Source organism: Scomber scombrus, chromosome 7 (assembly GCF_963691925.1).
Source record: "Scomber scombrus chromosome 7, fScoSco1.1, whole genome shotgun sequence".
Classification (NCBI taxonomy): Eukaryota; Metazoa; Chordata; class Actinopteri; order Scombriformes; family Scombridae; genus Scomber; species Scomber scombrus.
The window spans coordinates 26,998,941-27,071,029 of record NC_084976.1 but is presented as its reverse complement, the minus strand read 5'-3'; the positions used below and the strand labels follow the sequence as shown (position 1 = coordinate 27,071,029).

The following is a 72,089-nucleotide window of genomic DNA, read 5'->3' as shown; positions in this document are numbered from 1 at the left end:
AAATAAAATGATGCAGAAGAACATAATGAGTCTGTCTCTGTAAAAGACGGGACGGGTGTCAGTTGGCCGTCACGCAAGATATGATTCTAAGATCTCTTATCTTCCAGTTTTCTTGGCATGTTTTCAATATCAACATTTTCTATGTTCATTACAGTGATAGAGTTCATGTGGCTGCTATGTGCATTTTATTTTCCTTCCCCTGGAATGTGCTTCATAAAAAAAGAACTGTTATTGTTATTAATGTCTGTCCAACAAAAGGATCAACTGCAGAGACATTTGTCTGTCAAAGTCCTTCTGGGAACAAACTTATTGCTAATTGTTGTCATATGCATTCATGACACTTTTATAGGCGTATGTCAAACCTAAAATGGGAAATATATAAAAAAAAAATCCTCTACCACATCCAACTATGTGGATAAAACCTCTCACAATCTACAAAAACAACATACTTGGGGGTGGTTTCTTGAACATTTGATCTTTGAATCGCTATAATTCCTAACATAGACTAGACAATATTTACAGGGTGTTAATATTCTTAAAAGCTGCACTAAGAGAGACTACTATGCTGGATTTACTGAAGCTTAATTTAAGTGCATGCGTCATTACAACTATGTGTACAGTTGCTTGTCTACATGGGAGTCAGTGTGTTTAACCAGAGTCTATAGACATAATAGGCGGGCTCCAAGTAATTGTTCAATCTGGACCAGGAACAACATTTTTGAGTGACACATTGCCATCAACATCAACTCGCCTGCCATCATGCAGCTACCTTTTTCTCTTTTTTTGATGAAGCCACAAAATTAAAATAGCTTCATCAAAAAAAAAAAACATCCAGTGATTATGAAAAAAGGTTGATAGTTAAAGCATAGGTTAAGATTTTTTCAAGCCTTAAAGCAACAGTCAGGCAGAAATAAGGAATACATCATTTTGCGCAATAATCCCTGAAGAAAAGTCACTGTTACCGTATGAGTAAAGGGATTAGCTACTGTGTGTTCCTGTGCTACATAATGGTGTTTATTCTAGTGTATAGGGACGTTATTGTATTCATGTTTGTCAGAAATCATTTTCTTCCTCTATTTGCCTCGTCACCATTGTTGGTGGAAAGCATATTTACAATAAGTGAAGGACAGGTTCACAATTGTTCAAGTTTGTGCCCATGTGAACACTGAAAAAGTGTTTCCTTGCTGTAATCATCCTTCCTGTTCATACTGGCTAATTAAAGATCTCCTTCAAGTTTATCTGAAACCTTTTAGCATCAAATTTCCTCTTAGCGTTTCATCTGACAGTGTTGAGCTGTGGTGGAAATATAGTAACAAAAAGAGAAACTTTGGCATTAAAAAAGTAACCTTGAAAGATATCTACTTGATTTGACTCATTAGGACACTTCATATTAGCTTCAGACATTTTTGCACAGAAGGAGGGTTTTGCCTCCATCACTTATACTATACGGGCATTATGGAATTCATTAAGGGATCTTCTAGTGGCCAGTATGAACAGGAGGAATGGTTATTGCAAGAAAAGCCTATTTCAGTGTTCATTTTAAACAAAACACAAAGTTAAAAACCATAAAACCAAACCAGTTGATTGACCATATTAAACCTCCAGTAGAATAATTGTAAGATCAAACATTTTCAACAATGAATACAGTGAAAATCTCATAATAGACTCATTAATGAACTCTCACACTAGTCTCTCCACCTGGCCATCACTGGCACGCTTTTTATGTTGAAGTTTAAGTGCTTGGTCACACAACGAAGGTGTCACTTCTCCTAGTAACAGTAATGCCAATCCTGTACAGAGTCCTGGAGTTTTTGTTCTGAAATAACATCAGCACCATTACTGGACCTTTTGATGTAGTGGAAAGTTGGTCAATCTTATATTTGATGGCTGGAAAAGGAACAGAAGAAACAATATTTATGCCTTTTTTTCCCCCCTTTTTTTTTAGCTCTACAAAACTATGTCCTGCAACTGAATATAATCCTCACTGCCACCGTTTGATCAGTATTATTTTTCCTGTTCCATTCAGCTACTGATTTTTCAAATGCACATCACAGTTAGAAGCACAATATGAGACACATGATTTCTGATATTTCTAAATCTGTAACAAACATTGCAGTTACTATAGATAAGCTTTTTGGTCCAGTTGCTCAAACTGCCTTTTTGAATGTTTTGGGTCTAAGCCCTTTTATTATTGAACTACATGCAGATATCGAGGAAATATGTCTCCCGTTCACAGTGGTTATCGCACTCGTCTCTCAAGGCAGAATGGGTTGCTGCAGTGTATATTTGCATTGGAAATATATTCACCAATAAATTACTATGTGTGCAAATGCCACTGACTAGGAAGTACCAGTAGGCAAAGTGGAGCTCAGAAACATCAGTGTGGTTAGAAGATGCAGGAGAGATTAGGCAGGAAGTGGCATTTTTATATTGTTTTTAGTTCATAATGTCAGGGTAAAAAGGCTCACAGAACTCAGTATTTTACTCATAGACGCATCGAAAACAAGTGCAAGCAAAAGACGAACTGTGCTTACACTGAAAGGTCAGGCAGCTAGAAGCCAATTGCTAAGCAATGCACACAATGGTGTACAATATTATACAAAGTGTGTACTGATCTGTTGATCTCTTTGGAAGAGAATTACTTCATGTGTTTGATGTCTCCTTATTTAGACCTAAACCAGTAGAGTCAGCGTTGCTAAGGGGTCTTTATTTATTTATTTATTTATTTATTTAGTCTTTTTGGCATCTCCAAGAAAAAACAAAACAATTTCTCATTACTACCCCACAAAGATTAAAATGAATACATTGGTTCATCTTCACCTTTCAAGTGAAGGCCTTTTTAAATCGGTTCGTTTTTTGCCATTTCATGAAATGATAATTAAATCTTTTTTGGTGCAAGTCCATTAATGTGCATTAATTGTGCATTAATGGGTTGTATTGTATTTCTGCACTGGTACATTCATGGTTAGTCAATCATTACCACTGGAAATCCCCTACTTCCATTTGAAACTGTGATATTGTGTATTACTGTAATACTGTAATACTTTGCACTCAAAGATTCTTTATTTTCCTCTGCAGTCCGTCTTTCAGAATTCATCAGTATAATAGTTGCTTATCTTTTCTTTTTCATGAGATGCCATTTGCTTCCCAGAATTATTCCCACAACATATCGTGAGCTACAACCGCCTAATTTTAAGTCATTATATTGTCAGCCAGTTCCTTATTTAGACTATTTCCACTACTATAAAAGTTCACAAACATATTCCAATTCACTTAAGTTCTTTTTTTATTCCGTTGTTCTATTTATGATGCATTTACAATTAGATATCCTTAAGCACAAGTGCTACAGTACAACATTTTCATAAGTGTGTAGCCTTGACATTGTTGTTTTGGGATGGCCCTGCTTTAGCACCTACAGCTTTCCCTGTGCCCCTGTCCTATCCATCTCTCGCCTGTTAGCTCGGCCTCATATCATCACTGTCCAGACACCAGGCAGGTTATTTTGGGTAATCCCTCTGACACCACTTTCTCCCTCTGTGCCTGGATGAAAGACTTCATACTCCCCCCTACTTTATATCCGTCCCACCTGTTAGAGTTGTCCATCTCCTTGCTGACATGCCTGAGCACATAGAGCTTCAACATTACTTCTAATAACTGCACTTAAAATCCCCCAGGGCTGGTTCACTATAGAGGATCTTGAACCACATGTTACTCCTGTCTTACTGTCTTAATAGAGATTTCACATAAGAAATCACTATACAGTGTATATTTTGACTTCATATGAATATTCATATTCCATTCTATAATAATTGAAGGGAATTATTTTATGCATAAGTAATCATTTGATTTGCTGAAATTTAACCAACTGAAGCAACCTTATCAATATTCAGATCTTATAGTACAATCAGGGAGCAATAGTTTTGTAAATCTTTGAATCTTATACAGTAAGTAGTTTTAAAGGGATCATAAAATATTGCCAGAAACAAACAACTGGTTGTTAAGCAATTCCTTGCCAGTCCTTCTGCATTGATATAGCCCATCTGGTTGTGGTTACTACTTCTAAAGAACCATTGTGTAATCCATCTTTAGGGTACCGAGGCAACGATTAAAGAAATCAATTGTTCTAAATGCATAAAACCCTCTCTGTCTTTTACACAAGTCATATTCAAATAATCAATTCCTTTCCACTCCGTGCTGATAAAATATCATTGCTTGTGAAAGCACATGGCTAGATTCAGTATGACTCATCAGAACAAGTCTGTAGCAAATGCTCAGTGTTAACCCACTTTCTACAGACTGCAACCAATTGTTTCTTGTTCCGCTGGCCACAAAGCAGTGATACTTAATCACTTATCATTTTTATGACTTTATCCATGGTCCACTGAGAGCTTACGGTCAGCTTCAAAAGAAAAAAAAGAGAAATGGCTGCTTTGAATTTGACGATTTGAGGATATAATGTAATGTTTTTGGCAGTCAAGAGCCAAATGCAGAAAAGGGATTTTTACTCAGTGTCTTTGTTTTCTCCTAATTGCAACCTGTTGAATGTTATAGTGTGACACACTGGAAAATCCAGACAGCAAATGTAAATCCTTCAACACTCATATCGATGTCAAACATAGTGAGTGTTTACGATCATTATATTTTGGGGTTCCAGTACCAGTTCACTTTGGTACACCTATTAAGATCCAACTTTTCCCACCCTGTAAATGATCAGATTTGGTTTGAAAGTGAAAAGACACTCACTATGCCACTACCATCTGCACCGGCTTTTACCATCACCAAAAACGTCAGGATGTCTGACACCTTACCAGCATAAGATGGATGTCTCTCTTGTCATATTTTTTGTCAACACAGCGGGCCAAACTCAGTCTGAGAAGATGAACACGTAAGCGAGACAGCTGCCTGTGCCTACGCAGGGTTCCATGACCCCTGCCCAGAGCCGATTATCACCTTCTAGAGGTTTCTGTGGGGATTGAATCCCACCCTTACCCATCACACCCCATGTCAGCAGTTGGAGAGAGAGGTGGGAACCCAAGATGGAGCCTTTTGGATCAGGGGTTTCATTGAAGCTGCTTATGAGCAAGACCCTGATTTAATCAAAAGACAAATAAATAGAGTCAAAAAGTAATATAAATGGTGCATTATCTTACAAGTGAGTCTTTGAAACCAAATAGCAATCATTTTATTTGTCCCTGATAGACTACATCTTTAACATTGCTGAGATAAATGAGAGAATTGCCTTTTCCTTCCTTTTAAGAAGAATAGGTGCAATTGGTGGATACCAACATATATTTAAATATAAAGAAAACGCCAGATTTATATAAAATGTGTTGTCCCTGTACACGCTACCACAAATGATTTGGTAAACCTATTAGCGTCAACAATAGCTTCATAAAAGGTGTGAACTCATTAAAACTAAGTAACAAGACTGGGAGTCTAAAGCCATGTTAGCAGTTCTGTGAGGCTGTACTTATGAGGGACTGTGAGCTAAATGCTAACGTTGGCATGCTAACACGCTGATGTTAGGAAGGAATAATGTTTACATTGTCCATCTTAACTTAGCATTTTACAATGCTAACATTTGATAATAAGCACCAAACTCAAACTACAGCTGAACCAAACTACACTAAACTAAACCAAATGAAATAAAATCACATTTTGACTTGATTATGGTGCTAGATCAGCAATGCAATTACAGTTGATCCTGAAAGAGGCAAGTATGTTCCTAATGTTATGGCAATTCACTGAATAAATGTTGAGATATGTAACAAGACAAGTGAAAACTTAGACCGGCTGGTAGCATTAGAGGAAAAGTCAGGGGATTATAAAAGTCAATTGGAATTATCCTCAGGGTACCTTGGACGACCAGTACTAAATTTCATGGCAATCCATCCAATATTTATTAAGATATTCTGGTGCTGAACGGACTAAGAGAAGGACCGACATGACCAACTGTAGAGTCATCCTGCTTGCATGGCTAAAATGACTGTTTTTCTCCTCCTGTCGTTACAATAGAATATAATACTGATACCAATATATATCAGAACCTCTACAAAGGTACTATTTATTGCAGGGCTGCTATATTGGATTTTGTCTGTGTATAGGCTACTGTAGCATATGTGCCGTGGAGCTCTGTTGTTGTCCAAAAACGATTTTAAACACATGAATGAGCCATGCTGATGCACTTGGTGACATGGTTCCTTAATTACTGTGATCACGAGCACTGTAGTTTATTTTGAGTCAATCCCACATACAACATCCTGCTGCCGTAAGTAGAGCACCCAAATGTGTTTATAATCCGTGGCTGAAAAGTAATCCCAAGCAAAAGCACTATTTACTCCTGTTTGACTAATGTTTAAGTACAGTGCCCAGTTGTTTAGAAAATTAGCCACAAAATTAAACTATCTATGACCTTCTTTTTTTTTCTTCCAAGATGTGAGTCTTCAGCAGGAGTCAGTGGTTATAAGGCTACGGATTTGGGGTTTGAAAGCATCTTATTGAATTTGAATCCAGTTGCTGAATCTTCTTGAAGCATAAAGGTTAATTTTTCATAATTTCCAGCAAACTAAAGGCCAAAACGGCTACAACTCAAAGATGTCTAATCACCTCTTGTTGGCTTAAAAGACAAAAACACTACAGCTTTCAGTCAGAGCCCAATTAGAGTTCACAACATGTACCTACAACCTGAAAATGTAATGAGCAGCATGATATATGAAATGTTAGTTTTATGACCATTTAAATAGCAGGTATAGCCTGCTGTGTTTAAGGAGCTACAGTACTTCAAATACTGAAGGTCCTCTTTCAGAACTATTAGGATGATCTGATTAACGTGCTGATATATTATGAATAAAACTGTGATGATCAGCTACATCATACTTTTAGAGAAGAATTACCTACAAAGGAACACAATCCCTGGAGCTTGTACAGTGGCTTTACAGAGAGGTTTGTCTTTTCACTCACAAACAATGTTTGGCTGAATACAGACACCAGCTGCAGAGAGAACATTAACCAGAGAATAGCCAAACATTTGTATGTCAGCAATTACAACAAAATTTAAGTTAATTATCTACAGCCGATCTAATGTCATTTTAACCGGAGACAGCAAAACATTAGAAGCCTGCAACCTCCATGTTTTCTGTTGATATTTGCCAATGAAAAAGAGTGAGGACAGATAAAAGGTTACAAGACTCACTAGCAACAGAGTTTGACCATTTCTGAGTATTTTACTGGCTTTAAAACTTCATACCTACCTAAAGCTGAGTGCCATGGATAGACAGGTTGGAAAGTATTGCTGGTTTTGATCTTTGATGGAATTTCATCACAATAAAAATCATCATCAGCTCAGCGAGTTCATATTACATTGTTTCTCTCTCAAAAGTTCAAAAAGTGGTTCATGAGATATGTTGTCTGGAAAAGCTTCTGAATTCTTTTTTAAGACTGTTTATGGAGATTTTGTTATGTTTTAGAATTTACTTTATTTAATTTGTTTAGAGTAGGAATGGGATGTGTATTTGAAATATAGCTATACTCACTAATGCCAACTAAATACTCTAATTTACAACATTTCCGTTACTGATAAATTGATTCACAGCTGTGTGAAATTAATTCGCAAGTTGTAGAACAAAAGAATAACAATAGTCATCATCCCATTTCATTGGATTTGATACTGCTACAGTAACATTTAATTTTATGAATGTAGATGGAACGTCAACTCATGTAAGCAAATAGACTTCTGTTTTACATAATGAGAGCACCATCAAGCTACTAGATCTCAAATAAACAGCGATATATGAAAAAATAAGTTTTGGAACAAATAAATCAGTGTGCTTCAATGATACCCTTTGCATGGGAAGCATGTGTTAGGCAGAGAAGAGAAAAATAAATTGAAAAAACTCAAGCTACTCTCAAAGGGATTCATTTTATTTTCTCCAGACTAAATTACATACTGTATGTTACTTAAGCATCATCACTGGCATCCTTCTGAATTATTAGATGTATGCAATTATCATATCAACCACAGACTGAAAAAGAGTTGGAATTTGTTCAATTTTCCTATTGTGAGTCACTCATACATTTTTCCCATCTACCCATCACATAACACTGACAACCTCTGAACTAGTTATGCATGTCCAAAATTCAGCTCCAGTAATTTATAAGATACAGCAGGGAGACCAATAATAAATTTCGCTTTGTCTCCGGATATAGTTTCTTTGGTTTCTGGAACCAAATGTCTTCTGGCTTCAGATCAAATCCTACCAGAACATTCTCTCCTGTTCCTGCAGTGTCTCCTCCCTGGATTCCCACTAGTTCAATGCAGAAAAAACCCACATCAAAAGGGGATTGGACTGCCCATACTTCTTTCTCTGGTGATCAGTTTCCCCTGTAGGGCTTCCTCTTTCAACTAAGTCTGATTCTTAAGCCCCTACTTAGAATCCATGCCAGCAACCCAGACCTAAATAGACTACCCATATGATGCAGCACAGCAGTCTCATAAAAGAGGAACTCTCCCTGTGCATGTTACTCACACACGCACCCCAGCAGCTGGGTCAGTTGGAGTTACAGATCAGCCTGCGTCAAGTGGGGGACTGTTGGTTGGGGGCTCAAGGTTTCCGTGTATGAGGTTTTGATGAATCAGTAACTGGGGGACTTGGAAAATCTTGTCCTCAAAGTGTAAGCCAAATAAGTGACCTGTGTGAACTGCCAAGCAGTGTTACAGCGGGTTGACGGACCATGGTGGGGCAGTTTATCTCTAATAGGAATAGATTTACGATGGCTATTATGATCATTTGTAACTCAACTCACTAGGAAGAGACAGGTGGTAAGACAGTCCACCGCCACCAGTGATGGCTAATAAATGACCAGAAAGTTAACTAAGTAGGGGTCTTAGGCCACATGACACCTCTTGTGGCATCTCCCCCAATACTTTGCAGATGAAGGAACTGGATCCTGTTTGTCAATTACCCCCTGTTGATTTACAGCTTCTCAAGTTTGATATTCTATCAGCCGACCGAAGGTTTGCGCAGTGGGCTTGGCTGTCTGGGATCAAGGTGCTTATTATGCTCTAGGTGTAGAAGGTGACTATGGCAACACTTTGGCACGTCTGAGAACATTTTGCCACAGAGATACTATAAGCAGATGTTGTGAGGGGTTGAGCCTTTGTAGCAGCTGACATATGAAATTTCGATCCTGGCTGTGCTGAGAAAAGATTTTTTAGCAGTGCATCACATATTGCGGACAGTTCAGAATTCACTTAATTAAACACAGAAACAATTCATCAGACTACTGGGAGGATACAATGCAAAGATCTGAGTAGTCAAACATTTTCAACTGTAAAGGTTGTATTTAATGTCTTAGTGTACAATGTGTATATGTGCAGGCAAGCCTCTTTATCACATGCATTTGTTTGTATATGTGAAAAGCACATGGGAGATGATGATGCATGAGGAAAAACACTTTAGCTTCCATCACAGCTGCACTGTCTCAAACCCCAATGAGGCGTCCCTCAGGGCAGCTAGATGCCCAGAGAATGGTGTTTATGATGGAGAGCAGCTGAGGCTGCCACTCTCCACTGAGGCTTGGTTCAGTCCCTTGGAGGGCAGTTTGTGATCTGTTACATCAATAAAAAAAACTTTACAAGCTCACCTCTTCCCAGCTACGGTGGGCAGAGCTGTTATGCGTGCAGTGAAAGGACACAGAGGTGGCAGGGTTACCTGACCTGATTTGAAACTTGTGCATAAAGATATACAAAGATGCTAACACAGGTGACCTCCAGTGATGAGAGTAACCCCTATCTGCAGTCTTCCATGGGTAAAATTAGCACCTGTGCAAATCCTCCCAACCTTTGGTGCCCCATCTTCCTGAGCTGTCAGTCAATGTTACATGCTGTCAACGGTTTCACTTACAGTTAGCATTTCAATGGATCATTGGTAACCTGAGAACATAACCAGGATACAGGGAACATAGAAAGAGACTACAGATTCATCATAAAACATGCATATGGTGTCCTGACACCTGAGAGTGCGCTCAGCCTTTTCCTTTTACATTATTCTGACCCTCTAGTGTTATACAGCATGTTTAATATATTTCTAGTACTAAAACATGTAAAAACATAAAACAGTATATTTTTTAAAGTCAAGCATTAGTTTATGCAACCATAGGGGTTTGATAAAGTTCAAATAAGCATATAACATAAAGGCAATAATATTGGGTAGTTGACATGGTATAAATGTTTTATTTGTTGATCTTTTCCTGCTGGCATTTATAGGACTGCATATTTCAAAGGTCATCTCTTTAGCTGTAACTTAATCATGGCCATGAAAGGATGGCACATTTTATGTAAAGGCTTCGGTCTCACAGCTAAACATAAAAGGGGAGCTATTATACTCATTTCCAGCTCTATATTTTTATTCTGGGACTCCACTACAGTAGTGTTGCATGATTCACAATTCAAGCAAGTCCTTATTTACCTTATGCTGCCCTTATGCAGCCACTCAGTTCAGCCTCCGTCTCTAACAGACAGTCTTAGCTCCGGCCTCTTCAAAACTCTCCTCCTGATGAGCCCACACTGCTCTGATTAGTCAGGTTCCTGGAAGCCTGCTGAGGAGCATCTGTATCAGTCGTGATAAGTTACTGCTGATGATAACACAGCATTTCTTAATTTACTGCTTCATAATAAAAGCTGTTTAATGACTTGAGAATAGGAGACTTTTAATTTGAATAATTTGCTGGAGAAAAAAAGGGGAAAACCGAGTGTTTAGAGCACAGCGTTCTGAAGCCAGCTGCTTTTTGTTCACAGAGATTACTTCAACTTATTTGGTCACATTTAACATCTGACATTGTGACATTATATGTATAATATCTATGTATTACAAAACTGTAAAATAAGGAAAAGCATAATCGGCCCCCTTTAACCCCACTTTGGCGACCCATCTGAAGTCAGATGGGTCGCCGCATTGAAACTTACAGAGATTAATCAAATCTTACTTAGACTACACACTTCACAAAGAATTATTTATCTAAAAAATACTTCACTTTTTCACTTGAAGAGTTGTCATATTTTCCCAGGACTTTAATTTGATCTGGTCATGTATTGATAAAAGTGGTGATTTAACAAGCTATTACAGTTCTCAGGACAATAAACATATGTAGTAATGCATCGCATATGCTAGTTAGTTCTCTTCCAAAAGCTTTTGCTGATCATACAATTCAAGTTGGAGGACCTTACTTACCCCCCCCCCCCCCCCCCCCCCCCCCGTTTTGAATATTACACAATACACTTTTTGAGACGGCCGTCTTGGAGAGCATTAAATCCAATCTTTGATTCATTAAGTGGAGGCAGATGCCTACTGCAGGGTTTCACATCAACTTTACTACCAGAGGAGAGGAAAGCAGGAACAAACCGTGCGATGAAAATAAAAAAGCTTACAAACAAACAAAAACAATAAATTCCACACTATCAAATAAATACAAAAAAAAAAAAAAATTGGATTCAGCTGCTGTTTAAGTATCACCAAAAAGGCATTCATTAAATGGAGGAATGCTTTTGGAAGACCACAGTGAGTCATTTTTGTCAAAAAAAGGGAAAAATACCCTGGCAACACCCCTTGTGTAGAGGAACATCAACATGGCATACAGGTCCTGTTGTGACATATTTTTAATACCTTTTTTTTTAATATATTGACAACATTTGAACATGTGCAGCTAAAGGTAATGGACATGACACACACTGACTGGTGTCCTCTGCTGCTGTTGTCCAACTGTGTGGATCCATTTAGCATGTGGCAGAAATGGTCATAATACTTGTGGCCAGAACATGATGACTTTTTGAAAGCTCTCCTTGACAAGACACACTGTGTTTCTTCCCCGTCTGGACACAAGCTGCTTCTCGTTGGCCATGTGGCTATAGGAGCGGTGAACTGTAGGCATGCTGACAGAAGCTACATTTTTGCCACTCAACATGAAATGGGTGGATTAAAGGTCAGACAAAATTCCTCAGCCTACATTTACTGATGATTGAGTCAACTTCAGTTAAGCCATTTCTTACTTCATGAAGTCTTTAAATTTCTCCGATAGCAGTTATTGTAAAGACTGGACACATAATCCTGCAATAGTTACAGTTTATATTTTAAAGGTGGTTCACAAAAATAACAAAAAAACGTTTTCTCATTTACCTCAAGTAGTTTCTAGTCATGCATATAGTTTTGGTTTAATGAGCTCATGTTTTGAGATATCTATCTCAGAGATTTTGCCATCAAAGTACAATGGATTGTTTTTTGTGGTGCTCACAACACTGAAAATGTGTCCTTGTTAAGACCATGTTATAAACCCTGTTATAAAGAGAGCAATGATTATTTCCTTTTCATTTCAAAATTTTCACTAAATGAAACACTACACACACACAGGGCAAATTGTGACTCTGCTGAAATGCAGACTCTCATTGTTTCCACATTATTGGCCTGCTATAAGATCGTTTCAGCCAATCATAAAAAGCAATGCCACACATGGCAGCAATTACATGGAATTATAACACCAATAGTGGATTACTTTAGCAAAGTCCATAAAAACAATACTCAGATATTGGCACTTCAGGGACATTTTGTGTAGTCATTCTTGTGAAAGAGGCGTCCGGGAGGCATCCTAACTAGGTGGCTCGGGCATCTAGTTAGGATGCCTCCCGGACGCCTCCCGGGTGAGGTGTTCAGGGCACGACCCACCGGTAGGAGACCCCGGGGAAGACCCAGGACACGCTGGAGAGACTATGTCTCTCGGCTGGCCTGGGAACGCCTCGGGATCCCCGGGGAAGAGCTGGACGAAGTGGCTGGGGAGAGGGAAGTCTGGGTTTCCCTGCTTAGGCTGCTGCCCCCACGACCCGACCCCATATAAGCGGAAAGAAGATGGATGGATGGATTCTTGTGAAAACTCTTCAGTGTTCTTTGGACTACCCAGAATAATCAGAACATTATGTCTGACATGACCCCAGGCAGACATGGCGATTTTGGTCAGCTGGTCCACCACTTTTTTCCAGATTGAAATATTTCAACAACTTATGCATTGCAATGCTATTTGGGACAAACATTCATGATCCCCAGTGGACGAATCCTGATGGACCACCTACAGGTCAAAGTTTTTACTTATCTTGTGAAATGTTTCAGTATCTATTGGATGGAGTGGCACAAACGGTCCTGATTCCCATGCAATAAATCCCATTGACTTTGGTGACTTTTCCTGTAGCACCACAAATTGACATTTGTTTTTTAGTGAAATGTCTCAACAACTATTGCAGGGATTTTCATGTAATTTGGTGCACACATTTATCTTCCCCTCAGGAATAATTGTAATTATGAGCAAATACCTCCAAAACTATACTTTTGTGTTTAGAGCCATTAACTAATTTTATGCTAACACGCTAAACTGAACTGCTGAACACAGTACATATTATACCTGAAACATCTGCTTCTAAGCATTGTCATTGTGATCCTATTAGCATACTGACATTAGCATTTAGTAGAGCCTGACAGAGCCATAAGAATGGTTGTAAACTCTTTCTTTTGTTTAATGTAATTTCTCAATGCTGTGAGCACCACAAACAAACATTCATTCACCTCCACTGTATTGGCATGGCAGCAGATAGCTTTTTTTGTGATATGGGTGAACCAATGGCAACCTTAATCTTGTTGTTAAGGTTTGCATTAGACATCCAACGTTCACCTCACACTTTCAGAAAATCACAAATCGTAGGCTCTTTAGAAAGCTGCTCTTTCTGCTTAGTGTGTGAATTAGAATATTTTTGCTCTACCCTTTTCCGTCCTCATTAATAGACTGGTGTTGCTGTTCCATTTACTTTGGCTACATTAATGTTGCATGTGGCCTGTCAGTAAGAACAGACTGTGACTTGACACAGCTATTTTACAACCAAAATAAAGTAGACATGTGAAGGAATGCATGTGCCAACTTGGGCTGAAACTAAATAATGTGTTTACGGAAAGGTTGAGAACTTCAGAGTCTGCAGCTCATCCTATATATTATTTTCCAGTAATGTCATGCTCAAACAAAAGCTCTACCAGCGCAGTAAACCTCCCTGCTCACAGACATGTCAACAGTATCAGGGAAATGGACATTTTTACTTCCCATACATTTGCAGCCAGTATAATGATTACAACCAGTGACCAGTTGGTCATAAGCCCACTTCTCAAACCATGAGGCCCAAATGGGATGCTGTGTGATTTAAAAGGATATGCCATAGGACAACCTGCAACTGCAATCACTGAGACTAGATTCTCAGCTGACTGGATTTGTTGACTGTGTTACCCTCAGGCCACAATTACACAATGCTCCATGAGCACCACGTGGGAGCTGTTAGCTTTCCATCTCTGTACCCCTTTGTGATTTAGTGTGTTTCTAATTGACCTGAAAAAAATGATGAAATAAAGTATTCAGTAAGTCATCTGATATGATAACTGTATACCTTTGCAGCTGTGATGAGTTGTAATACTTGACTCAAGTAAACAAAAAAAACAATGATCCACAAAAATCCATTTAGTCAGCAATGTGAATACAATCTGGTATGAATTATCTCCTTGGAAGAGGTACTCCAATATTTTGTCAGGAAAAATAGCTGAATAGAAATGTGTGAACTCCTGTAGATTATAACACTTTGACAGCTGACTGATACACATCTCAATATTTTATGGTTTTATACTTGTTTTCTAGAATAACTGTTGCACTCTGTTCTTAGCCTCATACGACCTTTCATTTAGCTGTTGATGACAGAAATTACTGACAGACACTAGCTGTGGTTTGTAACGACAGAAGCAAAACACTGACTTTAATTAATGTCCTATGGTTAAGTGTGATGGGAGAAGAACTAGCAATGTGTATCTATGGGCAAACTGTTATGTAGTAAAAAATCTTCTGGATGATTGAAAACAACCTGATCTCAGAGAAATACGTGACAGGGTATTTCTGAGAGATCCCTATTTCATACGATTTTTTCCAGGGTCCCCCATCTGATAATATTTCTGCTTTTTATATCAGAAAGTGGAAGTGCATGAGCAACATACTCATACATTCTGTCATTGTATAACTAACGGGTGGAATTATGGGGAAAATAAATTGTTACCCTTTTTGGTGGACCCTTGGGAGTCTAAGGAACTGCTCTAAGCAACAGTATTTGTTAGCTGACAAAAACAAAACACTAATATAATGGTATAAACTGGTTATGTTGTACCTCAGTTAAGCTAACAGGGCTAACCGCATTGACAGTTACAAGATAGAAATTAAACCATTACCTTGTTTATATGCAATGTTAACCTTTGCTGTTGAAGAACATCAGCTTACCAAAACGCAATGGCCATACTAATTTTGTTTTTCAGTGAGTTTAACCCCAGAGGAGGAGTCACAGCCACAGGGCCGAGCTCTAACATTTAATGAGTTAAGTCTGTGGGGAAATCATTGTATTTGTAACTCACTGTAACAAATGCACACACCAACCACAGCCAAATGCAGCAGGACTGAGATATGTCCTTTTACGATGCGTTTCCACTGTAGAGATGTAAAGGCTCAAACAATGTTTATACCTCAAAATGACATACATACACACATCTCTTTTGGTTTGGTTTAAATTGTTGGGGGAAAAATGTGCTTTTCATCAGTATTTTGCGGTAAAGTAATTTCTTCTTGTCATTCCCATTGTAAAGCTGCCAGTCCTTATATGACCTCCAACACCACATACAGTATGTTATTGCTATTGGTGGCTTTCTAATATGTAAGTGGGAGAGGACTTCATATTCAGGCTGACATCTCAGATCATTTTATGTTCATAGCTGTTTAATCATGTACTGTTTTTGATACTATGCGTTAGTTTATTTCTCATTGGGAAACACATTAAAACAAAAAGCTAATTTGGATTATGAAATAAAATGAATATCCAGACTGACATCAGTATATTATTAGAGCACAAAGAATCAATAGACATGTTCATGCTCCTCTATAAGTATCAATAATCGTATTAAAACATAAAAACAATTATTGAAGTTTCAAGCCAAGCAATAATAAAACACTGATGGAAGTTTGTTTACAAGTTCCAATGCATTACAATGAAATCCATTAAGTGTTATAAATCTTGCATATTAGAGTCCTTTTCTGATGTTTCTTTGAATAATGACAATGTAGATGTTCCAAAGAGATGGTCCTCTGTATTTCAATGTATATAGATTCAGGGAAGTCTGACAATATGGAAGATGAAAGTCCCTAGAGTGTCTGAGTGAATGTCTGAGGTGTTAAATTAAAAGATGACCATGTGCTTTAAATTGTCTTTTTCTCCAAATTCTTTTGGCAGTGTGAAATGGGAATGCTATCCAAAACGCCAAGAACTGATCTCCAAATATGGCTGACTGCTAGAAATTTGTAAGGGGGGAAAAACATCTAAAAAAAAAATAAAAAAAACCAGTAGAGTAGATGAACATGTTTGTAGAGTAACAGAAGCTCAAGTTGATCCCAGCCTTTACATCCTTACACCCAATGTGGTCATGACAATCAGGCTAGTCCTTTTTACCCTATTCAGCTTTTTTTGTTTTTTGTTTTCTTAAATTGAGAGCAGGCAGGACATCTGAGAAATGCACAGAAGAAAAAAAGTATTCAGTTTGGTGATCGGCTCTTTTCCTGGAGGTGCTCCCATCTGTTGTGATGAGCCAGAATCCCATCTGGGTTTGATTCCCTCTCACACTGTGTTACTTAACTGAAAATAATTGTTTCCCAGAGACCTGAGGGCTTCACTCAAAGTGCCTACAAATGACAAAAAAAGTATTACAGTAATTTGCATCAGATGTAGTGTAATTATAAAACCTTCTTATAAAATATGTTTATTTGTCCTTCGACTAATTAACACTTAATTTGGAAACCAATGACGGAATAATAGATGATCAGTGTGCAGTTAGGTTGTTTAGTATGTTTATATCTTAATGTCGACCTACTTTCAAAGCAATTTTAGGTGTTTAAATGTCATTTACTTCGTTATGCGCTCGGGTTTTGGAGTCTATTAGGTTTGAGGGTGCCAAAAACAGCTGCATTGAATAAAACAGCTGATAGATATTTTGACAGAAATGTCTTTCATGGCTGCACAGTTGTATGTTGAGAGAAGAAGAGGATTTAACTGTGTTCTAGATGTTTTGGAGTTTGTATTGTGGACATAGTTCTTGCAGAAAATGACTTGAATACATTTGTGTGGATGCAAAAGGTCAGTATGTTTCACACAACTTGGCTAACTCTGAAAAGATTTGATGTCTTTCCTGCATTCCTGGAGTGTTCAAACTGACTTTATTGAGCCATTATGTTGCAAAGTAACTTCTGACATTTATGGAAAATGTCTGAAGGGAAGATGTAAATGAGATTTCATCTTTTAAAAAAACTCAGTGAAACCTGGAGCTAGGTGACAATATCATGGCACTGTGGATAGAGAAACTGCTCAGATAATGATATTATTAAATATAGTTTGTTTGATTTTATGCTTTGTATGTTTACTGTGAATTTCTTTACTCGTCCTTAACTTGGAAGGAATGCAGCAGGAAACATGAATTCTGGTGCAAAACAGCACCTTTGAGTTTGGAAATTCTTTCAGTCTTTTCAGCATACTTTTATTATCAACCAAAGATCAGCAGCTGCAATAAAATGCTCCCACATGTAGTTATTTCTACAATATATTGGATAATGACACTCACAAAATAAATACAAATTACTTTGCAGTTTTTCTGAAAAGCAACTGCTCTTTCAGTCAGCTTTGGCAGTTACATTTTTGTCAAAGCTGTGGCCTGTTAAAGCCCGTTTAGCTTATCATGCTGTTTTCATTATGGGCTGCTTAGCATCAGATAATCTATTGATTATATGTGACAGCTTTACTCACACTGGCCTCTGTGTGTGGGCCTTTTGTCATTCATATGAAGGGAACAACGCAATACATTTCTCAATATGCTGATGACAATTTGTTGTATTCATTTAATTGTGGTAAAAATGTTGGTGGTCTTCTTTGGGTGTAAAATTTCCCTGACTAAGTCAATTGTCTATGGCTGTTAGAATACCTGTCCAAAGGTTAATTCAACCATCTATCTCTCCAGTATAAATGATAGTTCTTAAAGTGCCAGCAGCTAAAAACACATTGTTAATGGGCGGTAGTGTGCTCGCATTGGTATCACATGCATGGGTAATGTTTTTTATGTTGAATAAACTGCTGCAATGGTGAAAAGTTAAAGACACTGAATTCTTGGTCCCTTGCCATGGATTTTGTCAAGAATTATATGTATATTGTAGTCTTGCTTATATACTTAAGTCAAGTATCTACTGTTCAGTATGACTGAATGTCCAGTATGCACTGTACTGTTTTTGCCCACTGTTACCACTATTATAATTAGTAATATTTCTATTATTATTGTTGTTATTTGTATTATTGTTGTTGCTGTGTTTCTCCATGTCTCTATCTTCTCTCTTTCTCTCTCAACACAACTGGCCAAGGCACTTGGCTGCCTAACTTACTGGAGCTGCCTGCTTCTGCTTGAGGTTTCTTCCCATTAAAAGGGACTTTTTTCATTGCCGCTGTCACCAAGTGCTTCTTCATTGGGGAATAGTGGGTCTGTGTAAATGAAAGAGTATGGCTTAGACCTGCTTTATGTGAAGAGTACCATGAGATTACTTCTGTTTTGACTTGGCACTATATAAATAAAAATGACTTGACTTGTACAAGTGTTTATAATGTATGTGAGTTTTCTATCCAACCACATATATATAGCAAGCATTTGTATGCCAGATGTGTGCTCTGCAAGAGGAATATAGAATTGTTTACTTTTGAAACACATGGTAATTAGTTTGAAACACCTGAATGGCAATCCAACTTGTGACTTGTTGATGAGTCAGCCCACCTGTTTTTTCTCATGAGGTTAGTTTAGTCAGGGAAATATGTTTCTGTTTCTGTGTCTCCCACATTGAAATATTTTGTCTATGAGTTCAGGAATTGTCTAGGGAGAAATTAAAAAAAAACTGTAGTGACAGAGGAAAGGTGGGGAAAATAAGGTCAAAGTGAATATTATGAATTTATTCTTTTACTCTTACTTTGATGAGGGAAACATTTCCAGTCCCTTCTACTTCTGAAAGTAAATAGCTCTGCCAAGAAATAATGAGGCCCCATCAACTTCAAAATAAACACAATTTAGTTTCTTGTCTTGCGCCTTGGTAGCTCTACAATGAAACTTCAATTCAATTCATATTGCATTCAACTCAAAACTACCCAACAAGCTCAGCTGCTGTTTTGGATGGCAGAAAAATGCTTTCCTTCTTGCTTCCTCCTTTTTTCTGACATTTCTGTGATTGCAAAAAAAGAGTGATCTCATTTTATACCCATTCAGACTTGTGCCAGGGGAAAATGGTTTGGTTTGAATAGAACCACTGTTCTGCTCTGTTCTGTCCTGCTTGACGTCTTTACAGGGCTCAGGGATGCTGGATCCAGAGCTACTTTTGTGGCTTATGGTTCAGTTCCAAAGTTCAGTTAAGCGGTATTTCCCCTTTCCCCTTCTCTGTCTGATCTGTGCTGCAGACACATTCAGTGTGTATGTACCCTCTCTTTACACATAATGCAAAGATCAGTCACACTGTCACACATGTTCCTCCACTCATGCTGATACACACAACATCTCCGAGCTCACAAACACGTTTTTTCTTTATATGTTTTTTTTTTTTAAACACAAGCGGATTCACAGTTTCCTACTTCAGCTGAGAGGAGAGACTGTTGAGGGGCAGAGTTAGACAGGGCAAGCAGTCATTACACCCAAGGCTTTAGAGCTCAGAAAGTTTTTGGCTTTCAGGAATAGCAATGGTGACATACTACACCTTTGTAAACTTGTAAGGCACTCTGAAATTGTTCCTCTCATAAACAACCTAAAGCTTTGCATGATGAAATCATATCAGGTTCATTGGAAGGGCATGAACTTCCCCTCCTCTTAAATCGTCTGCACCTATTAATTGCTTCAAAGCAACAACACCAACTGTTGCTCAACTCTGCATAGGCACCATAAACAAAGCATTTGTGCTGTACTTCTATATCAAAAGCTATGAAATCTTTGAATTTTATTATATTATGTAATTATGTTTGTGAAATTGAATTTGGCTTAGAGCAGCCAAATCATATAACAACTATCTACTCCATGCAACTTAGCCATACTAGTATTTTTGAAGATTCTGGTAAAGAAAGAGTCAAATTGACATGACTGTGGCTGTCCTCCAGTTCTGAAACGGTTTCTCCCTGAGTCCTAATGAAACCTAAGATGTTGCACAAGTTGAACATCTCCTCTGCATCTATACAAGCATTATGCGTGACTTTGGGAAATTTGGTTTTATGGTCATTGTGTGCAAAGATGCTTGGCTTTGCAGGGGAATGCTATAATAAGGAGGTACCCTGGCACTGGATCTCTATATGTGAATTTTCATCCAAATGTTCTCAGTGATTTAAAAAAAAAAAAAATCCTTCCCCGTCTCTTGCGGCCTACTGAGATCGTCTCTTCTACAGAACGTTGATTTAGTGCCTTTTTCACACCAGATGAAGAACATATGTAGAGGACTTTTGGTCCTGCCTTCATCTTTCCATGTCTCTTTTTTTGTGGAAAAGGGGGAAAAAAGAGGACAATTCTCTTTTGTGCAACAACTTCATCCATTTTAACAAGGAATAAATAAACATCAATAAAGTTATTTGGACTGCTTCCTAACAAATGCTGCAGGGTTCCAAATAAAATGTCTGGCTCAAATACTTGACAAAGCTCGTCTGACTTTGATGCATGATGCCAAACGAGTGTGTCACTTGATAATGATTTGCTTTACACAAAATAATCATATCTCTGTATTTTTATCTCTTCAATGAACCCAAACTAAGAAAAGGCTAGAAGCTCACATAACCTATAATTAGCCTCCTCCTGTACTGTAAGCCATTTGTTGCTGGTTTTTTAAGGAGAATCAAATGCACATGGGAACACACTGTGCTCTTTCTCATAATCTACCGCAATGTGCATCATCAACACAAAAAGTGTTGACAAACAGTCTGCACGCTGAATTGCTCCCTTTAATTATTCTAAGGCAAAACGCCATTTTTAACACAACATCTGATATTCTGTCAAGCTACTCTTGCTGAATCAACCTCTGTCTGGAGTGTTACCCACGCAGTGCCAAAAACTATTATGAGTATGTATGTGTGTAGGGTGTATACGTGTGTTCTACAAATACCTTTTTTTTTGGCTCACTGTAACCTATCTTGGCTGTACCTACTGTTTTTGGATCTGAGTTATGCAAGTTCATGAATTAAATCAAGTCCAAAGCAATTTTAAATAACCAGGACCAGCTTACTCTCCTCCATGCCAACCCCACGGCTTTATTGATGCCAACAGTCTGCAACTGTTTCCTTGTTTGGCAATATCAGTGGGAGAACAAAACTTGTGCAGTGCTCTTTAAACCCAAGATGTCTGGAGCCACATAATCTGACTACGCAAAATGCAACCTGACACTTCTTTACTACACAAAACATTGTCTGATGGCTTATGTAGCTGTGGTGATGCAGGAGAGATGAAAATAGATGACTCTGGGTCAGAACCCCGCTGTGGGGCAACTTGTGATGTTGCTATGTGAAAAAACCAGGCCTCTGCCAGTTTACTCTTAAAATGTAAAACAAGGGTGCAGAAACTGATCTTGTGGCCCCAGTAACTATCAGCCTGGTTGGTATCCAGCAGGCAGCTGCTGTTTATTTTTTAATTAGTGCTGGTGTACAAGGATGGAGGAGAAAAAAGGTCCTCATGTTTCACTCAGAATGAGCTTTGTCTGATACTCTAATTCTTCAGGCAATAAATGGATAATAAATGAATTTAAAAAAAATCTCTACACCAGTGGTCTTAGTGAAGAGCACCTGCAGCTGGAATAGTGGAAGATATATGGGAGCCTATGTTTCACGCATATCTTTATGAGCAGCACCATGTGGTTATAGTAAATTTCGTTATTGTGTCCATCTGTCCTGAATGTTCACAATACACAATATCGGTGTTGTAATCTCAGTGTTGTTCCTCAGTTCACCGTTGTTTTAAGTTAAGGCTTCAAACAGCGCATCTTATCTGGATTTCCTCCTTTTTTCATTCCTAAACCCCAGGAAATGCTGCAAGTGAATCTACAGGATGAGGGTTCATAGGGTATAGGGAATGCACTTTGCATTTGTTTTACATCTGAGGTATACAAACACAATGATATTTAACAAACCATTTCCCCCTTTTCTGTCCTCCTAAATAATCCCATAACTGATTAAGTGTGATTTAGTCAGTGGCAGACATCTCCACAATCCATCAATTATCTCCAGTCATCTTCAACGAGACAAACTTGAAGAAAAAGGCCTGGCCACGTCACATCCAGCAGCCTCAGCGCTACACCAAAGACCCAGACGGTTAACACTGCTGGCGAGCACACTTCCTCTCACATGTGAGGAGGAAAGAGCAGGAAACTGAAAAAAGGGGGATGAGCACAATGATGCAAAAAAAGAGGGTACTTTCCACTTCTCAGAGTGAGAACCATCTGTGCCCGAAGTTAGTCAGGACAATGACTGGTTTCTTTATAGATCGGTGGAGCAAAAGTGAAATAATTCTTTCATAGATTGCATGGGCATCACTGATGAAAGTTACTGTCTATATCATGATAGCATCTTAATATTCACGATTAGAGGATAGGTAAGTGTTTGTGAGCAATGTGCATATGAACAGGATCAGACTTGCCCTACTACATTCAATGACTGTGTTCATTCTGTTAAAGGGGACACAGCTGGTAACGGTTTCCTGTGTTTTGCAAAAGGCTTAGTTTGGAGAGTGAAGGAAAATATCAATAAACTCCATCTTTCACTGAGCTCCTTCATCTTTTCCTCCAGTACAGATTATAAAACCAATCATAGAGAGGCAAATTAACGTGTAGAGCAAGACAACAATGAAGATTACTGATAATTTAACTTTTTGAACTACTGTTTATGTACTTTGACTTCTGTTTGTCTCATTTTCATATTTAATTCCAAATCACTTGATAATGGTGAATAGAAGTGAAATTAGAGCTAAATTATGATATTATAAATTCATATTATGACAATAATAATCAAGTAAAAAGCACTCACTGAAAGCATCCCAAGACATGTATTTGATCAGTTATGGTGGAGAAATTCTTGGAACCTTGTTATGAACATGACATTTTATTTATCTGGAACTGTTTTATCTTTGTGAGAAAGAGACAGACTGATGAAAAGCCAGCAGTCAAACCATATTAACATCAAGGAAGAAAAATGCTCACAAATATTTGAGTTGTATTACCTCAATAAACTATGCTTTGTTCATCATCATTCTAAACTCTAATGCAGGTGTTAAACATGACTCCCCGCCAAAACATCACTGAATGTTCATCTGGTGTTTTATGGCAGTTTATGCAAATCTTTTTCATGTTTTTCGGTCTCTTTTTCACAAACACTCACATCACTTCTTCGAAACGGAGTCAGACTTTGGTGTGAAACAGAAAACAGAAACAGATATCACCCTCTTTTTTCGTACTTTTTCATCCCCAGTGCTTTCACCGTGACAGCGTTGACAGCTCAGGGCCACTGTCAACGTGTGGACGCTAGTTTCAGCCCCCTCACCCCCACCCCCTTCTCTCTAGTCGCTCTCTACTCTCCAGGGTCGCAGCGCGGCTGTTCTCATGTGTCATGCAAACACACTTGCTTGCTACATCTTTCTCACACACACAAAAAAAAAAACTGCGTATGTGCACATACACAGAGACACACGTGCAAACAGAACTGTTGGGAATGCAAACACAAATTCACACATTCATTCAAGTTTGTTTCTCGATCTTTATTACACACGCACACAAAACCTCACAGACACACACACACACACACACACACACACACACACATCACCTTATTAATCCCTTGCCAATAAACAAATGCAATCTTAACATGGCAATCCCCTCCATGTGGTTCTCTGGAGCAAGATGAATAAAGAACAGTGATTAAGAGTCTTAGCAACATTAACTGAATGGATCAAAACTTCCAAAAAGAGTAACTATTTTCAAACAATATTTTATGTTGTTGTTATGGGGGTAATCATTTTTGTAGAGTAGAAAAAATATTAGAAAACACAGCTTAATTCCAAAGCTATTTAAAATTGACAAAATTTCCCCACATTAAATCAGACAGGCATAAATTCCCAATGGAGAAAAATGAGTCAGCATGGCTTCATCTGATTACTGCTGCGGTTATGATATTCCACAGTGTCACAGCAACCAAGACACAGCATATTAGTGGAGTGAGGATATACTTTAGAGACACCAGACACTACAGGTGGTGTCAGCCCAGTAGTGAGAGGATTTATCTATAGGGGTTCTACCTCTCTGAGCCAATACAAACATAGGCCAGTACCAGGAAGGGATCCACTTTCTGCGTTACACATATTTGGCTCCTTCTGTTACCCCTTATGAGCCCCCGTTTTAGGGTTTCTCTTCCAAATGGAACAAAAAGAAAACTGAGCAATTCAAAGGCCCTTACTGTAGTTGGCAGTGAGCATGCAACTGGGATTAATTCTCAGTTATCCCATGAACTGAAAATAACCAAGCCTGCAAGCTGGCAAAATTGAAGCTGCTTGTCCTCTGTGCTGATTGGTGGCGATGCTATGAAACTGTCAGCTCCAAGATGAAGAGATAACACCGGACAACACCGATTTGAAATTTAGCCTGTGACACTGTCTAAATGTGAATCCTCTGGGGTGTAGACTGTGATACCGCTTTCTAGACTGAAGGGATGGCAATGTTGGTTGTTTGGTCACTTAGTCTCCATGACTATTGTGTTGACTGCCGTAAAACTTACAAAATTACATAGTTCCTTGATGATGAACCCCACAAATGTTAGTGATTCATTGACTTTTCCTGTAGAGCTCCCAAGAGCTTGACATTTTTGGTTTTGAGTGTGTCTCAGCAAGTATAAAATAGATTGACATTCATGTTTCCTCAGGATAAATTAGTGATACCTTAACTTTTTACATACTGCCATCATCAAGCCAAAATTTAAACTGGTCTTGTTGTAGCCTACTCTGATGATGAAAAATACCCGCAAAACTTCAGACATTCCCATTAATTTCAACTACACTTTGTGTTCATTGCAAGTTTAGCACTGTTGGCAAATGCTGGCATGTTAACGTGCTAAAACAATCTTAAACCTGCATTAATTTATTTATTTTTGTCCAGTTTGGGGCAGAGGAAACATGTTGTAAACACGACACTGACATATCATAACCTTTTGATTTGACATGTTGATTTTCTTAACTTTGTTTTTAGTCTCTATCAACTCCTGAGGTCTTTTTAGCTGCTCTATGTTCACCTGTTAGTTGCTAACTGTTTGTCATTTGGTGCTGAGCATGTAATGTACAGTTGGGGTTTTTTCTCTTTAAAAACATTTGCCTGCTTGGCCAAAAACGATGCTATGAGAGCAGCAAGAGTGAACCAAAATAGTAAAGTTGCGGACAACCAGTTAAAAAATAAATTGAAACTATAACGCTCTATAAAGCTGAGGGCGGATGCAGTCAGGTACACTGTCGATACAGTGTTATTAAAAAATATTGATTATAGTTGCTTTGAACTATGATGGTGAACATACCTGCTAAACATCAGCATGTTAGCATTGGTATTGTGAGCATAATTTCATTGGTATTTAACTCTGTGCACTATTAAGAACAGCCTTGTCCAGCAGCATGACTTTAATCTGGTTTCTATGTGTGTATTTGGGAACATGATCTGCAAGGAAACTTCTTGTTTAGTCTTAAATTTTGGACATTTTCACCTCCTCAATATGTCTGCAGGCAATATCGTGCCTTGTTATCTTTTCCGTTCTTTCTCCATTACTAACCCCTGGTAATTTTTAACATAGTTTGATCATGGCTGGCAATTAAGCAGCGAGTAGTACATCAATCTTTGTGGTTTATAATTGGATCACAATGTATTTATCTTGGTGCAGATCCAATGCAATAAAAACAATGTTTGATGGCGACACAGTTATTCAGCTCTCCATTTTGTTAATAGCAGTTAGCAAAGGAATTTCAATGCCAGTATACCACCAAGCAGATGCACCCATAAAACAAATGCCTACTTGTCCAATAAATCTGTTTCCACTTTCTCTGAGCGTGCTTTAATTCGCATGTACCTAAAAGAAACACTGAACAGTCTCCACTCATTGTTGTGTGAATGCTGAGTGCTCCTCTAAGGTCAGACTCCTGAAATACTTGAGGTTTGGTGGAACATCATACACTCAAGAGGGACTTCATCAAAGAGCAGCCTAATGCATCAGGTTGTGACGAAGATCTAGCAGCTGCCTATTTAGACTCAGCTGCTTTTCTTTCCCCAGTGACCACCAATGATGGGATGTGAGGCCTTGGACTCTCTCTCTCTCTCTCTCTGCAACCTCAGAGGGCAGCTCCCTGGTATCGGGGCCCTGTAGGGGTCTGAGTTGGGTCGCTTTAAAATCTTTCCATCTCCCGTCGGAATAGCTGAGAGGTTGCCCTACTCTGACAGCTCCGAACGGGATCAAGAAACAGGCCTGCTGTGAGTGCCAGCCGTTCCGTGGCCTTTCATTAATGTACTGCCATCTGAGAGCAGCTGTGTGAAGAGAACCTGTTGCTGAGCAGATAAAGACAGTTCCATGTGAGACGGGGGAGGGGTGTGACCGTAAACACTGAGCAGTGGTTGGGCTCACGGGCTTTGATGGTTGTGATGTACGCATAGCTGCAGCAGTGGTGGTCTTATCTGGAGTGGGACTCCGTGTCGTGACCCAGTGCTGACCCCCCTATCTTGTTAAAAGTGGCGCTTCAGCCGGCTCACTTGCATTCTGAAATATTTGCAAGATTCCCTACCGTCCTCAACTGCAGAGATTTACGACTGAAACAACAGCGAGCGCGTGTCCAGAAGCAGGCCGGCTGCATACTCTGCACGGACTCGCTTTAACACAAAGGGCCGACAACATTCCCATAAACCGTGACAGGATGCGTTTAGTTATTTTCTTTAATGTGAACTTCAACAAGAAGTTATTCATCCTCACTGAGAAGGAGAGAGTAAGAATAGAGTCCGGATGGTAACACCTCCATTGCACCCATGAGGCTAAAGAGATAATACACCCGTCAGTCAAGTGACACAAACACAGGAGGCACTGTGAAGGCAGGCTATTCCAGGACTATCAAGCTGCCTCTAACCTTAACTGAGAGAAAGCACCTTTAACTCATTAAACGTTAATGGCTGTTGGATCACCCTCCTCGTCCACTAATTCTGCCCTTTTATTCTTTATTTTTCCACCCCTCGTTCTCTGTGAATTTATTCAGAATCTTGGCACAACTCTGTGCGCCTGTAACTGTGCACTGCCTCGCTGACACCTCCCTAAAAATAGTGCCCACTAATCCTCAAGTCCCCTCTGAGAAGTACTACACATTACCAGGGATTTACTAGCAAATCAACTGCCTCCAAAAACCAGAGAGATTATGAATTTCAAAATGAATCTATGCCCTTTTCGTTTTTTTTATGATGGCTATTTAGATTTGTGTGTAAACTATTTTTATGTTGACACAGTATTCTATCAAACTTGAAAGCAGGCATGAATCCAGAGAAATGTAATACGCTGTCTGTCACCTCCGTGCTGCAGTGCTGCACCCTCTGGTGGGGTTGCTGAATACAGCTTTTAACAGCAGACTGCTGAGGACAACTGCAGTAGCAACATATTCAACCAATGAGATCATGCCATGAAAAAGCAGCTCACACTTATGCACCGGCAGGGGTTTGAATCTTGCTCAGGGAAGTTTGGAAAGCCATAGCTGTTGCAAATTGAACCTGTGAGCGATATGTTGTGATGTGTTTGTAAATCTCTTAGTCATATTAGTACCCCATTAGTTCACAAGTCAAAGAACTGGAAGATGTTTGGTGTTCCAATCAGCTGCTCAGCATTTGGCGGATTGAGGGATAATATGTAGGACTAGTGGTGTTGTAGGATTAACACTGTTTCCAATGAAAACTGCCATGTTTCATTATGTCAGTAGCTTCAAAGAATACACTTTTCACTTACTTTATATCTCAGTAATATATTTCAGCCTTTTTCATGTTTCTGTTTCACTTTGATAAAAAAAAAAAAAATCCTGCTGCATGGTTGTCAAATCTGATGTACAGTAGCCCACTGAGAGGTTGGAGGCAAGTTAAGCTGTAGTCTTTCACTCTCTGGCGTCCACTACAGTCATATTTCATAAGTAGCTATAAGTAATTTAAATCACATAAATTCTACATGATGATCATTGCGGCATGTCGTAGTGTCTGGTAGAAGGCGACATAAATCGTGTTCGCAATGCACTTCAGCTGCCTCGAGGGCTGGAAACACAGTGAGCAAGTGCCAGGCCTCCCACTGGCCACTAGATTATAGTAAATAGGGGGGCAGCAGATACTTTAGAGTGGCATGCACCCCCTGCAGGGATTTTGTAAAAGGAGACCCAAACTCCTTATGGACAGCTGAGCCAAATTGCATGCCTTGTACATCAACAACGAGCCTTTGTTACCATCTCCAAATCTGTTTTCCTGTGGTGTGGCATGCACTGTCTTTCTCTACATTCAGTGAGAACAGATATTTCCCCTTGACAGTCATTGTACTGAGCTTTTGAAGTAAATAAATGAAACTAAAGTACAAAGCATTCCCACACTGGCAAAATGAATCACAAATGATCAATTCTTATGCCTGTTATAGATTAATGAAGACAAGAATGTTGTTGAGATTGAATTTTGAGAACATTGAGATTCAACCCTGAATTCAGGACATCTGTATCTCTTCCTCTCGTCCCACACATAATATCTGAAACCTATTACTATTCAAGACAAATAGATGACAAGACCACAGACTGGACAGCTTGTCTTTAATAAGACTTAAGACTCCCACTAACCTTGTAACGCACATCAAAATATATTTATAGCATATACACACACCTGCATTTCAAATACATATGAGTCCGTGAAATCTCAATTCAAATGAGAGAAAACAGTCATGCTGCACATGTAAAAAAAAAAAACAGATTTAACTGTAAAATAGTGGGGCTTAGTGACCATACATATATGACTTCTTGTATCCTAATTGTCAAGGTTGCACACTCATTATTACATCCAGTTTTGCATACAATCAATCATAGCTGAGCAGGTTTGGATATGAACAGGCAGTATGTTTACACACAGTGAGAAGCTGTTGCATTTGAACTTCAAATCTCTTTCCAAATTTCTCAGTTTAACTTTACAAACTGTTACAGGTAGCTTTTTACAGACCAGGATGTGTATAATACCTGGGTTTTACTTAAGAGGGTCCACTCACAGCAGAGTAGCATAAACTGGCTCCCTTTCATACAACTTTTAACCAGCAGACCCTCATCTCCTTTGTCCATCGCACAAAGTTCATTTACATTATTCACAAAAATGTACCCAGTCATTTATATTTCTCTTTCAGTTAAATACTAAACGGAAGAACAAAGAAAACAAACACTTCTTTTTCAGCTTATCATAATAATTACTCTGCTGTACTGTAATGTACAATGGATGATACTGTCGAGTAATAAGGTGCATGGTATCGGTGCCACAAAGATCTTTACAAATGTTAACACTGATGCACCTGTGTTGCGTGCAGCAACACCTTTAATCCTGTCTTGTCTGTTGCTTGCGTCCTGATGCTTTGTCATTATCTTCAGTGGCCCCCTTGTCTTCAGAGAATGATGATGCATGTTTGCTTTTAAGGGCTTAGAAAAAAGGTTGTTGACTGGCACAGGTCACAGGGCTCCCCATGCGAGCGCTGGGAAAAAGGTCAGTGGCCTAAGGCGACGAACACTTCAACACTGGAACATGTCACAGGACCTCTGTGAAGGAGGTAGAGAGGAAAGGGTTAAAAGGAGCAGCAGCCATTGAGAATTAATCAACAAATGCTAACAGACAAAACAAGAACCCAGTTTATAGCCAAAACCAAGTCACCCTGTTTGATTTGAGTAACGACGTGCTCCGTTAACCTCTGACCTGGTGACAACTGTGAATGCAAAAGGATGTTGAACATGTTGCAGTATGCATTAACCCATAAACTTTTACTGTCCTGTTAACGATGAGAAGGCCATGAGACTCAAGTGAAACCTGAAATTGAATAGGACTTTTACAGTCAAATGCGGTTCAGGGACAAGTTCACAAATTTTCAAGTCTGCCTTAAAACAACAGTCAACATCAATAATGGGGAACAAAATCCACAGATCTAATTTTGTGCAAAAAAATGTGTTTTAAAGTTTATCTGAAGCTATTTAAAGGCTTTAGCAGTCTGAGTTAGTCAAATCAAGTTAATATCTTCCAAATATAAAGCAAAATTCCCTCTTTTTGTTTCCCTGGATATTGTTTCCCTGTTGAGCAGAAAGAAGAAATCTGCACTAACAACTACTACTATTTTAGAAGATATCCATGTGATTTGACCTTTTAGACCGCTGACACATCATATTAGCTACAAATAAACTTTGGAATATATTTTTACTCAAAACCAGGACTGTAGATATTTTTCTCTTACTAATGTGTCTTTAAACAGCCAGTACAAACAGACCAAATGATTATATCATGTAAAACCCTTTTTATTGTTCATATGGGCACCTGAACATTGTTTTCAGACGGACTTGAAAAATTGTAAACCAATCCTTTCAAATGTGAAGCAGGTTTATATTTGACTGACAACACCGCATGTGAGGCCATGGAGGGCAAGGGCCACGCTCACATCAACAAGTATGAACATTCAAATAAGCCCTGGATTTATGCCTTAAAATAAACTGCACTCCTATGGAATTACATTGTAACACTCAATCAGTCTCACATATTAATATTACCAATCATAGCCAGTCATAAAGGTCTTGCCAGGTCAAAGTCGTCTCAAGTATCCAGCTTTACAAGAGTGAAAATGAGAAAGTTCACTTTTTATATGTCTCTAAGCGTTGAAGTAAAGATGAAGGAAGTAAAATATGATTTCAGGAAAGACATGAGAAGGGTAGCAAAGAGAATCGTCTTGTTTGCTTAACATAGTATTTATGGTAGCTGGCTTGTCTTCAGGCTGACAGGTGAAAGATAAGATCCAGCAAGAAGGGGGAAGAGTGAGGTGCTGCTGACATTGCCCCTGAGAGGGGGGGTGAGACGGTGCTTAATTGCTTCGGAGTACTGTTTCTAACCCCTGGCAGTGTGGTACTTGTGGATAGGGTCTCCTCATCGGCGTCCGACATTCTAGGAATTCCACACTGGGTGCAAGCCCAAGTCGGTGGGGCTGCTGAGTAAAAGCTGTCATCAGTATAAAGATACCCAGCTTCTCCTCACCCTTCCCTGCACTATTTCATCCATATCCCATCTCCACCCTTTTGTGAGTGTAAGTGGAGTCTTCATGCCACACCATCCTCTCCCCAGGGGGTATTCAGTCTCATCAGAGTGATGACCTGCACGTTAGATGGAGTACAAGTTTGGGTTCGTTGTCGTTCCATGCCAAGGACAACAGCACTAACTATGGGACCTTATATTGCAGTCTTTATTGGGTAATGTGAACTTCTCAAAGTGTAAAACCAGCTCAGGGCAAATAAGCACACACGCTTGTTACAAGTGAACCATGACTCTGTCTGCAGATCATTTTTATTAGGAACAGACGAGAACACAATCCAGTGGGTATATCGTCTCTCGGTTCCTTTTATTCGAAACATATTAAATAAATCGTTTATATATTTGGAAATTGTGCCACAAATTAGATTAGAAAGGCAATATGATTCTCATAAATGGTATTGCCTTTCACAAAGTCAGTTATCTAGGCTCACAAAATCAATTATCTTAGCTTAGTGTAAAGGGTGAAAGATTTACACTGGCTCTGTTCGAAGTTTAAAAAAAAAAATCTGCATACCAGAACTAAAGCTCACCTATTAAGATGTTTTATGTTTGTTCTGACATGGAACTATTTCTTGACAAACAACAGTTCATCTGGAGCGCCCCTGCTGTTCACATAACGACCTCACAGTTACAAAAAGACTCCAGGATGTAACTGCAAGTACAAAATGTTTTAACATATTAGTTTGTGTTTGGATTAAAAAAATAAAACACAAAATGTTACTTAGTGAGCTTTGCAGGTGCTGGTATGTGGATTTTTTTTTTAACTCTGTGTTGAGCCGGGGTAGCTGATTGCTCCAGCTGCCAGTCTCTGTGCTAAGCTAAGCTAATCACCTCCTAGCTCTAAGTCTAATGTTCCTCCAGTCGGTCCAATATGCCGTCATTTGGGCTTGTGTGTGATGTAAAGTCCTTTGTATCTGTTTAGGAAGTTAAGTTAATTATTTAGTACCTGCAACATGCTGAGGCTTCATGGGGCCTGCTTTTATCATGAATGACTCCTCACTTTCGAAAGTGAGGATCGGCTCGGTGGACATGGTGGTCTCAGACTTGTCCCGTGCACCATTGGTGGTGTTGCCATGGTTGGCGAGATGTATGAGTTCTTCAAAGTGGGCAGTGTCTCCTTTAGTGGATAAACCATTTTCTTGTCTGGAGGGTTGGACCCCGTTAACCACGACTGAGGGGCTGTAAGGGGGGGAAATACAAAGCAGGATATGGTTAGAGTTATAATGGGTCAGAATGACTCATAAAGCAAATGACTCATTCTTTCAATGTACAATTACAGAAGTCTTTCAAATCTACTTTCAGAAGCGTGTTCAAATACAAAGAGTAAACATTTGAAATAAATAACAGATCATTCTCCCAGTATTATAACTGTTTACTGTGGGTCTGTATTGTGTGGCTTCTTGTGTTTCCGCTGAGGTTTACAACAATGCAGGCAGACTTGATTAGTAGTCAGCTGCCGGCTTGGTTTTCTGGCAGACAAGTTTTATACTGTTCATGGTGGTCTTACATCAATATACGTGCAAGGAACTTTCAAATTGATAAAAAGGAGCTTTTTCTTTTACCTCTCGTTGAAATTGGTTTGTCCATTTTCTGTCTTGTTATTGGGCAGGTTGACATCAGGCCTTGGCTGGTAGTCGGCAGATCCTAAAGAATACAAAGTTAAACAAGCATGAATCCAGTGTTTAAAACAAGCTGACACACACAAAATGCCACCCTACCCTGCAGGATCAACCACAGTGTGACAAATGCCACGTGTCAGGAAACTTTAATGCTCACATGTCTGTCTTAAAACAACAGTCAGGTGCCTGTATGGACATTAAAACAAGTTTTGCTCGCTATAATCATTCCTCCTGTTCATACTGATCCCCAAAAATGTATTGAAAGGTTTATCTGCAGATAATATGAGCCTTCAGCAGTCTGAGTTAATCAAATCAATCCACAGTCTTCCACAGTAACAGTCTTTTTAGTAAAGAATTCCCTCTTTGTGTCTTGACAGACAGTGTTTTCCTGTTCAGCTGCAGTGGAAGGATTTTAAGAAAAAGAGGGAGTTTGGCACTAAGCAGACAGAAGCTTTGAAAGACATGGACTTGATTTGACTAATCTGGAAGGCTAAAGGCTCATATTAGCTTCAAATAAACGTTTAAATACATTAATGCATGAATGGAGGGCTGTTGACTGTGTCCCCCCTATCACTTACACTGTAAGTGCACCAGGAAAGGAACTCTCAATGGCCAGTATGAACAGCCTGGAATGATTACAGCATGCAACATGTGTCATTGTTCATTGTGGCACCTGACAATTGTTTTAATACATACAGTGAATCAGTCTTTTAACACACAGCAAAGGGACGCCACATTTTCGTAGTGTATCCTTTCTGAATAGTCCAGATCCCCTCACTCATCTCTGCTCAGGACATGGCTGTGGTTGAGACAGCTCTCCACACCCCTGACTACAATTGAGGCACGCCTGCCAGTCCTCTGACCACATCAGTGGCTGGCTAATGTCTTCCTGCACTGGGGAACTTTGCCACAAACAGCATATCTCCCACACCACATTGGTCCCCTTCTTCTTCATCATCTGCTGTATGTGATTTGGAAGCTCAGACAATGAAGGTGTGTGTGTTAATCATATATATGCTTAAATGTTAGTCAATTTGTGTCAAGACAAGAATTATTCTACAATTAGAAGTTGGGAAACTGAATAATGGTGACATGCATCCTTATTGTATTACTTGTGTCAAAAGTAAATATTTGATAGCTGCTGCAGGCTGTTGCCATGAGCACACTCTTCCTCTTCAGTCCCTCAGTCCCAGGGCTTGGACAACAAGCAAACACACATGGGTCCTATTGTACAGAGGAGAAGAACTCAAACTGCAGCTGCACAGGATATGAGGTGGAGATATAATCTAATACCTCTTTTATACAAAATGCTGTGATGTGAATCACAAAACTCCAACAGATACCTGTGAATTTGTTTATTATAACACATGGAGAAAGTGAAAGAAGCAGAGACTTGGTGTCATATAATTGGGTAAAATGAGTTAATCTGCAATAATGCTGCAATGCTGTAAGAATTAGAATCCAGTGGATTCTGGGAACCAGCTGGCCAAAAAGTATTCACTTTAAAAAAAAATCACTACTCAGACAATGCATTAATGGGAGATCAATTAAAACAATTCCTGCAGATTAAAGGCTTGCAGTGAGTAATGAATTTCCTCCAACACTGAGGATGTTTTGTAAAAGGCAGACCAGCCCACAGTAATGTTCTGCTTACCTTTGCTGCTCTCTGCCTCTTTGTCATGGACTTGTGCGAGTGGGAAGGACTTAGCCTCTTTCTGTGAAGATCAGAGACAATTTCAGATATTTTCAGTGGAAATTTAAGTGATGGCTTGTTGTTGTGCTTAAAATGTGAAAGCAAGCGTACCTTGTCGCCTCCATCTGTCTTGCGTGTTCTTTTCATGATCTGTTCCAGACGCTGGAAAAGGAGAAAAGATGGCATTAGATCATAAGATCAGGGAAATTTCCAATGGCAGAACCAAAGCTTACCCTATTAGAGTTTGTTTGTATGTTTTATATGCATGTTTGTAATGGATCCAGGCAGGTGTGTTTATAAAGTTGAGAAGTAAAGGTTTCAGTTTTCACAACACCTATTAAATATGTAAATTTTTCACACAGCATCCATAGCAAAATATGTGTTCAGATGTTTAGAGGGCTCGACTGAGCTTACACACTTTTATATTAGGCTGTTTATTATTGAAAGGTTTTCCTGTCCTGTCTCTTAAGCTGAGAAGGCCATTAAGCTTGAAGTAAATCTACAGGGTCAAGCTGAGGCTGCAATATCTCCAGGTGGAGGGCTGTGTCAGTAGTGATGAAGCAGCACTTGTGTATTCAGCTGGAACAGTGTAGGATGGCTGAATAGTGAAGAGTAGAATAGACTGTGCTGCCTCCCCACATGCATAATTTGTATGCGCACAAGACAGAAGTTTGATACATGACGCGACCTTCATCTGAGGACACAGTACGACAAGTAGACCATAAGTGCAGCTGCCACTCATAAAAGTGAAGCAAGATTAGTCATAGGCAACTCATACACTTATTGCTTTGGCATATAGTTTGACTGCTAAAAGTCTGCTTCAGGACTGAGATTTTCTTTACAAATCAAAAAAGTCGTCCCTTTGTTAAGATGACAACACGTGCAACAAGTGCAAAAAGAGTCAAACACTGTAGTACATTGTGACTATGTAGTGAGTCTTTGGGGCAGAGGACATGCTGTTCTTGTAGGCTAATTTCAGCACAGAGCCAGGTTTGGGCTGGCTGAGCCAGGCCTGGCACGCCTAGATAAGAGGCCTTTCACACATGGAGAGAAGATGAGAAGGGAAAGAAAGGCTTTGCTAGCATACAGAAACATTAGCTTACTGTGGATGTGGGTGGTACACTCAGAGTAGATAGCCATGGTCACACACACAGATGAGTGGCACAGAGAGGCCTCCATTATTAGTGTTTATATATAGCTTCTTGCTCACACACACACAAAGCCTTGTGAGATCATGGCATGCAGACAGTCAATCTAGGATAAGTCAAAAACATCATTCATCTTGGTTTCAGGGCCTGCATTGTTGTGTCAAGAGACAGACCACAGAGAGAGCATACCGAGAATATAATAACTCTTGAGAGCTTCTAGTAAATTGACTACAGAAATGATTCTTTGTTACTCTAAAACGTACTCGTCTGCAGCAAAGGGATTTTAGAGCAGATCTGACTTTTAGTAATTTAAGTACTACTACTTTTAATTTAATAAATCTAGGGGTGATTTTGAGGCTATTTTCTTCCAGACAGTCCTGGAACAAAGATATGAGAATGAAGCTTCTGCTGTTATGATTGGAAAATGTGCATTTCCGTTTTGAAATGGATAACTTAAACCCTGGCTGAAAGAACAACGTTGGAGAACAGACGTGTTGCCCACCCTTTTCCTCTCCAGCCTCTCCTGCTCCTCCTTCTGGAAGTGTTTCTCCCTCTCTAGGCGCTGCTTCTCCGCCTCCTCCCGGGCTTTAGCCTCAGCCTCTTCTTTCTGAAACACACAGGCAAGAATCCAACAGCAGTTTTAATGCCTGCAGAAGGGGGAACATAAACTTCAGCCAAAATGACATACCTTTTACGTAACAAGGGTGTGGTTGCTCCCTGCACTTTTTGTTTACAACCACAAAAGAGATATTTTCCTGCACCAAAAGAATCTATTTTTAACATTTACAGCCTTGTGTGAGACATTCAAAGCGAAATACAATTCTCAAGCCTTTGCATAATTATATTGGATCGTGTTTAACCACACGTGTCACTTCTGTAAAAGACCACAAGGGGGTGGCAAAGCTCTGGATACCAGACTATGAGCAAAGATTAAGGCCAGAGCTGGTCATGTCAAATATCTACATGATAAACAAATACTGTAATCGACAGTCACATTTCCTGTTTGATTGGGTTCTGATAATTCTCCTCTGCGTCCTCTTTTGTTCTCCCTAGCAACATCCTCAAACACAGGAAGGGTCAATATTGCTCTTACAGGTTATTTGACAACTGAAAAATGAAAAGCATACAGCCATTGTAGCTACTGGCACACCAGTTTGGGTAAATATTTGCCTTGAAGGAGAACAACATTCCACTGACGTAGAAAATACTGGACTGTGTTTTCGGACAAGCACGTTACCAAAGTGTGAGGTGGGTTGCTATGGCATGATGGTAAATATGTGATGATATGATTCCATATGTTAAGATGGAAAAGGTGTATGTTAGTAGTGTGATGGTTGATGTGCCTGGAGGTGATGTGAGGATGCAGTGAGTATGCATGTGTGTGTTTGACCTTTACTCGACAGGCAGTAATGACTGTCACAGTGGTGTTTGATGGTCGTTATCACTGCTGTGGGCCTAAACCACAATTGCACAATGCAATTTCATTTTACCCTTATCTGACTATCCAAGCCTGTCCTCTGCACTATATTTACACTCAACCTTACGGACACCTTCCATGTTCTCTCAGCACCTGACTGGGAAACCTTATGATTACAATTACCATTACTTAATGTGTTTTTTTTCTGCATGCTGGTTGTTGACAGTTTACCTGTTTTTGCAGGCGAAGGTTCTCCTCATGCTCAGCTTTGGCTTTCTCCTCAGCCTCCTTCTCATCCTGCAAACGCTGGGCTTCGTCCCTCTTCCGCTGCTCTTCGGCCATGGCGCGGGCCTCCTCCTCCCTTAGACGTCTCTCCTCTGCCTCCCTCGCTATTCGCTCCTCTCTCAGGATCCTAAAGAGGATGGAAAGGAGGCTGAGGATAAGCATTTTCCACAAAACCATGTACCAAAATCTTGTAGTGCACAGTTTAAAATGTTAATTATTCTACTGACAGGACATGTCCTCCTCAGTTTATAATATCTTTGCTAAACTGACTTTAATCATGAAGCACGGACAAACTCCTTAAGGAAATGGAAACAATTGGACGTATGAGAGCCAACAGGAGTTCCCAGGCTGTAAATAGTCTCACTGTGGTCAGAATCAGCTAACAGGGTATCATATTTCTAACGCTTATACAGTCAGTGTTGACTGAGGTCTCATTCAGATATGCATGTGTTGTCATAATGCACAGAGCCTTCATGTTTAGTTTTACTGATTTCCTTTTTGTATTTGTAAGAAACCGCCAAACGTCCTCAGCAACCTTTGTTCTGCACTATTAAAATACCTACAAGAGTTACAGGAGAACACAGCTAGGGAATTACTTTCACAGATTCCTTTCATCTCTTTCACAGTTACTGAACTTGACAGATCTTTGACTGTGTTTTGAGGTATGTTAAACCCCTCTGACCTCTCCTTCTCTTCTTGTTCGCGGCGCTCCTGCTCCTCCCTCTCCCTTTGCTCACGGGCCTGCCGCCTGTTCTCAGCCAGGATGCGAGCCGCCTCCTCTTGATTGTTGGTGCCTGCCATGGGCTTGGCCGATGGAGAAGGTGCAGGTGACGCCGCTGAGTGGACCGGCTCAGGTGAGGAGGAAGTGGCGGTGGTTGTGTGGGGTGTGGAAGCGGCTGAGGATATGGCAGTGACAGGAGAGCCTAAAACAGGAAAAAGGAGCGATAAAGTGAGACAAAAAACCCTTAATGTGATGTGTAATGTGTTCATATTTACCTACATGTAGTGACTCTTAAAGTGGTGCTTTCTCAATAGAGAACGTATCAATCATTATTAATAAGATTTTGATTGAGTATTTTATTAATATTTTCTCTTCACATGAACTGTCTCCATACTGTCAACAGCAACTGGAAATTGTAAACAGCTATAGCTTCAGTCTAAGAACTTCAAGGCTGATAATTGCATAATTAAGGCTGATTAGCTCAGCCTTTTAGCATCGTGTGCGAGAGCCGACGCAGACCATGATGATGCTGCGTGTGGCTCTGCCTTTGTTTTCATGCCTAATTAAGTCTGATGGTAATCTTTGCTTACTGCTGCTTGAAAGAAATACAGATTTTCCAGAGGCTCGTTCAATTTTTCCATTGGATCTATTCTTCTGCTTAGTCACAGGAGGAGAGCAAGCCAGACAGCAGAGAAAGTAATGAACTCTTTGGACAATAAAAATAAAAAAAAGAGATAAAAATACAGTATGACTCAGCCATGGAGGGAAGCAACCCAAAATACAGAGACACAAGATCAAATGGCTGGCCAAACAATGCTCCATTAAAGAAACGAATAAATATAAGAAACATGTTTTTTTGGAGAAAAGGCTTATGACTAGGAACAATTCAAACTTAATTGCTACTGTTTCACTTCACTGTAACTATGAACAGCAAATCTTGACTAGTGCTTGAGCATTTCAATCCAGACAAAAATTACTGATATCATCACTTCTTAGAGTACTCACTCTTTCTGCTTTCGGGGGTGGCGGACCTGCGAGGCTCCTTCACTCTCTCTCGGGGGACGGGGGAAGAGGTGCGATGGTCTATTCTGGCAGGGGTCCTGGCTCTTTTGGGCCGGCTTTTAGGGGTCGACGGGCTGCCACGTGTGGGTGTAGGCTTTGGGGAGGCAGCAGAGCTGGGAGAGGCAGTTCTGCCCTTAGGTGTGGCTGGAGACGACGGCCGTTGTCTTGATAATGGACTAGGACTGGAAGACAGTAAAATATGTGGAGAGAATGTAAGGGCCAGGGGAAACAATTATTCTCATATTTAAACCAAGTTGGGCACATTTAAGACGTGGGCTGACATGTTTGTTTGAAATGACCTGAAAAAGCCTGAATTCACTAAAGTACACAAACATTGCATCATCTTTTAAAGTGCATTATCAGTCAGGACCCCAGCACTACACAGGCAATGCAACACTTGGAGGAGAGACATCCATTATGCTGAAGAGGTTTTTTTTTCCTCTAGGCCTTTGGCACTGACAGCTCAGCCAAGCCCCTTCGTGGCCTTTTTGTTGAGTCAAAAGAACTGTTTTTTCTCTTCCCATCTGTCATGGACGCCCTTTATTCTGAGGCCAGGGGATAAGAGAGGAAATTACCACTTGTCCTGAGATCTTTCCCTCTTAGTCTTAGGCTCTAACAGTGCATGAAATACGCATGCAGACATAAACATGGTCGCTCGAGCTAACCCAGTTGACCAGAAACAAGCTGTAGGTCAAGGGTATCTGAGGATAACCTTGTTACTACTCACAATAATATAAGGTTAGAGATTGTAGCTTTAAAATATATACCTTTTATATGGCGCTTTTAGTGTGGTTGGAGCCAAGTTCTACACCTGCCCAGCAGACAATATATTTATTGTGCTCACCGAGTTCATATTTAACCCAGACCTATGTGATTTATGGATCGGTTAGGGTTTAATGAAAGAATATCTACATTATCGATAAAACTGTGGATTAATTTTATCAAACAACAGATTAACCATTTTGTCAATAAAGTGTCAGGAAGTAGTGGCAAATGCTCATTTTAATTTCTCAGAGCCAGATCTTCAAATGACTTGTTTTGTCTGACAACCACACCAAAACACAAAGGTTTTTAATTTATGATAATATTAAAGAGAGAAAAGCAGAAAATGCTTCTATCTAAGAAGCTGGAACCAGAGAATATTTGGAAGTTTTACCTGAAAAACTAAAATGATTTAATCGACTATCACAATGGTAGTCAATACATTTTCTATTGGTTGACTAATTGGGTAATCAATTTGTCATTGATTGATCACTTGAATGTTTCAGCTCTGCTGTGATTATAGACTATTTACTATCAGAATCAGAGTTGTGGTAGATGCAGTTGCAATCAGTAATTGGTGGTAAATCTTTTAAAAAGGAGGGGGAATCAGCAGACTTTTAAAATTATGAATAAAATAGAAATACGTTTAATACACAGATTTTAAGGTGAACTGAATTGGAAGTATAGGAAGTAAAAATGAAAAGAAATAAACGACATGTTTTACCTTGGATCTGGTCTGTGTCTCATACTGGGAAGAGACTGTCTCTTCTTGAGCACCTTCTCTTTAGTGATTGCACTTTTCTCTTTTTCATTCTCCCGTTCCTTGTCTTTCTTTTCTTTCTTGTTTTTGTCCATCTGTATAAATACAAAGAATGAAAAGATGTAAGCTCATTTAAAACAATGGTTCAGTCATACAAAAAGAGATATGTTATATGTAAAGAGGAAATATGGTCAGGGATCAGTTTTGGCTCTCAGCAATAGTTTCTAAAGAACAATCCACCAGTCTCACTGTTACATTTACACTCAAGGTTGGGTGAATGGTAAACCCACTTGTAAAAACAGAATCATCTGTTTTCAATTTCATGGGTTTTTAGCTACGTTCTTCTTCTGGGAAAAAAGGCTTACTTATGAGTCTCTTGTTAGAGAGGACTGTAACTACGCTTGGCTGTGAGTGAAAAATATGTAGTAAAAGCTAATTTGGCAGACATACAGGTGTGGAGCTCCGTCTGTGCTGGCGCTGGGTGATGTCTGGTGTGCTGGATGTCACCCGCCAGCGGTCGGAGCAGCGGTGGTGGGGCTGGTGGGCGCACAGGGTCAAAGGACTGGCAGAGGCCGAGCGGGGACAGAGAGGAGAGTCTGAAGAGGAGGGAAATTTCATTAAAAGTTTGCCAACGTTCACACAGCAGCGCACTGTAAAACATTTACTGTTTGACATTTATTATATGAATGAAAAATGTGTTTCCCCCAACTTACGACCATCTTTGCCGTTGCCGAGGACACTGGCAGCACTGCGGCTCCGAGCGAGGAAAGACAAGGTGGGCGTCATCAGCCGGTCCACTATACTGCTCTCCCATGGACTCAGTGCAAGGTTACGGGCTGCAGGTAAAGAAAAATAGATTGATAAGTAGGTTTTTATTTTACTGTAGCTTCAAAAATATGTCTTAAATGGATGTTCACAGTTGAACTGGAGCTCTGTAGTATGCCCCAAACCAAAGTACCAAAATATTTGCAGAGTACTTGTACAGTTCTCTCTTTCATAACCCACACACAACACCTGATGTCTGAAACTTTCAGCAAAGCAGAATGAAAAGAAGCCGTGTCTCAGGTCATCGCTCAAATGTAGAATTGTGTCTGGAAACTCAAAAAAAAACCCAATCGAATACACAAAAGCCCAATAAGACACCTCTGTGCTACCCAGAGACATTACAAGAAAAGGGGAGAAAGAAAATAAGCCCTGTTTCTACTATAACCTTGGGCTGGTGTGGTACCACCCAAGACAGATTTATTTGAAATGCAGGTCTAGACACTGAGTCAGTTATTTATAACCACAGACTTGAGGGTACAAGCCGCGGAGTAAAGACTAGAGACTCATCAGCATTTATTTGGAGGATAAACTCTGCGTTTGGCTTTAAAGTGTAATGAGGAGAGTGATGTTGTGCTAAGTGTTTTGGGTGGTAGAGAGGAAAGTGACAAGAGAGACAGAGTTGTTACCCATCTATTTTTTCCAGCTGCACAGAAGCACAGTACCTGCACTGGAGAGTTTTCAGAATACATTATCTCCTACAAAATGCTGACTCACTCACTAACTACTTTTTTCAAGCTCAGAAGTTTCTCCTTCTTTGCAGGAGTACACCGTGACCTGGTTAACATCAGACCTGAAAAAAAAGAGCTGCACTCATCTTGAGCACAAGGAAAGGTTGATTGAAAGAAATATTTCATTTATAAATCACACCCGCCACATCATCAATTAATTCTTGACACAGTCCAATACGTTGTGATGAAAATGAGCAAAGAAGGACCCGATACAAAAAACACAACACCAGGAATGAAATGACCATCACCACAAAATGAACCAACCACGAGACAAGACAGGAGAACAAAATATGAGCACTGTACATAACTCATAAAAATATGAGCATGCAAAGATTGTCAAACAAGACCTCAAACCAAATTATTGGCGGTTGAAAAAAAAAAGAAGTGGTTTTGGAAGATGGAAATGTTGTCAACCATCAAGCACAGGAAAGGGACTGAAATCAGAAAGGGGAAGAAGTAACTGAAGAAAAAAAAAAAAAGATGACACTGATGGACGGGTTCGGAGGAGTGTTTGGCATTGGAGGAGTGATGGACACAATTAAACGGGTAGGGGGCATTCCAGATGTTGCCTTACTTCTGCTGGGGGAGTTCCAGAGCGTGGCGGAGGACTTGGAGAGTCGCTTGTTTATAACAGAATCCACGTGTTTGGGCAGGTTGACCGTTGACACAGAGCATCTGCCTAAAGAAGCCAAGAGAGCGCCACACAGATGTTCACACAGGTCACATGGTTGAGAGGCAGAGCGTGAACTCGTGTTGCGTCATGCATTACGCTCGAATAATGCCTCTACAAACATACACCCACACGCTGTAAAGGCAACTACAGTAATGCATTTGTAATGTGAGCAAACCCCCATTAGAGCAGATTCCTGTATGCTTTCATTATATATATATCTATAACAACATCAACCACTGCTCTACAGTACACACACGCAGTGCACCATCTGTCAAATAGCCGTTAGCATTAAAAGCACAAAACATGTGCATCAAAAACAACAAACAGTCCCTTCACCCAAATTACAAAAACAGAACTTGCATTAAAAAAAAACAGTGTTTATCTGCTCACGTTTTTGAAATAAATGTATCTGAGATTTCTGCTGCAACCCCAATAAAATAGAAGTGAATACAATTTAATTTGTGGTGCACACAGCATTGAAAAAAAAAAACATTTTAATATTAATCGACAACATCTTTTCCCAGAAACAGTAACATCCCTGTTTACCCTGGATAAACCACACAAAACGCCGTCAACTGTTTCCATTGGCACTTTTTCTTTGGTAGAAAGTAGATCCATTGAAAACTGGTGGCTGCGAGTGTTGAGGATTATCCAAAGTAACCGGGACATTGCCTCTGGAAAAACAAGTCGCTGTTGAGTTTTCTAAATGAAATACTTCTGTGCAGTGAGCGCCAAAATCCACAACCCATTCACCTCCATTGTGGTAAGTGACAGTATACGCTTTTTGAATTTGACTGTAATTAAAACACTTTAAAGTCGTTCGAGAAATTTGAGAAATAAACAAAAGTTTATGCCTACTTCACAGCAATATGGTAGCTCTGATTCAGTGTTGTGTACTCCTTGTATCTAGTTTATTTGTGTTTTGCATTCAGCACCTAACCCGCTCAGGCTTTGTGAATGTGCACATGACTACTTTGTTTACTTCACAACAATACCATTTCAAAAACACCAAATATTTTCAAGAAACACCTTTAAAAGATCACTTTTTTTAAAACCACAAATGCAATCCCATTGAACACAGACAACCAAACAAGTAATGGAAAGTGACTGTTTGGAAACAAGCATCATTTCCAGGCTTACAGCATAAGAAGCGCAAAACATTGAATCCTTGAGATCATCCATGCACAATCCTTGCATCCATCCCAATTCTATATCCCTTTAATACATTCCAATCAAGTGAGCACCCTACTCTTTCCCAAAATGTCACCAGAAATGATTCAGTAAACATTGCAGGCTGAGCATGAATCCCCATTTCAACACACCAGACCGGTAAAAGAGGCAATGTCCTCTTTTGACGGTGGCCAAAAGCATTACCAGCGTTTCCTAAACAGCATCCAGAACTGTCATCCATTTCACTGCTGCATGTTAATGCTTGTTTACTTTCATCATCACACAGACGGAAAAGCTGCTGAGGGAGGAAGGAAAGGAGAGATTGATTTGAGTGTCAATAATTCCCCTGGCATATGGCAGAGGTGATTACATGACATGAGATGGAACATGAGACTGTTCAGATTTAAGTCGGGAGGATGACACAAAGGAAGCGAAGCATCAAGCTGCAGTGTTCACACACAGTTTCTACAGTATTACCTAAACTCTGCAGCTATTGCAGACACCGATTTCATCAGCTGTTGGACTCTCAGGACATTAATCAATTAAAATGATGCATTAGTAGATAACATATTCAATTTGCTGCTTGTCTGTAGAAGCCTGCTTACTGCAACTGTTGCAATAAAAGAGCTGAATACATTTTCACTGTGTGGTCGATACTGTGTGGTCATGATGGGTCGGCTGGCTAATGACTCTGAAATGATATTTAGGCGACAAACAGACTGCTTGGACATAGCTGCAGTAGCTAGCAGAGGAAATGGTGTATCAAGATAGAGGACTGTGACTGATGCAGCAAAGGCACATCAGATTCAAATATAAACAAACTAAACCTCCAGTGCTGTCCAAGTGTTTGGGTAGCATGCCTGCCAACATCACCCGGCAGTGTGCCTACTATACTGTACACCTAACAAAGAAATAAGAAATATACTTCAGGAATGAGGAGCAGGCAACAATTAATTAACCACTAATAAACTCACCCATTCATTCATTCACTCACTCATTTCTTCGCTTCACAGCTACCAAATGATTCAGTTGAGAGAGAAACATGGTTGTTCATACCTTCTCTGTGATATTTTTTGATCATTCATCATTAAATGCTTTTTTCAGTTTTGGACAAAGAAATTAAAAGACACCACCATGTGGTAGATAAATGCAATAGATATTTCCCCATTTTACAAGCTAAATGATTAATTGATTAAAATAAAATCAATCATAAAAACACATTTTAGAAAATCACCCTCCACAAATATGTAACAGCAGGCCTCTACCCTCAAAGAAAAAAAAAATATTATTGTTTTTATCAGATTTGTTTCATAGAAAAAGGGCTGGATCTTCAGTGAAAGTAGCGAGTTGCATGACAGCATGCTGATGTTAAAATAATGTTCCTCTGATGGACTACTGAGGTGAATGATACTGTACTGTACTGAAGAGCCAGTAATGATGGTAAATGGACTGCACTTATAATCCAAAATAAATAAAAACACAGAATCTACCGCCATTAAGTTCTCATTCATTCCACCAATAATAATGTGCATCAAATATGTTGATATTTGCGATAGATGGCAGTAATTCCTTAGTGATTTCTCTTATTGGGGTATGATTTTATGAGGATGTGCACCTGGGCTGAATCAATACACTCACTTTCTTTCTGGCTAGAGTTCTGGCTGAGGCCCCCAGCCCAGGACCATCTTTGCTGCCGGATTTCTGCCCACGTCTTTTTGGTAGACCGGTGGAGGGCTGCCTCATAGCGTTCCTGGAAAGGATAAAGGAACAGGTATCAGTCGGTTGATGTCTAATGCATCAAATACAATATGCAGAGCGGAGTGGAATAGTGTTTAGAGAGAAATTCAAGCACCCAGCTTGGTGGAAGTGTCCTTAAGCAAAACCCTAAATCCCCCCCATCTGCAACTGACTCTGTTCAGCTGCCATTCCTGTGAAGGAGGGCGTTAACATTTTTAACCCAAGGCCCAATATGGTAGGAAAGAAAAAGAAATGTAAGGCGGTGACGGTTTGGAACCTGCAGCTGAATAAGCATCATATACTGAAGACATTATTTTCAATCTAGCCCATGTTCTAGTCCAAACATACTTTGTTCTTCTCCAGTTTCTGTTTCTGTCTCTCCTCCAGGGCAGCTCGCCGTTTTTCAGCCTTGATCCGCTGTTCCTCAAGCTTCCTGCGGCGCTCTTCCAGCTGCTGCTCCCTCAGCTGTCGAGCCTTCTCCTCCTTCTCCAGCCACTGGGATTTTTTAGCAGCTAAGATTGGATAGAAGACATTGTCAGGAAAGTAAGAAATGACTAAAAGAGCACTCGACAAAGTGCTCTCTTTCATGTTTCTAAATGGTTATAATGCGTATCTTCTTTCAATGATTCATTCTTTGACAGATCTGTATCAGTTCTGACTTGAAAGAGTAGTGTTATATCAGTCGAAAGACCCTATTTGACACTAAAAAACATCTTTTGATAAGTTGGTTTTCAAAAGAAAAATCCTGTTTGAATCTTGAAGAAAATAATAAAGAAAAGTAATACCTCTTCATCCCTCTTTGTGTTTGTAAAATACATTCAATTACATGACTTTTCCACAGAATACTGTATAATGCCAAGTGAGACAGATACAGTACTTCTTAAGTTTTTATAACAAACTAATCTCGACATGCCTCCACGTCAGCTTCAATAAACCGCACACACTTTGATATGGAAATCGTCTCCTCATCCCTGAGCCCTTCAAAGAGGCTGTAAGGAAGCCTTATGCAGCTGCCTTGCTGTGTACACAAGTCACCATAAAACCTCTATGAAGTATCAGCCTCTGCAAGAAGGCGAGGCTTAGTTCTCTAAAGCACTTGATGCAACAAAAGCAACCGGTTGTGTATTTTAGATTATTGTGACAGATCATTACAGAGATGCCGGAAGCTAGAGGGGTGAAAATTTATTGGGAGACACACAGTTCGGCTTTTGCCTGGGAAGGGAACAAAAAGCTGAGTTATACTGAGGCACTGCTTGCCAGCACCTTGCAGCAAACGAATATCTGCTGCAGTGCGTATCTTAGCTCATCACAACTTGATGGCCTCGTTTTGAGAGAAGCCACATCCTTACCTTCCAGTGATATAAAGCTTTAGGGGAAAGTGCAGTGGAAAGTGCTTCATAATTCACTCGTTGTGTCGGGATGAGAGCAGAGAGAGGAAAGGAAACTGACTCGACCGCCCACATACGTGATGTTTAAGGCTTGCTAAAATAGATTATAGCCATCCACTCCTAAGGGAAACCTTTAAATTGCATATTTATTGCAAAAACTGTGCACAGTGTTTCAGGCAAATCAAATGGCAGTTTGTGACACTCACTGATGTAATATTTGAATGTGACCCATTGGACAGGAGTGTTTGGTAATTGTTTTCCACGATATAGGTAGGAAATTGGCTGGGGGCTTGGTCGTCGCACTATATTATGAAGAGAGTCGGTCTAAGTGATTTCAGTGTTTTCAATTTTCTCAGAGTGCCATTCATTATAAGTAATTTATGTATCTATTTCAGGGCTTCAAGTGATAAACTGATGTCCGATTCTAAATATCTCAAGCTAATAACGCTTTTAAATTCTTCAACTCTCTCCTGACAATGTTCAGTGCTGACAAGTAGCGTCAGAACCTACATTAAATAATCAGAAACAGAGGGCTGCTCTTTCCGTGGTACATTAAGTATTTATACCATGCCACCACAGACGGATAAGACAGGAGAGTAGCTTCTGTGCAGTTGCAGCCAAGTCTCTCAAAGCTTGAACTAAACGTAACAAAGACCCTATAATTTAAAAGATAGAATACATAGGGATTTTCTACTCATAGCACTGTTACTACTGAACTAGAAATACTACTGATGATGGTGGATAAGCTAAGTCTTCCTGGGCAGGACCTAAGCTGATATTGTAAACACAAGCTTTGGAAGGATCTTATTTTTATCCAAGTCTGTAGTAGAGTATTAGATCAGAGCAGCACCATCTGGCATGCCCCAGTGATCACCCAATTAGAATGATCCACGCTATGAAGTATGTCAAACTCATCTCACTGCTGTCAAACACACAGTTGGATTAGACTACAAGGCATCATTGAAAGTATGAGTATGACAGTTTAAAGAATCCAGCGTCATGATTATGAGTGAACTTAGATTTTCTATTCTATCCACCACATCCAACATGCAGATAATAGCCTGTAAGACCTCCATAGTAAACACTCTATATCGTATCTATGATGTCAAAATACATCACCACTCAGCTCTGTATCTAAACAACTACATATTTTATATTTGGCTTTACAAAGTTGTTTATATGCAAATGTGCAGGTCAAGCTAGAACCCTCCATTTTCACAAGTAAGACTGTAATTATAGCTGAATGTGGTACAAACATGTTATCTTTAAATACAAAATTTGTGTGGATGAACAAAGTTTAAAGTCATGCTATGTCCTCTTCTATAAACTCTCTGTTTAACAACCATAACGACAGTCATTTACACATAATGGTTGGTTATGTATATCAGTCTATTGCTACATGAAATCTATAAAAGACATATTGATGATGTTCAGAGAGAGGAAAGGTTATAATTAGTTTAGATTTTCATGGTAAAGAATAAGAAGACAATCATGATTTAAAAAAAAAAAAAGTAACATCATGGGGATTAAATGAATGAAACGGCTCTAGTGCTGGGCAATATGACCAAAACTCAATATAATAATGCTTTTATGTAGTCTTTATCTTGACGATAATAAAACTGACAATAAATAAAGGTGCAGCTTTGTTTTAAAGGAAGAAGTGAGGAAAGGCAAAATGAGGCACAGCGTACAAATAGATGTTATTTTTAAGGAGATGATTCTCAATGTCATATGAGAAGTGTTTTTAACATATATATCAACTTAAGTAGTTTTGGGTTGATTGCCCAGCTCCAGTTGAATCTACTGAACTTTAAACCAAACAGAATGATCAAAAAATGGGCTTTCACCACCACCACCACCACCACCACCATCACCACATACACATAGGTGAGTGGCTTACCTTGCAACTTGCTGAGCTCTTCTGCAGTGGAAGGGGTGAGAGAGAAGACATAGGCAACTGTCAATCATGCAAAGCAGTGCACGACCAGCGTGTAGCCGGGTGATAACGTGACAGCCATGCATTAAACGAAAATAAATATAAAGGACTTGGCCAATAAGACATAATACAAACTGACAAATTATAGCAATGCCACTTGTTATGAGGGCCAAGTACAAGGCACTGAGGAAATGTTGCTCCAGTTGATCAAAAAGCATCAAATAAAGTTGGGGGAAATTGTTGATGCGCTCTTGCAAATATCGAACAAAAAGTCATAAGAGATATTCATCACACAACAAAAAATGTAAAACTGAATACAAATTGAACTTGTCAGTGTGAGAAAAATCTTTTTTTAGTTGAAACTGTATGAAAAAACATCTTAGTGCAGAGGTGAGCTAAAGCACTGATTGCTCAAACATACAATAAGCAAATGTTTTGATGTGGCTCGTGAGAATTTGAGCATGCATGCAGAAAATAGTGGCTTGGCTTTTTGCTCAGTTCAGACAGGTATGTACAGAAGCACAGACCTCTCCATGTTTTTGTGCTACATGTTCATGCCATCTGCAGCCAATAGCCAACCCAGAAGCAACACAACTGCAAAGCAAAAATAACAACCACTTTCACCCCAACACTAGGGGGAGCTCTCTCCCTGTGTAAAAGGTTTGTCCTCGCACCCACTTACCCAGATATTTGGCCTTCTCCTCTCTGCGCTCCTTTGCAAGCTGCTGCCTCTCCTCTGACTTCATGATGTCTAGGTTTTTTTTTTAAAAGAAGGAAAAGAGTGCACATATGAGATCATCAATCAATTATGGCAGATAAGCTTTCAGACACAGCATTTAGTGAAAAAAATAAACAAATCTTGACATTTCTGTATGTTTGTTCTACAGATCAAGGTCAAAACGAACAGTTAAGACACATTTTTTTCAAATTTGCACCCTCTGCAACACCAGCACATCATGAGAGGAATTTGATATCTGAGAATTTTTGGCACTGCATCTCACAGTGTTGGACATGCTGTACTTTTATGTACAACTGAAATTAGATTAAACTGAAAAGCTCTTGCTAAGAACTCGGTTAAAGTTGGTTAGACAAGCTCACCTCAGATGGAATCATTCTTTAAGGGCAATTTGGGTAATGTGGCGAATATATAATTACCCAAGTTAAAGTGTAACGTGTCTTATTCAATATATCAAAAAGTGTCTTTTTTCAATAAAGCACTAAATTCAACTGCAAAACATTTAGTTTCAAATTAATTCAAATTTTTTGCCATCAATCATTGTGTCAGAATACTTTCAGTAACACATCAAAACTGTCCTAACGCAATACAGATGCACCTGCCCTCTGGTAAGCATGAATATAAGTAAATGTTGTCCTCATTGCTTTTAAGTCAGTGCGGCAAGGGCTTTTACTTTTTATTACCACAAATGCGTGTCACAAGACAATGACAGCAAACTGGCAAAGTCCACATTTCAGCACTGATGCTTTCAAAGGGCAGCTACCACTGTGAAGAAAACTCTGCAGGCAAGCCAATCTCCTCCAATTGAAAGCTGCAGCATGTGGCACAACCACTACATCTCCTATGCCATCTGGATGTGTGTGTATGTTTGACTGTGATATGGTATGACCAGCGGGGAGCTCTTACATATATCTCATCTCTCTGTGACATCTCTGATGTATGCTCTCACGTAACATTCCTTCCAAATACCTGACCACTCAGTAAGACAAACCCAAGAGACAAGAGCAGTGCAAGGAATGGAGCCATTTCAAGAATTTAAGCAGCATCCTTTCATGATCGCTTGTGCAACTTCTTGGGAAACATTAATTCCAAAGAATGAAAACAAGCAAAGTGTTTGATTACAAATGAATGCTCTGAGAAAATATCTCTTATAGTCTATGATACAGATTCGCAACATAAATCAGAATTTTTGGCTGTGATCTCCTTGAGTTTATGATCCTATATCTCCTAAGTTGTCTTTACGTGGCCAATCCAAATTAAATGGCATCTATTCAAAAAGATTATTTCATAGTTTTATAACACTTCACTCTTTCAGAAGTCTGCATAGAATTGCAGTTTGAGGGGGCGACATTTCGCACAGACCACCACAAAAAATGTCTTCACACTGGGAAACAATGACACAGGCTGCAGTCTTGATGTTTCTAGAGTCTTTACGCCACATCCTCACAGACCAGATGTTCATCAAACACAAAGCAACTTATCCTTCAGCAACATCTAATAGGGGGAGGTGTGAATCAGAAACACAAAAACAATCTGCCATGCAGCCTCCCCTAAGTAGAAGCTCTGACCCACTTTGATATTTATAGGACTATGGAAACCTCATGTGGATGATGTTGGACAGAGTGATATGCTGCAACTCACTGCCATATTAATCACAATGTCACATGCACAAAACTTCAGAGCATAAGCAGGGCAAAAAAACAGAGTGGCACAGAAAATATTGCAAGGTGCAGTGTTTGGGTCCCAGACTCTGGACACACACTGGCATCTTCACAAAATGTCAGCTCTGTGTTGTTTTGTTTGCCTCTACATCACGGTACAAAAGCAGCAGTGCTGTAAAGTGTGATGTGCAGCCCAAACTGGATGGATCCAATGGACACACACAAGGAAAAGGAAACTGTCCCAATATTTTAAATGGGTTTCTTTCGCTGTTCTGATCTGACACAAACATCATAAATTGTAAAAGTATGAAACAATCCTTGATTCGAGCAGGCTCTGGTCAACAGAAGCAAATCTCTGTTGTCAAGGGAAAATGTTTGAAACATGATGAACACAGCAGTAAGCCTCACCATTCAATTTGACTAATTAAGGAGCCACAAAGCGTTTTCATCTTCACCATACCCCTCTGCGTGCTGCAAAGCCACCTAAGTAATGAGCTTTATGGAAACAGCGGAAAAGGAACTAGAAGGAAAAAAGGAAGTGTGGGTCACTTTTGGAATCAGGAGACTAAGGACTCAACTACGTATTTCCCTTAAATAGACTCAACTTTGGCAAAGAGTTCCAAAAATCACTTAGGAAAACTAGCTAAGGTCATATGAAGGGATCCAAACTGACAGTACTGTTATAATTTCAGGATCAGTTTGGGGCTTGGTGGGGGTTTATCCCCTTCACCTCACGCTAAGGGAATAAAGACCATGACCACAGTGAATGGATTAATGGATAAAGAATAAAGGGGAGAGAGAAAAGAGGCTTACACTCCCCAAACCCTCAAACATGTTCCTTTAGAGTTTGCATGCACTGTTAGCCAATGGCTGCAAGGAGTTCCAGTGGTAGCATTGTGGAAACAGCTATGGTGCAACTACCAGGTCAAAGTAAATGCCTTCTTGGCATCACTTATTGAAATGGGATTCCTATCCACGTTCCTTCAGCCCACTTTTCATTACAGGCCGGTGCATGGCAGTGACTAGCGTTGGCCACCCACTTACCAACAAAGCTCATTTGTCCATATTTTACTGGTACATGTTCTTTACTAATTTAATTCTGCCTGAAATCTTCTAGTTCCGCTTAGCAGCTTCTGTTCCATGTTTGTTCCAATGATTAAAAATAAACTGCAGCAACTCTATTGGATTTAGCTTCAGGTCTGAGAGCATGTGGTAATTTTACTTCAATACTAAAGCATTACCTGCCTCAAGAGAGCTGACCTAACTCCATCAGAGTGCAGACGTATTGCACCATTATCAGAGCATAGCTTTGTGTCTGTGCACATTCAGCCTCCATGACAAGTTTCACCTTGAAGGAACTGAACTCATAACATGAATACTTTAAAGCAACATTTCTGTTTGCCTTTACCTCTTTTCGACTTCAGAGAAGGGGAAGCTGGTGATCCAGGTGATCGAGGGATGACATCAGGTTTTGTAGGGGTGGTCAATCTCCGGTTTGTATCTTTCTTAACTGGGGACTCCATTCTCTGGGTGCTTTCTTTCTTCAGGGGGCTGCTCTCCCCCTCTGGATCAGGCCTTGTGGGGTTTGTGATCAGTTCTGACTGGGGACCTGCTCAAAGACAAAGAATAAAAAACTATTGAGTAAATGACAAGGTAAAACGTAAAACAACCACACAGATGAAACTCAACCAGTTGGTCCTCATTCCATTCACCGCTGTGCCTATGAAAGAGTTTAGTGTGGGTGACGTAAACTTCCTCAAGAGCTGCATTTATCAAGTGTGAAGGGTGGCTAGAAGAGAAGAGAAGAGAAGACTGTTTTTCTTATGAAACTGTTCAAATTGATAATTCAAATGTCAAAACTGTAACAATAATGAAGCAGAACACCACAGAAGAAACAATCTAAGCTCTTCTGTTCCTGTACAACGTTTCTTTCAGTTGTTGAGCAACATTATCTGATGCAAATTACACCATTTGTTCAGAAGCACAAGATAATAGGTCTTAAGCTTACTCCTTGAACTCTACACCTAATACCACTTCTCTGCAGCACGACTGATTTATCGGCACACTGGCCTGAGCAAATGGCCTAACTCTCTGGCAGAACAAAACGCAGTAATTGCTTTTTGGCATCTCGATGATTCGACTGAGGTGAAATGAATTTGCTTAGGGAAACAGAATCAGATTGATCACCGTCCCAATCGGTCAAACTTGTTTTTTTGATCAGAAGTAGCGATTTGGCTACCACAGTTTTTAAAGGTTTCTTATCAAAAGAATGGCTGGGCTGTTTTTTGGGACTGCAGCTTCACTCAGAGCACCATGACTCACATTTGGCAGGCAGCTGAACTTGATTCTCCTACTCAAACATTAGTTTGCCCAGGCTTTGACGGCCAAACAAAGACCCTCATGGGAGGGACACTTGGCTTTGTCCACTCAGCACTGTACCTCCGCGTTCCCTGTGGAACCATGTTGGAGCAGTTTCTTCTGCATAGTCTCTGAAGGTAAACACTGGGGCAACATGCTGTAAATTATTCAGACTTTGGCTAAAAACAACACAGACAGTAGGGGGCTGTCACAGAGAGACAGTGAGCACACTAAAGATTTACTATACAAATGCTGTGCTATTCAACAGTTTGCATATAAGAGAACCAATGAGGAGCGAGACCAATGCTGTGCAACCTCAAAAAGAATTGATTATAGCTTTGTATGGAGTATGCAATTGTGCGGTGTGCTTCTTAAGCCATAAACCCCCTTGGAAACAGGCCTTTTTTTTCAAATGACTTGCTCCCTTGTGAGTAAAACTCTGATTATTATTGGACAAAAGTCTGCATGAGCAACCTTCGGCCAAGTAAACAGATCAGCTTCTCACCACTGCAGCTATAGATGCTTAGTAGCATTCAGTGAGATATCAGGCCTCTTGGCAAAGATTGTCTGAGCTCATCTGGGCACATGGAAAAGCTCTGTCATCAGTCTGGGAAATGGAAGCAGTTACCGATGACCCTGACTTGGATGAAGCCTGATGGGCAGAATCTGTGTGAGTCTATGAAAGAGTTCAACTGGAAGACAACATTTTGTGTTTCCCCTGTCAAAGCATGCCACTATTAAATAAGCATTCCTTGGGCAGTGATGTGCTCTGACAGAGAGGGGCCATTGTTGTGGTCTCTGCATGGCAACGGGACAGCGGCCAAAACACTGCAATGACAGTGAGAGGGGAAAGGAAGGAGGGAGCGGGATGGTAGTGAGATAAACTGAAAGTACACGATAAATACTTGAAGCTGTTCTTGGTGCGTAATTTCAGTACAATTTTGGAACAAAATGCAACTTATTAATGTACAATGATAAATGAATGAAATGGCTAAAACACTGTGCTCATCGTTTGTGACCAGTTTTATTGAGAGCCAACTGAAACCAACCACTCCTAGCTTTTCTTCCTCTGTTCTTCTGTATTACTGTATTGCAGGAAAATCTGACACTTAATGTGATTTAATATCTGAAAATATCCACTGATTCCCTACATCTCTTTTGCAAAAGAATGATGCTGCACACAACCCCAGTTGTTGCACCACTGAATCTCTGAATTTATCATCTTACACATTTTCTAACAGATCCCCTGCGGGCATATATGAATACAAGGTGATAGGATTAAGTGCGGCTCTGACAGATGGGCATTGTGTTGCCTCATATCTAGGGAAAGTTTCTCATACACCTGGGAACTGGAGCCACAAAGAACTGGCTGGCTTGCTGGCTGACAGGACTGTGGGCGACTGGTCAGACAATCACTGTGATCTGTATTGTCAATGATGGGGAGAGTAAGAATGTTACACACTTGGGTACGTAGGTGCCGCTGACAATGAATACCAATGAAACCTGAAGCTCTCTGGAGGAAAGTGGGATGGGAGCTGAGGGAGAGGACTGCTGCTGCGTAGCAAGGGACCGAAACAAGGGCTGATTGATGCAGGCAGCTCAGACTGTCTGCGCTACCAGACGACTGGAGGAACGCAGTGTACCAGAGATGACTAAGAGTACATAACAAAAAAATCACAGAGTGTAAGAAAAGTTAGAGGTAAGCTGCATCCTGTGATTGTTTACATTATTGATTAATATGCTGAAGATTTTTCTTGGTTGATTAATCAGCCTATAAATATATGTAAAAAATAAAAAATAGATAAAAAGTGTAAAATGCACAAGTTTCCAAAGCCCTACGTAATGTCTTCACATAGTTGAATCCCCCTATTACCTCATTTAAGATGCTAGAACCAGTGGCATTTAGCTTTCTTTTTTTTTTAAATGTTTTATAAAATGTTTTTTCTTTTGATCAATTAATCAACTCATAGTTTCAGCACTAGTTACAACATAAAAGTGAACAAAGAAGTCTGCTAAGCTGACTCACCCAAATTCGGGGACTTCTGTCTGTCCTCACATAGTGCTCAGTACAAGTTTATTTGGACATCTCTCTACACAGTGACCTCTTACAGCAAACAAGATTGGGACAACCACATGCGGTGCTTTGATCAGAATGCTTAAGTAATATTTGCTCAGATGTACTAAATGCAATGAAGAAATCTTTTCAGAAATCAATGAGCTTTGTTCTGGTTGTTATAAAATATGACTTGAGCAAAGCTATTCAAATGATCCAGTTTTTACAGGATGTTCTGCGTTTGTGTGTGAATTAATTACATAAACAGGAATAGCTTCAGCCTAATTCTATGATATTCATACAAATCTTACAACAGAAGGGGACTATCAGCAGAGGTTGCTTGGATTACCTTTGCAGTTCCCTCTTTGCCCATATTTACACTCCAGCTTTCCCAAAGGAACCTCACTCAGGGGACACTACAGCCGAAAGCCATTAGACCACCCTCTTATGACATCACTTACATTATTCATACTCATGAATCAATGCACACCAACTTCCTCTGACGTGCTAGAGCCTCCAGCAAGCATGGACATGGAAAAACACTTTGGTGCATCTTATTATTGGAAAGCCAGGAACAAAGCTTGGTTGCATCTCAGACAGGTAGAAGGTTTTGGTGTGCACCTCTAGTCCCTCTGAAGAGGTACTGAAAACCTATTTCTTAATCAGCTTCTTTCTTTCTATAAGCGAAGTGGTTGTACATAATTATTTTACATGATACATTTTTACATTAGTCTTCTTCTCCCTGGTTTGAAGATGGCAGGAATCTGTTTCCACGTACACATAGCTGTAACATTAAACAAAAGCTATACCCACATACCCCTGATAAAGCAAATTAGATTGGTTTGGGAGTAATAAACTCATTACCTCATGGCTAATGACAGTTTCTCTATCTTTGAATTTGGATGTTGATTATTTAGTCACAAATATTAAATGTTTAAAGAGGGTGTATCGTGCACATTTGCAGGTTTACATTATATTCTGGGGATCTACTGTTATATCGTTGCATGATTTAAAGTTAAAAAAAAAAAAAAAAAAAAAACCTGCTTATTTATCTTATATTGGCCCTCAGTTCAGCCTCTGTCTGAAACAGGCCATTTTAGCACCTGTGTCTTAAAGGCTGGCCTCTCGATGTTCTGATTGGCTAGCTTCTGCAGACTTCCGGCAGCTCCGGAGGTTATATTAACAATAACAATTCATTCTTTACTCAAAATGTCAAGTTCTCACATAAATCCTCAAATGTTAAAGCCAAAATATGGGAGTATGGAACATGAACAACCAGTGGAAAAACTACCTACAACTCCAACAACAAAGGGTAAGGGTTTGTGGGTATGCACAAATAATCTGACAACAATTTAATGAGAAGTAGTGGTAACTTCGCAAACGGAGTATTCAAAGCAGGCCGGAGCCTGTGCGTTCGATCATGTTTAACACAGACATCCAACATTATAACAGTAGAAAAATGGCGGGAAATCACAAAAAAGCACATTATGTCCCCTTTAAATATCAGATTTGAAACCAAATCTGTAATTTTGAAGTTCCTGTAATTTTAGTGAGGAGAACGTCCACACTTTGTAACTCACTGCCACTGTGCAGTATAGTGATAGTAATATGTAAACTAGGGCTTAGGAGCCTCTGAAAGCAATGCTGTCCTGGCAAGGTTGCTTTGTTTTATTCTCCTATTTGACAGCCATGAGACCCGAAGTGGGTCAGAGGAGGTTCAGGAATCTGCGGCATGCTGTGCGTGATCATTGGTTGAACTTTACACCGTCACCCCCCTCATGTCTCCTCAGGGGGCCTCTCTTAATGCAGGTGTCAAACAAAGCTTGAGGCGCTCAGCTGAGCTCATTTACATACAAAAATGCTACAATGCAATATCTGTAAAAGTCAGCAGAAACTGTAAAGGAAGCCCTGTAGAGGTGGATACATGCATGCATGCATGAGCACAGTGTGGGAGCAGAACGGCAGGTTGAGAATCAGCAGGTAAATAACAAACACCCAGTGCCTTTTCCCAGTTAGAAGCATGTCAGGTTGGACAGAATAAATGTGCAACTTGAAATGTTGGTTTGATAATACATAGCAAAGGCTAAGCAAAGCTGTTTTAACATTCACCGTGTTCACTCCAAACTGCAATTATAAAATAATTTAGTTATTTACAGTTTGGTGATATTGTGAGTTAGGACCCAAGTTAAAATGGAACAAATGGTAATACTGCCACAGAAAATGTGATTTAGAAGAAATCCAATTTCACAGTATATTATATTGTTAGAGCAGGTTACAATTACACACACTGTAAAGTCTGCTTCTGCATGTACAGTAGTGTTGTCCCATTAACACTTCACATCACTTGACATAAATAGTCACCTCCAAAGCAGGGCACAAGAGCCCTTCCAGTTTCATTATTTTAGTAAAAAAGCATGACTATTTATGACCGAGCACTGGGTAATCCATAGTAAATGTTAAAAAAAACACATGATGTTTTGGATTATGTCCTTGCAAGATTATGTGCTCACTTTAGAGTCGAATTGCTTTTATTTTAAGACAATGTCTCACAGTCATTCTTCTACCTGTTCATCAACCACATAGGTGACCCGTGTATCTGAGTAAAAAAAACGCTGGTGTCCTCGGAGCGGCAGAGCACAACACATGACTCACTGTATGACAGAATCGGCGAAGTATGACAGCGTTTGTTCATTTACAGCTTAGGGAGGGCTGCTTTCGGTTGAGAAGAGCTATAAAAAGCGACAGAAAACAAGCATACATTCCAGGTGTTAAGTAAATACATACAGCATGTGTAATGGTAAGCTTTAAAACGACCGTATACGTGATAGTGTCCAGTCGTGATGAAAATAATTTACAACTGCTGCTGATTTCCATTTGTGATGCAACATCCAGAGTACTGCCAATGTATTTTTAAGATACAAGGCAGAGTTAGAATATAGGGCAAGACATGGAATATTTATGAACCCAGAGCTACACTCTTAGGCACAACCCTTTTCTGTCTCCTGCCAAACAGATAAGAAAAGGAACTTAACTAAAGGTAATACAAATACCAGGATAGAGAGTAGATACAAAACCTAAATGTCTTATGAAGTAAGAGTCTAAGCACTTTGTAAACAGGGCGGAAATGCAGCACATTCTCCTGAATAATGGAAATGAGGCAAACAACAGGCGAGGAAACGGTATTGAGTGTTAAATCAAAAGACTGGAAAGGGAAAAGGGCGGCAAAGGAAAAAAAATAAAAGAGAAGAGGAACTTGGGAAACACAGGGGGAATAGATCTGCATCTCATTTGGGATGGGCCAGGGGACTAATGAACTACCTCATCGCTTACCCCTCCTAACCCGTCGCCCCTTCACCCTGTTGTGTCCCTCCTGCACCGAATGGGGTGATGTAAGAGTGCAAGGGGGCCCAGACACACAGGAAGCGCAGTGTAAACAACAAGCACTGACGCTACGCCAGACTGGGCCGTGCGTGTGTTTGTTTAAAAGGTCCAGGGTAGCAAAGTTTTCAATAGATGCAGATACTGGATACAAAAATCAGCATTAAAACATGCAAACAAACTACACATGGAAAACACACTTGTTACTCTAACTGGAGTTGCAACTAATAACTCTTTTCTTAATGGATCATTCATCCAATTGTGTGTTTCATTTACAAAATGTAAAAAAAATAGGTCCCCACATTAAGTAAGGTTCCACAGCCTAAGTTGATATCTGCACACAGCATGCTTTATTCAACGGTCTTAAACTCAAAGATATCTGATTGACAATGTAAAACAGTAAAATGAGAACACTCTTCAAATTTTAGAAGCTGAAATCAAAGAATTTTTGGCATTTTTTCCTTGATATAATCCAAATTGTGGCCTGCTACCTTTTACTACTGCTAATTTAAGTAATAGTTTGTTATCTTGATACAACTCAGAAAAAGCTGGTCAAAGATATCTGATACAGACTGAAGGAATCCAGTCATAAGTCTACAGCTGATGTCAATACAAAAATGGTTCTGCATACCAACTACCAAGCTGAAGACACTTCAAGAGACAGCATTCCTTCATGGCATGTCAATCAGCCAGTGAATACTAATGTCTCTGTCACTGACCGTAACAGCTTTCATCCCATCACCTGGCCTGAGCTGAGGACAATGCCTGGCATTTAGCTGCTGCTCTTTCCTGCACTGGCGCTGATGAAAGGCTTTGCTTATCTGAACTCGCAGCAACTCCCTGGGGACCTTGCATCTGCTGCTGCTGCCACCACCAACATGCTACAACGTGAACGGATAAGTAACCTAGACAAGCCTGACCAGTGGTCGGGTAATGAACTCAAGCCTTTCTCAATGACATCAGAGGACGAGGAGGGATTTTTGTGCCGCACAGGCTACCATTCATAACTAGAAGCAGTATATCAGCATGCCAGACAGTCGCTCCTGGCAACCTGTTCCTCGTCCCTTTTTGGGGGGTTGGGAAGTGACAGCATGGTCTAATCCTCACTGGTCTCAATGTCGAGTTTTCTGGTCCTCTGTCACAACCCAGGGCCAGTTTTATTCAGAATATGATGGGATTCATTTCTACAAATGTGCATGGGAGTCGCTAACGAACATTTATGTGGCTGTTTCTTTTATACGTATCTGTATAAAGCCCAACTACCCTACTTGGAGAGTGTTTGCATTGGCTCCGACGTAGGTTTATAAAGATGTTTTCCTGTGTCTTCTGAAAAGCATAAATCCAGTTTAAGAGGAAGCTTACACTGCAATCTTAACACGAGGTTTGAAATACATACAAGGGGGATCAATGACCTGTGGCTGGCTAAATAGAAGCTAAAAAGCTGAGTAGTCTTAAAAAAGGTACTTCTGACATCTCCGTTATCTGTAAAAGTGACTAAAAGGCCCTTGTGGAAACGTGTCATCAGTAAAGACATGTCGGGAATATTCATTATCTGCTCCTGAAGCTTATCTGGGACCATTTGATGGAAACAGGTAATAACCGGTGACATTTTTCATAAGGACAAAACTGTTGACATTTTAAGGAGCTGAAACTGTGTGTGTCCTTGTCTGAGGTAACTTGTTTGTCATTTTGCTCCGATATGGTTATTTTTCTAAACATTACCTAAAGCAAAAATCAGGCCCAAGCAGTGATCTCATGACCCTCCAACATACAATTACATCCAACAGCTATCATTAACTGGATTTTTGTCTCCCCACACAAAAACCCAGAACCTTCCTGCTTTAAACTTGGACCAATCATGGGTTTCATAATCATAGGTAACTATGAGGAGGCCAATACCAAGCACTCAGTGACAAGGTTCAAACATTTCCATTAACAGAAACATGAAACTGCACTGATCTTAAAATATTTAATGTAGTGTATTAATGTGTAATGTAAAGTGAGTCATGTGGTGGTCTTGGATGACATATGGTACACCTGCCAAGGGATGTGTAGGGAGATCGTGATGCGTTTACAGTATATGATGTGTGCCCTTTAACTGAACAGCGACTAGTCTAATATTAGCAGATAGGTCTGGTGACTGGAATCGTCAGACGACAGAGAGCACACAGCAGCCAAGTCTGGGATATTTTCAGACTTGGTGGAGGTGGGAACAAGCTACATGGTCCAAATCAAGACTTCCCTCTCTTTGTCCTCTAGTGTCCCTGGGAGAGAGGCGCTATGGATGACTGATGATAAATTTAGGCTACACCACTGCAGCATCAACCTGCTTTCTGTATGTCTGACTGAAAGAAATGCAGATGCCTGTTAAATAGCACATGTGTATCTTTCATGCTTGTTAAGTTAGAGGGTTTGTGGTAAGAACAGCATGTTTGGCATTCAATGACTTTGTCCAGCTGCAGCAGCTGTGCTGCATCTAGAACAAAACATCTAGTCCCAGTCTGTCCTTTTAATTTTAGTTTTGATGTATTATACCATATTTCTTATTTGATTTTTAATGCACAATGCAAAGTACTTTGTCTTTGTGTATTCAGAGCACAAAATTAGCACCAACCAAATGCCTGTAAAATATGCAAGTGGCTGGTATATTTAGTTCACTCGCCAGCAAAAAAAACCTGCTATTACCATCCATGTATAACCCACGCAGTTATACTAGATTACCAGCTGACCTTCACCGAGCACATCGCAGAAGTCTCCTGCTCATGCAAATTCATTTTGTATAACATCAGGAACATTTGGCCATACCTGTCTGAGCATGCAGCACAAGTCCTAGTCTAAGTGCTGGTCATCTCACGACTGAACTACTGCAACTCGCTCCTGGTTTGACTACCAGCATGCACAGTTAAACCTCTGCAGAGGATCCAGGATGCACCGCCACATTTAGTGTTCAACCAACCTGAACAAGCTCATGTCACGCCTCTGTTGGTCGCCCTCAAATGGCTCCCTGTCACAGCTTTTATCCAGTTCAAAGCTTTGATGCTTGCCTTGAAGGCAATGAATGGAGTCCCAACCACCTACATTGAGTCACTCATCAAACTGTATGTCCATTCCTGTCTGGTATCACCATCACTACCTGGTATTAATCCACTATCCAGACTCCTCTCATTTGTGGTTCTGTGATGGTGGAATGAGATACCTAGCTGCTGACTCCTTTGGTACATTGAAGAAATGCCTGAAAACTCAATTCTTCCATGAACACCTCAACACTTGAGACCCTGAACCTTTTTTAGCTCTGCTACCAGCTTTTAGTCCCTCAACTTCAAGAAGTTACAGGTGGTCCTTGACAAGTCATAGCCCTCTATATGATCAACTGTATTATATATCAAAGGGTCCTGTTATAAGAAAAAGACCAAAGACCAAAGGAGCTGAAGAGATGAATATAGGTTGTATGTCATAAAGTCATTTCTTAAAATCAGACACATTCTGGGGGCAAAATGGGTTACAAGTACGTTACAAGTATCATGTGCCCATTTTGGAGACTAGTATACCAAAACTGTGGCTCACAGACATTGTATAAGTGTGGCTAATAACATATGTGATAAGGCTATGGACAGTTAAGACATTAATACAATCATCATTATAATGGGCTTGGAAAAGTAGAGCTCATAATAATGACGTGCTTTTAAAAACTAGTGTCATATCGTTTGGTGTAGATCAGGCAGCACATATGGCAGTTACACTTATTTAAAGAGCACACAAACTAACAGTCCCAGTGGTATTTGAGCTACCTAGTGGATTTAGTGGGTCAGGGGTGGTTTAAGGGTATAATCGCCCCCTTAATCTATGTTTTGGTGTAAACACTGTTTTTGTGTATTTTTTGGACAAAGTACATCTAAAATGCAAGGTCAAAAATAACCTCTTAATGTACAAAGTTCAGAAGCTTAAATGTAATGGTGTCTGTCTGCCATGTAGGACTCACAAAGGTTCACAAAACAAACATGAACTGTGTCCGAATGCACGTATTGACCGCCACTTTCAGTAGCCATTTCCTGGTAGAATACTGCCAACACAGAGTTTGCACAGTTTGAGTGTTGGTTAATAGGAAGACTTTCTCTCGTATTTGCCTTCCAGAGTGCTGGGTTAGAGATCCACCTCTATTCCCCAATGAGAGGTCAGTGTCTGGGCAGTGTGATTTACAGCATCTGGGTGCTACAGAACGGACCAGACCTGACATGATGCATCCTGTATGTGGGCAGCTTAACTCTGGGGAAAACATTTCCATCACCTTTTTCCTCCCTTTTCAGATTACTACATGACCCACCTTCCTCTGTTCTGTCTTTCTTTACTCATAGCTTTGGTCCCCTCTCTTGTTTGGACTTCCTATTTCTTGAATATGGACAATGTAGCAAAGGAAGTCTTCACATATGTTTTTTGAACAAAGACACAAACTTACATGCACATACAAAAGCTGCAAATATAGAGAGAAATTGATTCTACGCCCTGGCGTGTTGGATTTGAAATGCGTAGAAATATGCATTATCTGTTTTGCTGCCAAGTTGTTGCAAAAATGGGACACTATTATCACTGATTCCTACACTGTTCAACCAATATGGATGTGAAAACCCTCTTGCACCTTTAAAGCTTGAACTCAGCTCTTTAACCTTAGTTTTAAATCCAATCTTCTGAGTGCAAAACAACTCAAACCACTTAAAATGTGTCAGTGTTTAAAAACTGCACTGTAGTTTAAAGTACAGACTTCAATGCCACAGTGCTGGCATGTCTTCAGTCGGTTCTTTGTGAATCAGATGCCTCTGTTCTTTTACACTACTGAGTACTTCTATAATATGTGTTCATTGTGGGCTTTGGACATATCTGAACATGTGGAAAACGGGAAACCCCCGTCTCTAACACCAGCAACCTTAACTGAAGCAGCTTTAGAGGAATAATCTATTAATCCGCACACAGAAAGTCACTTTTATCAAGTGAAAGGTGGTATAACAATTCTCAGTTTGCACCTTTAAGGTGTGTCTAATCCTTTTAGCCATCCAAGCATTTTGTCATTTCTTCCAAAAGGTAACCGGGATTAAAATGCTTGTAGAAAGCCATTTGATAGACAAAGTAATCTGTGATTGCAGCCACATATGATGAATTAAATGGATTATGCAGGATGGAGTCCAAACATAAATCGGTCCTCTTTTGTGTAAACTACCCAATAATATGAAAATTAGATTTAAAAACATAAGGGTAAATGTTATGTTGTGCTATCATTCTCGGCCACAGCCACAGACATAAATCATATATTAATTTCTGTGTCAGCATAAATGATTTTAACCCTTAAAATGTCCAGATCATAGTGACACACACAGAGCGATTCATCACTCTTCTTCATATTGCTCACAACAAATCCTGTGCAAAACCATGTCTGTTCTCTCTGTTATCAGGCACCATTATTTGGCAGTGAATCCCCACAGGATTTTGCCCAGTGCTAATTTAGAAAGACACTGAAGCAGCCCTCTCTCCAAAACTGGGATGCGGTCACACATAGTCCCCTCATTACATAACAACTCTTGCGGCTGAAGCTGACTGGTCCTGTTTAATGCAGGCTTGACAGTCAAAGCTGATGGAGTCTCCCATATTAGACAAAAGACAAGGACTAAACTATGATCTGTCTCACTGTCAATATGATGAGACTCCTTATCTTCAACATGTTTATGGCTTTTCTCCAAAACAAAGTTTGCATGATGGCTCGTAAACAATGTAAACACTGCCACAGTATCTTTTATTTCAGTCTTTATTTTAGAGATCAGTGCAGTGAGCAGTTACATTCATCAGGGATGTCTGTGAATGTGTTTCAAATGGTTAATCTTAAAAAAGGAAAATAAAAAAAGTCTATACATCCTGCCCAGTCATGGCTCAGCTGTTCAGGTACAGAGATTAAAGAGGATGACCAAACAGAGCCGACTGACAAAGAGAGGCAGAACGGGAGAGCTCAGAGAGAAGAAAGCCTGCATAAAGAAAAGAGGGATTAGAAGATCTTCTCAAAAAGTCCTGACAGCAGATTTTCTCAATACCAGGCCAGGATTTCATCAGCTCCAGTCCAAGGGCCTCTAGTTCACAACCAGGACAATTGTCCTGCTGCTTCCAGGTGCTGTTAAAATCTCCCTCAAGGATATTTTATGTGGGCAACCCACAATCTACAGAGCTGATAGGCAGGAAAATGTGTCTTCTATCCGAGACACACTCTTCTTCTTTATAAGAGTGTCATGTCCCAGTAATGTAACACAAAGGTAAAATCTCCCTCAGAAACACCACTGATATTCAAAACGTAATCCTAATCTGCTCCAGCTGTGCAAATGTGAAAAAAACATCAAGCTTTCTGTGCTTGAGTACAGGAGAAGTGTTGGAGTTCTGATTACCATAACTGATCAGCAAGCTGAAATAGCAACTTTTGATCAACAGTAGCAACACTGGCATAGTCCATTTAAAATGACCAGTCTAAAGTTGACTTTCAGTGAGTGCTTCATCTTTAAATTAATGAACGTATTGCTCCTTATTCAGACCATTAGCAGAAAGCTCATAACAGAAGTTATCATAATAGTGTTACAGAACATAGTAATTAGACTTATTACTTCAGAAAGATTGAATTGGAATATTTGCATTAGGCTACATCACATTTTTAACTCACACTACTCACAATAACTCACTTGATGAGCACCAAAATTATGAGATGGGTGACTCTGTCTCTCACTACACAGTTTCTCCATTCTGGGAGTGATGGATGACAGACTATGATCATTCTCCGAATGCCCTTGACTTGACCGAATTAACTGCAGTCACAACTGAACTCAAAACAGTGTGATGGTCTGGTTTCATGCCTTTGGATGTGAGCACCTGCCGATGCAGCATACAGTGCTCTGTCATAACCTTCGGGTCGACAGCCTTTATCCATGCAATAACCTCACTCTTTCAGCCCGTCATCACTTCCACACCATCCATACAAAAGGCCACATATTATTCCCGGCTCAGTCCTGCTTCCGTTGTGAAAGCGTCCAGGAGTCTGAATATTCCCTCACCATTTGTCTTACCAGGCACCTCTTTGCAGAACAGAAAGTCCTCCAAAATGTTCCCTTACCATGGACAGCAAACCAAAACAATCAACTGAGCTACACCAGCAATGTCTCAGCTGAATGGAAAATTGCTAACAGGAACACAATCTATCCAGTAGCTGTGACCGAATGTCAACAGAGAGTTCCGCAATTCTCCATGTCACTGTGTCATTTAAGAGAGGTACAGCTTTCAGTTTACTAGCTGTCTCGATCATAACTTCACACATTTCAACCACCGCTTGAAATATGAGGCTTCTTATTTGTACTTACTTTATTTACTTTTGAGCCACCAGAAAAGAACTACTGTGCTTTCTTTGAAGTTGTGACCAGGTTCACCATCCCTGTTTTCTAACAGATGTATTCCTCCCTCTTTCAAGGGAAAAATTACTTTGTTTTGCTCTCATTATTCTTGGTGCTTTGTAATCACATGTCGCTTTAGCTTGGCTTGCTTCATGGCTTTGTTTGCTAGCACTTGAAGACACATGATGCATTTTGGTCTAACTGGACTCAATAAAACCAAACTCAGTATAACTGACGTTTTTATTTACCCAATTTAAACTTTCATTTCAACTCAAATATTTCTTCATGACAAACTAGCTAGCTGGCTAGTAATCCAGGCTAAGCAGCAGCAGGAACACTTGATTGCGCCCTGAGTGAAGCAAATGATTCATAACAGATTGACGTGATGTGTCACACTCATGTCAGAGTTTCTATTGGCCCAAAGCTAACATGTAAGTAATGGACACAATATGCTTGTTTTATTGCACAGAGCTTGGCACATATGGTCCCCATCTGTAGATATGCATTCTTTGATGATACAGCACAATTTCCTTATGTATAGCAAATTATTTCACAGACCCTCTGACTATGGGTAACAGACAATTTGAGGACCACTGCTGTACATCACATGACACAAGAGGCCTGATGTCTGTGCTCCTGCTATTAGTCACAACACATAAACTCTGATGACAGCTTCAACCACATTTACGATTGCATTATTTTACTTGGAACATGGCTGTTTTAAAAAAACATGTCTCCTGATCAAGATTCCCACAACCAGGGTGGAGCTCTGCTCTCCTCCTGCTTGATGCAGAGCCAAAACAAGCCGACCTCCCTCCATGAAGCCCCCTGTCAGCAGGAAGGAAGTTTTCTGTTGTCAGAAGGAGGAGGTCACATCATGTGTCCCCTTCTATTTCCAGAAGCAGTCAAGACACAATGCTTTAACAAATTCACAAACACTGGACCAAAGCATGATGTCTCACAAGAACAACTGCACCTTGGCAGATGTCCAACATGGGTATTTCATCTAGTCCTTAACTGAGGCATTTGTTATGGCTGAGTGAGCACACATGACGTCGGCCTTGAACTGTGTGATCATGAGCTCACAGAGTTTTTAATTGCACATATAAATCTATAACTAAGATGGATGTGTTTCAAGTGTGAGTCTAACTCTCTGTCCTGCACTTTGACCACGGACTGAGCGCCTCATTAAAATGTTTTGATTCCAGGAGCTCTTTGGTGCATCTCTGCACCAGCTGGAAAAAGAGCCAGACTCCACCTGTGCGTACAAGAACTATTGCATGTATCTGGAAAACATCCTGGTAGAGCAGCACCAAAGGAGAGATAGGAAGGGATGCCAGATCGCTTGTGACTGCATCATGTTAGTAGTGAGCTAAACATAACATAAGGAGGGGGATGGGATTAGACAAGTCAGATTACCTCATCTAGCGCAAATTGTGTTATCATAACCATGGTGGCTGGCTGAGCTCTGTGCGAAAGGGAAAAACAGAAGCTGTCATCTGAAGATCATACCGGTGTTTTGTTTTTTTATCATGAAGGTCAGCAAATTGATAGATACATAAATAAATGTGTGATTGTCACAGAGATTAAAATGAGATGTTGAGGTGTTAAGCTTGTGGACAACACCAGAGTTGCATTTTGCTTCATGATCTGTGGACTGTCCGTGTCCGCACCTCTTAATGGGTTATTAATAATTCATCAGATTTTTATCTTTGCAACATTGTCTCTCAAGTCTTAAATGTGACAAGAGAACTACTGTAAAGTTAACACTAGCGAGACAACGTTTTAAAACAGTATTGTTACAATGTGACAAAGCACATAAATGACAAAGCACTCCTGCGGGTTTTTTTTTAAAGCAAGACAGACTCAGCTTAAAAAGGTAGATAGGAGTGTTGTGAAGACTTACATGCTGTTGCTGGCAGAGTATTTTCCTCCATTTCGGCGGCAATACCCTCGCTTTCTCTTCTTTTGTTCATTCAAACATGGGGTTTTGTGCTCTTCCTCTCCAGCAGTCCTCTCATTCCTCAGGCAGTAATAAGGGGGGGAAACTTGGTCGAGTCACTCCAGTTGCACCCGCTGTCCTGAACGTACCGGGACAGGAAACCCTCCTGTGAGCGTCCAGTGATTTCAGACAGAAATAAAAACAAAACAAAAAAAGAGACACAACAAAAAAAAAGCACAGCCTGCCGACAGACAGAGTCACCGGCGGCTGCTCCTGAGAGAAAGTTAAATAATAAAGGTGTCCGAGGGAATTTTGGGAGGAGGAGTGAGGGGAAGTTTCTCACTCTCCGACTCGCCACAGCTGATGCTCTGCTAGTGTGCATGGTCTCTCACTGGCCTCCGGATCGGACTGTACCATTACCCAAAGAGGGGGGTTGCGGCTGTTATTTAGCATTTTCCTTAAATAATAGCAAGATTATACTTTATAGAAGATATATACAGTCACTGATAAACCCCGAGTCATCTATATTGTACTCTTAAGGCAAACTTTATGGACAAAAACACATTTTTTTTATGTGATAAAATTACTCCGTCTCCTCCTTTCTGTTGTTTCTTCTATCCACAAAACTACAATGCACTAACAGGCAGTTCACAGTCCACATTCAATATAAGCCTTTGAAATGGGCAACATCTTTTTGACCAGCATGCTTGCTAGTTTTCTGCAGTGTTTTGACATTACATGGTTCCTTAAAGCACTTTTTAACATAATACATTGTAATTATTTGTTGCAGTAGTTGGATTTATCTATCAATAGTATGACAACTGTTATATGCAAATAGAATACAAAATGAAAATGTTAAAAAAAAAATAGACCCACATTAGCATAAAATCATTAAACATATTTAGGAACATATAAGGGAAATAATAAAATATAACCATTTCATTTCATCTCTTGTATACATTATTGCATGTGTAGTTTTGTTCTGCCTGCATTAATATAGAAAGCAGGAGTAGGTTATAGGTGCAGGACAATAGGAGCATGAAGTGGAAAAGGAAAGGTTGCCCGCAGACTTAATAATGCAAGCTCCTCTATAATGTTTTATTCCAGTTTCAGTGTTAAAGGAAAACAGTTTTTCACTTTTGCTTCACATAAAAACCACACAATGTCACCATAAAATAAAAAAAAATCTTTATTTAATGAGCATTTTTAAAGAAAGACGATGGCAAAGAAGCACCAGGTTTTTACCCTGGCTACAACTTGGACTCAGCCATAACATGTACTGTATAATTAGTTTGAAATTATTGGTTAACATGCATGAAATTTCAGTGACTAGAGGAGGATTTTCCTGTCAGCCTGGTTTTTGTTTTGGATAATGGGTGTTTGTTGTATTAAACAAGTTACTCCACCCAAAACTGAGCTACTGTGGAGTTATATATTTAGATTATATTTTTTCAATCTGAGACAACACAACCCTATCAGATTCATTGTTACATAACAGTTTTAAGAAGTCCAGAGTGTCTTCTCGTTTACCACCTGTGGATCTCTTGGAGCATCTGCCAAGGTGGGGGCTGGGCCAGGGGCTGATCGGCACGCTTGAGAGGGAACACCCCGTCAAAAGGAACCCAGTGGGGCTCTTTTGTGCAGCTGTTGAGTCCTGTTCACCCAAAGCCCCAAGAGCCACCTGTCACTGCAACTGGAAAGTGGGGGATGTTGAAGTAGGTGGGGGTTGGGTGTGCTGTAGTGTGGGGTTGTTTGGTTGGTTTTTGCTGAATTAAAGCCAAAAGAGTGAGTGTTTAATATGCATGTCTCAAAGTGTTCTTGTACTTGTTATCACAATTCCCTTGATGAATTCACAACATGACTCAAATAAATGGTTTTGTCAAAGGTCCCAGTGACCCTAAAGTCATTAAAGTCTGTTGATTCAAGATCTATAATTGAATCACAGATAAGTATGGTGTTTAATTCACTAAAAAAAGGAACAATTAAGGGTTAAGTTTCCAGACTTTTCAAGTCAAAGGGAAGATTGAAGGAGAGCAGGAAATAGTTTTGAGTCCTTTTGAAAGATCAATGAGTTCATACCTCAATCAAAAACTAAAATAAAATAAAAAACATTGCATTGATTTACTTACCAAAATCCAGCCAAATCCAGAGATCTATTTTTTAAGCTTTACAATATTATAAATTCATTATGCAACAGTTCCATTTACTATGTGATAAAAGAGTGATTACAGAAGAAATAGCAATATTTGGACAAATAAATAAATATATTTTTTCATGTAAACTCTCCAACATCCTTGAATGATTCAACTGTATTGTTAAAATAAATAATAAAACAAAGACATTTGGACAATGGATGCTAAACATAAGCTGGTTAAAATGTGGAGTGTTGCATTTCTGTTAGTCCCTGGGTGCAAAGTGGATCCATTCAGACATAAAACAATCTTTTCAAATCAACTTTGAGTATACTGAAAAAAACTCATAGGAAAGGAAACTAACGTAATGTAATCATACTAAATTAAATTTAAATATAATTTTTTTCACATTCTGGTTAAGGGATGATTCATTTTAGAGATAAATAATAGCTTTTGTTGCTTCCTGATATGGATCTTGCACATTATTGTTATGAGGAAGTAATCAATATGCTTAAAAAGTAATGAACCTCAACTCTACTTTTCAGTGCTCTGCAGATGCACATTTTAAAATGATTTTATGCTACCTCTCCAGCTCTCCAACATATTGAAACCTTTAAATCCTTTCATCCTTTCATTCACATCTCAGGAATGGCCCACCTCTTGAACCAGCACATGTGCTCACACTTGCACACCCACATTCAAAAGTAGTTTAAAACAATAGTAGTAGCATTTGTCACACTGATTTTAGTGAACTTCTCATTTGCTTTTGTAACCTGTCTATGTTAGTTGAGAAATAAGAGCATGACTAGTTTTTAGTAACACATAATGAGTTGGATTAGGCACAAAGGAATACATTTACTTTCTGTACTATAAAAAAAATGCAACACACTCACAGGATGTAATTTTAAGTCTTTTACTTGTCATGTTAACTATTTGTCATAGCAGAGTGGATAGGACAAATAAACTTGGCACAGTTTTTTAGTCTAACAAAACTGCATCATTTAAATAGATGTTAGTTTCCTGATATAT

General features: G+C 39.7%; 1 protein-coding gene across 2 annotated transcripts; it reads right to left on the bottom strand.

Moving 5' to 3' along the window:
• Positions 1–28,950: 28,950 nt before the first annotated feature.
• Positions 28,951–69,278, bottom strand: map7d1a (MAP7 domain containing 1a). Of its 2 annotated transcripts, XM_062422295.1 has the most exons (19): positions 68,893–69,278; positions 53,200–53,400; positions 50,077–50,145; positions 49,359–49,379; positions 46,419–46,582; positions 45,972–46,083; positions 43,065–43,169; positions 41,651–41,773; positions 41,388–41,533; positions 40,902–41,032; positions 39,359–39,597; positions 38,315–38,555; positions 37,579–37,759; positions 36,433–36,537; positions 34,894–34,944; positions 34,744–34,804; positions 33,033–33,114; positions 32,417–32,649; positions 28,951–29,945 (listed from the first exon to the last, which is right to left on the bottom strand). In XM_062422295.1, the coding sequence occupies exons 1-19, from the start codon at positions 68,960–68,962 to the stop codon at positions 29,935–29,937; spliced, it is 2,346 nt and encodes a 781-aa protein (XP_062278279.1). In that variant the 5' UTR covers positions 68,963–69,278; the 3' UTR covers positions 28,951–29,934. The 2 variants fall into 2 exon arrangements, with proteins under 2 accessions (XP_062278279.1, XP_062278280.1); XM_062422296.1 differs by lacking the exon at positions 43,065–43,169.
• Positions 69,279–72,089: the final 2,811 nt, after the last annotated feature.

What these genes read in the sequence shown, in the direction of transcription:
- map7d1a (XM_062422295.1), bottom strand. Translation starts at nt 68,962, where the DNA reads ATGAACAAAAGAAGAGAAAGCGAGGGTATTGCCGCCGAAATGGAGGAA. An exon ending in ACCTTCGCCTGCAAAAACAG is followed by an intron (nt 36,538 to 37,578) that starts GTAAACTGTCAA and finishes TGTGTGTTTCAG; the next exon opens with AAAGAAGAGGCTGAGGCTAA. An exon ending in AGACAGATGGAGGCGACAAG is followed by an intron (nt 34,805 to 34,893) that starts GTACGCTTGCTT and finishes TGATCTTCACAG; the next exon opens with AAAGAGGCTAAGTCCTTCCC.